General features: G+C 41.1%; 1 protein-coding gene across 5 annotated transcripts; it reads left to right on the plus strand.

The window, feature by feature from the left end:
- The first annotated feature begins 2,738 nt into the window (after positions 1–2,738).
- On the plus strand, positions 2,739–20,911 carry CNR1 (cannabinoid receptor 1). 5 transcript variants are annotated; one of them, XM_029962760.1, is made up of 5 exons: positions 2,931–2,976; positions 3,878–3,915; positions 10,291–10,383; positions 10,776–10,883; positions 15,786–20,911. In XM_029962760.1, the coding sequence occupies exons 2-5, from the start codon at positions 3,911–3,913 to the stop codon at positions 17,266–17,268; spliced, it is 1,689 nt and encodes a 562-aa protein (XP_029818620.1). In that variant the 5' UTR covers positions 2,931–2,976; positions 3,878–3,910; the 3' UTR covers positions 17,269–20,911. The 5 variants fall into 5 exon arrangements, with proteins under 5 accessions (XP_017933680.1, XP_029818620.1, XP_017933681.1 ...); XM_018078192.2 differs by lacking the exon at positions 3,878–3,915 and having other exon boundaries at positions 2,934–2,976; XM_018078193.2 differs by lacking the exons at positions 3,878–3,915; positions 10,776–10,883 and having other exon boundaries at positions 2,934–2,976.
- The last annotated feature ends 51,178 nt before the right edge of the window (positions 20,912–72,089 follow it).

The following is a 72,089-nucleotide window of genomic DNA, read 5'->3' on the forward strand; positions in this document are numbered from 1 at the left end:
GTAATTATGCACTTTAAAAAGGCAGACGTGATGTGTTCTGGAATTCCATCATATGGTTGAGAGCCCAGTAAAATTCAGATATTCTAGTTTCACTAGGTGTTTGTAATTTAAAGTTTTGCTCCAAATCAGAATAGAAGAATTCTTTACCTTGAGAAAGTTGTGGAGAACCTTAATTTCAGATTGACGGTAATAAGTGACAGCTTTTTAAATTTTTGTATTATTTTGTAATATATAATATAAAAGGAAATATTTTGAAACCAAAACTCATTTTGAAGGAAGAAATTGAAATGTTTAGTTTGGAAATGTCACAGCGAGATGTTCCCACACTGTTGGAACATCCTTCACCACTTACTCTTTTTTAAATCACATTTCCAGTGCAACTGACACAAGTTTGAAAAGCACTTTGATTTTTACAGGGTCGCATTTTCCAGTGGAAAGCTGTTCTTTCAGAGGTTTTCCAACCAGCTCTGCTAGGAACAGGTGTCACAGGATTGCAACAAGCTTTCCTTTGCCAAATTGCTAAATTGCAATCAGGATCCTGGAAGAGGGGCTGAGGTGGGCAAGGCAGGAGAGGTCACAGGATGCCCCACAGAGAAGAAGGTTGAGAACCCGGTGTTTGAATCACCTCTGGCTACCCATACGTCATGTCTCCTGTGGAAGTGTTATAACTGTACTCTGAACTGGCAGTAGCAACTGTAGGGGATTTTAGGGGGGAAAAAACCCTCAGTGTGTGGGCATGGTGACATGTTCAACCCTACAATTTCCCTTTCTACCATACAAGTTTAGAAGTGATGGAAAGAAGGATTATGCTGAGACTGAAGTAACTCCCAGTTAAGGATGGGGATCATTAGGAAGCCACAAATGTGGAGGTGGGATGAGCAGTAACACGTGCCCTTATATTCTCTCTGAGGGTTGATTTTAGTCTGGTGATGTCCACTCGATGTGACTTGTCTTTGCAGAGGGGATGTGTCCCTCCACAACTGCGGAAGACATGTTTAACTTGGTAGGTTCACATTAAAATCAAAAGTATCCAACTCTTTCAAAGAGTTAAAAAAAAAGAAGTTGTAGTCCTCTGAGAAAGAGAGGTCAGTACTTTCTGAAATGCACAGCCAAAGAGAAATCTGATCTGATTTAATGCAGTCTTAAACTAAGTTCTTTTTACACACCACTTCTGAATGACCAAACAGACGGACTGACTAATACCAGAAACTCAAGCTGGGCACAAATGAGTTAGCCTTTTTTCCCCCTCCACTTTTCTCACAGGGTGTGCCAGTTGAAATTATCTCCTTTCTTGTTAATTTAACGATTACCATCAGAAAGAGCCAGTGGTGGAAAAATTATAGGCAGTAATTATGATCTTGCAGACTCGCTGTGGGATTCAATGCAGGGAAAACACTGGATTGTGAGAATGAGGCTGTACTGCTCAGTAGATGCACTTCAGTGGATGGAGCCCTGAGATTTTGGTTGCCTCGGACCTTGGGGGCCCAGCTTGAGAAGCCTTCAAGAGGAAGAGTCAATGTTAGATGGCAGGGACATCTCGAGTTGGACACCCCTAAAAAAAATATAGCCACCCAAAATCTTTAACTCTCACTCAGGAAGACCTGAGTCCTTTTTTTTTTTTTTTTTTCCCTGAGAAATAAGGAATATGGCATATCCTTCTCCATGGGTGGATGGACCAGTTAACGTCTTTAGACACTATGTCAAATGATAAATATTTATCATCTTTCTGTATTAATTCGTGTGAAGACAAATACATATTTATGACACTGCAGAGGCAAAAGCACACGGAGCAAAGCCAGCTGGATATTGCGCTCTTTAGGAACTGGCTGTTGAATAAAGCTCAGCTTGCCGGTTGTGCCCATTCCCCGTTCGCCTTTGGAGGTATCTCGCCCCTCAGCACTTCTGAGGGTTGCCATGACGGCTGTCGCATGAGTCCCAGAACACCCAAGGCGGGACACAAGGATAGTGAGGAAAAGGGAAATAAACGATGGCAGAACTCTAGTGTTTCACAGGAAAAACTGGGACGGAGAAGGGACGCCCCACGCGGACAGACACGGCCGCCAACCCACCCATCCCCTGGGTGCGCCAACGCCGCGGCAAGCGCGGGGCCGGCCCGGCTCTCCCAGGCCACGCCGGCGTGTGGCCGGCCGGGCCCCCTCGGGGAGGGAGTGCTGTCCGCCCCCCGCGGGCCGGAGGAGGCGCTGCCTTCCACATTGGTCCGGGGCCGGCGGCGCCGCCTCCCCCGGCCCGGTTACCCGCGGCCAGCGGCGGGGCGCGCCGCGGCGGAGCGCCAGCAGGACGGGCTCACGGCCGGTCATCGCCCACGGCCGCCGGGCCGCCGGCACGTCCCCACACGGACGGTGTGGCCGGGCCCGCTCTGCGCCGCCCGCCCCCGCGGTGTCCCTGCGTTCCCCGTGTCCCTGCCCTCGGGAGAAGTTTGCCGCCGCCGCCCGTCCGCCCCGGCGCTGCCCGCGCGTGCAGGGCGCCTCCGCCGCTGCCAGGCCCGGGACAAAAGGCACACACTGACACGGATGGCGCCGGGCTTCATAAATGGGACCGGAGCGGGGCGGAAAGCGGGGGACGCAAGCGGCGGCGTGTGTCGGAGCCGCCCGGGCGCCCGGCGGCTCCCGCGCTGCCTCCCCGCGCCGAGCGGCGGCGGGCGAGGCGCGGGAGGAGGAGGGCGGGCGGCACAGGGCGGCGGCGGCGGCGGCGGCGGCGGCAGGGTGGCGGAGCCGGCGTGCCGCCTGATCCGGGCGAGCGAGGGCGACGGTGGTCGGAAAGGAGGCGCCGAGGGGAGGGAAGGGAAGAAAGGGAGGCAGCCGGGGGAGAAGTCTCCCACTCCTCCTTCCCCTCACCCGGCACCGCCTCCTCGGCGCTCCCCAGTGCTGGGGTGGCCGGGCGGGGCGGCGCTCACGCTCCCTGCCTGGGTCGGCGCGGCCGGAGCGGGCGGGGGACGCGGCCGGTGCCGTGCGGAGGGTAAGGACGGCGCGCGGAGGGGGAGCGGGAAGGACCCGCGAGTGCCCCGCGGTCTGGGGCCAGGGACCCGTTGTCCCCATCAAAGTTTGTTGACGGCGTGGGTAGGACGGGGATGACACCGCCTGCCCCGACGGCGGAGCGGGCGGAGGGGAGAGAGCTGCCTGCGGAGCATCCCTCCCCGGGATCTGCCGCTGAGTCCCGCGGCGATCGCGACCTCCGCTGCGGCGGGGGCAGGGCAGAGCGCGGGTTTCGCCCCTACCCCAGGCACGGCCCTGCGCCGCCGCCTCGGGCTGCTGGGACCAGTTGGAGGGTGCCCCGGGACCACCCGGGAAAAGCTGGTGGTCCGAGGAGCGGGGTTTGGTTTCGCGAGCCCGGCCGAAGGAGGGGAGACCTGGCGGCCGAGGGGAGCCCTTCAGCGGGCGAGGGTGCGGGAGGCTGGTGGCGTTATGGTTAACACGCGTCTATTATTCTTCGGAGCCGGCAGCCTCCCGGGCTCCCACAGGACCTTATCTGACATCGGAGGTTTCTCCTCTCATCCTGACCCACTGGTGATTTGCAGCGGGTGGTATTCAGCCCGTCTTTCACGTGCACTTTTGCTCCCTAAACTCTACCTTTGACGCTGTAACCGAAATAAAAGGCGGTTCGTAATTTTGTGCGCAATGATGTTCCCTTAAAAAATGTCACTTAGAAGTCCAGCATCCTCAGAATATCCCGGTAGTGTTTTTTGGTTGGTTGGTTGGTTGGTTTTTGTCTGAAATTCGGAGCTATGGTGGGGAGAGAGCCGAAAAACAGTGAGCCTTTTAAACTTCACGCAGCGTTTGTCATGTGAAATCTTCAGCTGTTGAGAAATAATTTTGAGCCAGATGGGCTTATTTTAAATGGGCATCTTTTTGTCTCAAAGGCATCTGCAAATCTCCATTGAGAACACCCCTGGATGAGGTATGTACCAAGCCTTTGGTAGGAGAGAGCTCATTACTGTGATTGCAGTTTGATTAAGTAAAATGGTGTCAGAAGATGAAGTCCGTAGTTTTCCTTCTTTATCTAAAATTATCATCAGTGTTATTTTCCGTGTGGCAGCAAATGATGAGATTAACAGTTTTGGCACATGTTTTTTTCTTTCAGAATATAAAGGGACATCTATAACATAGAGCCAGATAGCAAAATACTCCTTGAGTATCTACAAGTTTTTAAAAAACCACATAGTGTGGCTTTTTTAACCTGTTAAAGGTGTAGTAATGTTTCTTTTTTTTTTTTCCCCCTAGATGTATCATCTTGTTTTCATTGTTATTGTTCACCCTTTCTTAAAGGAATATAGCATTCTCTGCTAGGGGTGGCACTGCTGTTAACACATACCAGGATCACTCAAAGAATCAGAGTGATGCTGAGTATGATATTTAATAACAAAATGTGCAACATTGCAAAAATTACTTGGATGTGCTTAATTCTTTTCTCATTACACCTCATATCAGCCACCACCCAAGAAAGGAAAAAAACCTCTGTGACTGTAATAGGAATATTTATTATGCAGGCTTAGAGTTTATTAAATCAGTTGTAAAAGAAATGAATGTAACATTTTTAAACAGTTCAGAGCATGAATGTGTAATTCCTGATTTGCTTGAGGTTAAAATTAGTTTTGTAGCAACCAGTAACAGCTTTGCTTTATTTTCTGTTGGTCTTTGGAATAAGAAGCAGAACCATTTGAATAAAACCATTTTAAAGCAAAATTGATAAAAGCAATAATTGTTTGACTGAGCCAGGCATCTGTTGCCAGGAGGGAAAAAAAAAGTGTTGGCTAGGTAAGGAAGCTGACTTATTTGCTGTGGGTTTAGCTTGCCAACCATTCTATCAAATCAAAATACCTATAAAACTCAAGGTGGAGGTGGAAGCAGGTTACAGTATTGTGAGGCTGGTGGACGCCTTTGATCCTGGCTGTTGTACTTTGGTGAATGATGTTAGCTCAGTTTCATAGAAGACCCCATTAAAGGCTTTCATGCTCTATTTAGGGAATGGCAGTTCTTAGCCAATACAAGCCTTTCTTTCCCTTCCCCTGTTCACAAGTTTCTGATTGGGCAGTGGAAGTTTAGAAAGAAATAACTTTTTCTTTCTTTCTTTTTTAAGCCATTTCTGACTATCAGTCTTTAATGTGGCAGTCTCAAAATGCTTGCAGACTGTCATCCCACTGGGAATTTTGGTGCTGAAAGTGTTACGCACTAGAGAGGGAGAGGTGGCATGGTTTTCAGTTCTGTTGAGTAGAGGTAGGTGAGGACATTAAGAAGCAACAGAGAATCCAAACCCGTTTGTTAATTTAGTGTTGCCCGAGATTTTTACAAATACATTGCCATTCATGGTTCTGCAGGTCTCGTGCACTCTCTTCCACTCACCTAGTTTCTCTAATTCTGCACCTTTAGAGAGAAATTACTGTAACTTCTTTCTCAGATGCAGACTTTGTGACCTCTCTAGTCATGCAGTCATCTACCTAGGCATCCACAGAATTCATTTTTCTCTACAGTGATTGCTCTTCATTTCTTTCCAGATGTCTATATTGTCTTTATCTGAGTCTTCTCATGAAACAGTAAATTGTTTTTCTGCAATTTTTTTTTTTTGTGCAATTTCCCCAATAGTTTAGGCTATGTAAAATAATGGATGTTCTACAAAACCACTCATCAACCATTTAGGTGAGAATTTGGAGATTTTTCTCTAGCAGCAAATTCACAAGTCTGATGATGATTTAAAACATGTCCTGTGGGCGACCCTGACACTGGGATTTGGCCAAGTTCAAAGCAGCTGTGCAGATGGACACAGAAGACAGAAGGCAGAGGGAAATAGACCCTTTTAATCATAACAAGGCTGCTCTTGTTTTCTTATCTATAGTGGAAATGAACACCAGCCCCTTGTACCTAAAAGCAAGCTTGCAAATGTGCCAGAATAGACAGCGAGAGCATTTGTTATTAATGCAAAATTAAAAATGTGGCAACTGTCTTCTCAGTACTGCTCTTTATGTCTCCATTTCTAGAATGACACTGTACTGCTACCAAAAGTGCACATCCCATTGCTCTTGGTGGGATAAGAATTTCCCCCCTAGAACTGAGGCCCTTTGAAAGTGCGTGGCTTTGTTAATGATCGCAGAAACCAGCTATGACCTGTCCTTTTGAAATGGTTGTAATGACTTATAAATCAATTTCTCGTTAGAGAGAACGTTTTTTTTTTCCTTTTTCCCGAAGGTGCTGTTGTTGCTCATGAAAAATGACTGGGTTTGCAACATAAGGTTGGAGCACATTTTATTCTGCCATTTGTGCCTCATGCAGGGGCATTATGGTGATGCATACCCCAAGCCTGGTTCTGCCTCTCTTCAGGGGGAACATCCTTTATTGATCAAGCTAGCAACATCCAAATTACTGACAAAATATATATTTCACTACTGGGTATGTTAGTACAATGGTTACTCGTTATACTGTGATTGGACTGTTTGGTGAAACTGGATGTTTTATACAATTCAGATGTTGTATTATTTGTGTAGGTTGAGGCTAGATGGCATCAAATAGTACCTCATCCTGTGTTAACTGTTTTATGGCAATTGTATATTCATAAGAAAGGCGTGTTAACTCACTGTAGAGTCCTGAGCAGGAACAGTTCTGTACTGTCAGTTTCCTTTCAGCCCTCACTGGAGTAGTTTCTATCTTTCTGCACTTTAGGAAACATTTCAAAGTTTGTGTTTAGGGACTTGCGGGTCTCCCACCTTCCTGTTGTGCTGAATATGTGAAACATGCTCTCAGAAATCATTGTTTTTAGTCAGTTGTATCTCTGTTTTAAGGAATGTATTACTGAAGTCCAGACCATACATGTACCTGGAAAAGTAGATGGCATATGGCATATGTGTATATACCTGCAAATAACTCAGTGGTAGATATACCAGTTTTAGATTCCTGCTTTTCCCCAGGAAGACTGTGTATAAGGGAATTCAAAAGGATATTCATCTTGCCTATATCTTTTGTATCTAAAGTTCTAGCTTGTCTGCTTGTCCTCTAGCACTTGAGATTTGAGTTTATGCATGACAAACAGTACTGCAGTGTTTCTTCCTCTCGGCATGTGGACGTTTTTTCTTTCTGTATTCCTGTTTGTAAATTTATGCATAGAAATGTATATTTGTATATACACACATACAAATAAAAAGTCATAACTGCGACCCTGAGATTAGCTCAGTTGGTCTGAGCCTGGTGCTAATAATGCCAAGATTGTGGGTTTGATCTCTGTATGGGCCACTCACTTAAAAAGTTGGACCTGATGATCTTTGTGTGTCCCTCCCAACTCAGAATATTCTGTGATCTCTCAGTATATTTTAACTATTTCTCCAAATCTGATGTAATATTGGTTGGATTCTCTCTACAATTTATTGTTCTGGCTACTTGGATATCAGATTCTATTGTAATTCTTTCTCACTTCTCCTCTTCTCTCGCTCTCTCATTTTTTTAAAAAAAGAAAAGCATCTGCATATTTCGAAGACATGCACCACTGCCAAACAATCTGGTGTAGTGGCTTAATATGCTGGCAAATAATTTCACAAGTTGTTTGTGTGTGTGAAGGCAGTATATTTTAATATCATTATATTTTGAATGTAACTATGAAGACAGTTATCTGAGCTTATTTAAATCTTATGAAAGGCCAGGCAGCTCCAGAAATTAAAGAATGCATTACATTTTTTAATTGGAGAGCATATTTTTGTCCTTCACTAATGCTGATGGTGTGGGACATCTCATTTGCAAAAAGCCTTTCTAACCTAGCTTCTGAGCATTGCCAGTATTGATGGCTTAATAATAATTTTTTGGAGAAGTAGGCTCTTGAAGACTGAGGTAGAAGGGATGTTGCTTTCAATGTATTGCTGACCTTCCATGCACTAACTTTTTGTCATTGCGTGTAAACCCCCTTTTCACTTCTGGTGTGTTTATCTGCTGTATGGATCACTCAGTGGCTCCATTTGAGCACTCTTCTCCTTTTCACCTCTGAGGTCCATATCCTGTACTTCATTTTCCTTAAGCAGTTTGATTTTAATTAATATCCCTGGCCAAATTTGCTCAGCTGATCTCTCCTGAGAGTCCTCAGCTTGTTCCCCACTGTCCATGCGTACGGTGCTGTCCTTTTTTCTGACCTTACCAAAGATGGCTTCTCAGAGTCCTTTGCGTCTTCCTTCGTTGCTTGAGTACAGATCAGAAATGGACTTTCAAAAGAGCAAGTCACTGCCTGCAGAGCAGTGGATCTGTTCTTTCTTTATGGTGAGATCTGAAAAATCCCACTAGCTATATCCTTCAGCTTACAGAGGTGTCTGAAGTTTGCATAGCTCAGAAGAGGAGGGAGAGTTTCTCCTTCACCCGATCTGCTTTCCTCCAGGTGATTACAAAGGCAACTCTTCTCTTTCTCTGCATCTCTGCCTCACAGGGGCTTCTTCCACTTCGGTCTTCCTCTCTTACCTTTCCCCACTTTGCTTCTGTCTCACCTGGAGATGTCTTATTTCCAGTATGGAGACAATAGTTATCTTTCCTCTCTCTTACCAATCCTCATCACACCAAAAACTTAACCCATATTACCTTTGCTCTTAACATCTCCTTGCTAACTCATGAAGTCTTTAATTAAAATTTGTTACAGCCAGTTTGTTGCAGGAGGATGAAAAAGCAGACATACACTCTGTGCAGTTTATGAGCATTCTCCCTGGAGCCTGATGTTTTTGCTATCTTTCTCTCTCTAATCCTTACTCTTTTAATAAAGTTCGCTAATATTTTCTGCTGCAACAAATTCTTGACCTTCTCTCTTCTGCTCTGGCCATTACATGGAAACTGTTTTCTTGGAGTGGTTCTCTCTCTCTCTTTTTTTTTGCTTCCTAATAAATGTGTTTTCCACCCAGTTTCATCCTCTAGACATTACATTCTTCTGAAGACCTTTAGCATTTAGCATCCAGTGGACCCTGGGTCTTTTATGTCCTACTCTGTTGTTTCAAATTACTTCTCTCCCTTAAACTACACATTGTGTACTAAACTGCCATTTCTTCTAGGTACTTTCAGGAGAATGAATGTTCAGCTCCCATCTCTTTTGCACCTGGCTGGACTTCTCTGTCCCTGTTTAACATTTATGTCGATTCTGCTCAGCAGTAATAAGTGCATGCACCTTTTGGCATTAGGGAATGGGTAGAGAAGAGGCTGGAAATTATACAGTTTCTGCTGGAATATTGAAATCCAAGATAAACCCTTTTGTGAAAAAGTTTGAGAGTTCAAAATTGACCAGCTTAATGAGTTCTCTTCCATTTTCTTTAAAATGTGAATACCATAGCATTGTATCAAACTTTTTGTATTACCTGTTCATTCTGCTGTATTTGGAAAGGAGAAGGGAAAGTCATTTATTGGGACTCCAGTCCCTAAACTGGAGCTGATTTTAAGCAAACAACCAGGTCACAATTGCTTCATGATTGCTCAATTGTTTCCTTTGATCTGAGTCTTACCTACTTTAGCAAGCCACTTTATTCTCTTCCAAAGTTTTATCTTTAGATGAAATTAAGATATATAAACTGTGACAGATATTAAAATCCCACATTTTAAGATAGACACCTTAGCCTTCCCTTCTTTCTCCCAAAAGCTGGGCAGAGCAGGTAGCTGTAGTTTCCCATTAATGTGAGCCTGATGGTCCCCTTGCTGGTTTCTGATTTCAGTACTTTGCCTTGTCTCCAACTTGGTAGGCAGTGTGTGTGTAAAGGGTTGTATTTTATAAGCTGAGGGCTTTTGACTGACTTCAAGAGTTTTTCACAGGCAGATGGGGCAGCTGTCCCCACTCTTCCTCTCCTGCACCTGGGTGGGATGCAGGAGACAAATCCTTGAGTTGCTTAGTTCAGAGAAAGGGCTTCAAGCTAAGCCTCTCACTTTCCAGATGTGCACCCTCCCTCCTGGTGCCTTTATTTCTGGATGTTTAACTCTTGATCCATCATGGAACAAATTGAGCAGTTTAGAGGTGGGCAGCAGAATGTAGTGGCTGCCAGCACACTGACCTGCCTTTCAGGAGAGCAAAATTTGGGTCCTTTGGCTGCACCAAATGGAGCAGGACTTCAGCCTTGCTTTTGAATCTCTCTAATCTTAGACACACGTTTGTGCCCTGGCTGTCTGGGAGGTAAGGCACAGTCTCCTTTTCTCTGTACATGCAAGTCACCTGTGCTAAAACTGGTACACACATCTCACCAACAAAACTTGGGAGGGAGGAAATAGTGTTATTTCTTTTCAAAACATTGTCCACCACTGACTAACGCCCTGTTTTCCCCCTTCTTTTGTTTTTGTTGTTCAGATTGTCGGCTGCTGGATGCTGGGGGGTGTCACGTAGGGGCTGTTTGCCTACAAATTGGAACAGTCCAGCCCTTATTCTGCTAGTGTGCAAACGGTATGTTAATTAACGTAATAACCATGTAGCTGTGGCTTCTTGCTAATTAAGGTTCAACTTACCAGAGATACGATCATGTTACATAAGAACAAAATTTGGTTCAGTACTTGCATGCCCTAGTTTACCCCATAGCTGATAGTGCCTTGCTATATCTAGAAGATAACATCCCTCATTTGGTCCTCTCCTAGTGTCTGTCTCCTTCCTGATCCCTTACATAGAGAAAATTCTGACTGAAGTGACTGCAAGTTTTCCTGAATTAGGAGTGACAGCGTTTTTACCATTTATAGCCTAGGAGTAGCACAGTGTTGGAGATAGAGTAGTAAACCAGTAAATAGGATAAGGGTAACATTGCCTTCACATTCTTGTCAACATGTGTTTTTTTCCTTGCTCAGTGTTACTGAGTCTGGAAATGCCATTTCTCAGTCTGCACATTTCTTTCTCTGGCTTGGAAACCTTGTTCTGTCCTCGAAGCAGTATTGTTCATCGCCATATGGGATAAGGTAATTATTAGCCATATAAATTTTCATTTTATAGGACAGTTCTAATTCCTAAAGGCCAACAGTTACCATGGTAAACCTCATTTCTCTCACGCTTTTCCAGCTGACTGCGTACAAGTATAAATTTCTGTTTCTTCTATGGTGGTACTTTGTGGACCCAGTTTGGTAGGAGTCCCAGTGTACTGGGCACTGTGCAAATTTATCAGAAGATAAAGCCCTTCTCTGAACAATTTGCAACCTTACAACATGTATGCAAGGAGAGTACATTTACATATTTTTGTCCATTCAAAACTTGTTTCAATTCTACCTACTTGTCCTTTAGCCTGTTCTTAATTGACTGTGATTATCATAGAACAACTGTATAGACACGGAGATCAAAATATTTTCTAAAATAGAAGCTAGAAAGGTTTGATTGTGGATTTCCCTTTCTAGTTTTGATTCCTTTTCTTGCCATGTCAACATTTTTGCAGTTATCAGTAGCATCATTGTATTGCTCATAATTACTTTCCAAGGAAGAACACAAATACTCACTGTTTCTATTCAGGCTATTAAAATTGCTCTATCAATCATCCTGGTTTGAAAATAATAATAAATTCAGCCCTTTTTATAGACAACGATAAAAACTTTCCAGCCCTCCCCCTCCTAGAGAACAGCAGGAGAAGATAGGTAATAGCATTTTATTGAAGTCACATTCTTGTTCCCAAGTGAACTGGTCTTGTGGACCAATAAGAAATCCATGGGAGGTGTAATTCTCCCTGTTGTCCTTGATGGTGAGTTACCAGTCTTTTATATACTATGTATTTTTTATTTTACCTAAAGCATATATATATTCTGATACCACCGTAGCATCTTTTAGGATGTAACCACACAGTGGAGGGCAGTAGTAAGACTTGCCCCCTCAACTCTTCACTAATTCTTTCACTTCAAAGGCAAAGTCTTAAAAAGTTGTGTCTTCAACCGTCAGGTGATGTTTAACACCTCACATATTTGATCACCGGGAAAGTAAGCTGGGAAAAAGGGCTGGAGGAAGTTGAATACAGGTCTCTGCAGACAGCTAAGCTGGGAGTTTGTCAAAGCCACTCCATCTAGTGGCAGTCGCTTCGCACAGCTGGTCTGATAGTGCCCTTCAGCAGTTGCTGGATGACCCGAGAAAGGTCTAAAATGATGTTCAGCTTTTCCTTTTCTGGTCTGGTCTTCAAGATAAAAGATGCTTGAAATTTTTGTCTGTTTTTTAGTTTTTATCTGTAGTCATAATTCAGTACTTGCTGTGAATTGCTGCGTGCAGTCGTGGAAACACGTCAAAAATTTTGAGTACCGGTGTCAGTGCACGCTCTCCCTCGTCTGGCAGAGCAGGGTGGCTCTTCATCACTGCTGTCCTGTCTGTGAGGGGACCTTGCCACAGCACACAGCCATCACTCCAGCCCTATCCAGAGAGGACAGATCCGTGCGGGGGATGCATGTTCTCTATGGAGGCTGTGAGAGGCCACAGGGGCTTCTGGAGTATTTAATGTAGAGATCACCATGGGTGTTGAGTAGTATAGGTTTGTGTTCCTGGGCTGTATGGGTTTGGGTTGTGTTGAAGCCAACTGCAAAGAGCAGTGTGGCCACATTGCATGGAGTGTCTGTGTTTGTCCTCAGTGTCTGCTTGCCGTGCCAGGTTTGGACAGAAAAGCTCAGAGAAAAAATATGTGTGTTACTGGGATGTGCACCTGACCAAATGAAAAGACCAGGAACAAGACCACTGCTTCTGCCATTGCCTTTTCAGCCTATGTCAAATCGTACAGCATCTCAGACTGTGACCTGATAACCACAGTGCCAAAGGTCCAGTCTTGTTTTCACTAGACAGCCATGGAAAACCTCGCTGATCTGTTCAGTGCGTTTCAGTAGTGAGCTTATACTGGGATAAACTGGTATCTAAATTAAAATAAATGAATTTCCTGTAAAATGCAATTCCAGATCAGGCAAATGGTTGTTCTACTGCAACTTTAATAAAAATCAACTGCTGCTTGAATAGGTGCATACACACATACAGCTAGAAATTTCCAATTATGATATTCCCAGCAGCAAACAAAACCAAAATTAATGTCAGCAGCATCCCCCAGAGCCTAAACTACATCACTAATGAAGTCCCAAGTACTCCCAAAGAAAACTCTCTTTGCAGATACAATAAGGTAGAAATTACTGTAATAATCTCAATGTAAAAATATAGAGGAAAAAAAAAATCATTGACATTCAAAGTAAGACTTGCCTCTCCTGATCCCATTAACTGTGTTGTTAGCATAGCATATGGATGCATAGTGATACTGTCACATAACTCACTGCCACCTTCAAAAGAACACACAGGAATTCGTGTTTTTTCATTTGTATTTCAAACAAAGCACGGCACCTAATTCTGACGAGTCTATACTTGACATGACTCCAGCAGGGACCAGCTACCTCATAACAATTTGTTTGTCTGCCTAGCAGAAGTGCTCAGTTGCATACAATTTTTGAAGGTTTCCTCAAACATAATCTTCTCGACATGGGGCTGTGGCTTTAATCATTAAAATGGTTTTCTTTCTTCTGTCAAAAATAAGCTGGAATAACAGAGGATACCACAACCATCCTAACATGTTTTTAGAACTACTTGTTTTATTTAATATTTTTGGGTAGTTTTCAAATTAATAACTCATTCTTCACTTCTGATTTTAAACTGGTATTATAATGCCAAGTGTAAAGTTGCCAAACTTCACCCAAAGCAAATTTGTTAAGCAGAGTCATCTTTGCAACGTGTAGATTCTCTAGGAACAGCTGTAAAGCACCTTCTGGAGGAAAAGTACTTTATGTATGGATTGTTGTCCATTTTTAATGTATGCTTCAGTGACATTTCTGTCCCTCACTGCTCATACCCTCAGAATTAAATTCCTTAATGTTGTCTGTCTGTCTAATAATTATATTGTTACCTGCTGAGCAAACTATATCTGCAAAAGCTGACTCAGCCAGTATATTTTGTGCGTTAAGACTATCGCAGTAAGGTTTGTTTATACTCGTCCTTGTTCGCAACACTGGAGTTGCAGTGTCTTCTGGAGGTCTAAGTTCCCTTTAGTTATATTCCCTTTAACTATCAATGTCCAGGCCTGCTTAATGAAAGGCAAAACTTTAAAGAACTGTGGAAAAAGTCTTGAGTGTTCAGATGCTATAAGCAAGGCAGGATAAATATATCATCAGCCAAATGATCTCTGCTTTTAGAAATGCTCCTGATTTCTTATGCTTTTAAGTTGTTGGCTATCAAGTTATTGGTATTGTTGTAGAGAGGAATCCTTTTCTGCTTTCCAATAGTTTTCATGGGAAAACAGAACTGTGGTACCTACTGTGCAAATCTTCTCTTTAGGAGTTGAGGTGATGAGTAGTCTGAGTTTTAGCAGATAGTCTCTTGTGCTCTTTCTGGCCATTTATTGTCACTCGTGTAAAGTGAACAGGTTAAGTCAGTGCAAGCCTATATATTTCATCTGGGATTTCTTGAGTGTCACAAACAATTTCCTCCATTCTAAAACCAAGAAGCAGCTTGGTTTTGCTCCTGTTGTCGGTGTAATCATCTAGATGTCCCGTAGCAGATGCAGAATAGCTGTTACACACAAAAGGAGTAATTCTGACTCTTATTTACATTCAGACCGCTCTCATTCATTCAGGTGGTGGAAGGGGACCCTAAAGCAGATGTTCAATCCATATTCAAGGAATTTTTTTTTGGGCAAAGTAATATAAAGGAGTACTGCATAAGAAGAGCTGTAAGACTTGTCAGGTGCTGGTGAGGGTCCTCTCCCAAGAGTACCCTGACCAGGAGTTGCACCTTGCACTATCCATGAGCAGAGGCTGAACATGACAGGACAGACCACTGACTACCTGGGTACCTTCTGCTGGGTCCCCCCCATTTCTGAGGGGACAGAATGTTTTTGAGGGTGTCCACAGCAGGACAAGTTACATTACCATGCTTCTCACAAGAAGCAGTGGCTCCTGGTCCCTTTTGCCTGGAATTTTGACAAGAGCTACACTCTGCCCTAAACTTGGTTCCATGTTTATCTAGACGAGTGTGAACAACCCTGGTTGAGACTTCTGGTCTATACAGGGCAGATCACTGATTCTCTCACTGACTTAGCAGTGCTGGTTACCTTTCCTGAAACTGCGGGCAGAGCTGGGTAACACCCCGCCTCCCTCATATAGCCCATACATCCCAGTTACCTTAGTTTGCTTAGCAGAAGGAAGAAGTAGAGTAATCTTTGTGTATGAATGTAATGAAGCTATATATTTGTAGGTTAAATCCCTTGCTAATAAATTTTCAATAGCAAATTCAGGATGTTAGTAGACCTCAGGTTGCTGTAACTGGCTAATGTGAATATACAGGCATATTGGGTGAACTGTGAAATTTAGAGTGCATGGCTCTGTCTCCATTGCCTCTCTGTTGTCAAGTTTTCAAAACCCTTGGTGCTTTTTGAAAGAAAAGTAATGAAGGTGATGATTCAGTTTATTGCTGCAGTGGTACTTGGTGTTATCTAAATGAAGCAAGCCCAAGGAGTATTGGTCTGCAAGGTACTTTGCAATCAGAAGTCAAGTTCAGATCTAGAGAAAAATATCTTTCTGGTGGAGCAGCTCAGAAGGTTTTGATGAGAAATGAGAATTGCTTTCCTGTGAAACACTGTGATTCCCTGTGCCTCTGTTTTTCATGTCACTTCTTAATGTAATTCGGTTTTGGTGAAATCCAGGTGATTTCTTTCTAAGTGTTCAACCCACCCTTATTCCCACAGTGGCAAAGTCTAGACTTGCACTGAATATAAGAGAAGGGTTGATTTTGTTTGACATAGTTCAACTAAATTGTTTATGGAGTTTGTCTCCCTGTTTATGTTAATGAAGTCTGATCTTTTCCCCATATAGGATTTCCTCCGATGCATTTTTCTGTCCCCCAAGTCTCTCTGAAACCAACAAGACTGGGGTTATGAAGTCAATCCTAGATGGCCTCGCAGATACAACTTTCCGAACAATCACGACAGATCTCCTTTACGTGGCCTCCAACGACATCCAGTACGAAGACATGAAAGGCGACATGACATCCAAGCTGGGGTACTACCCCCAGAAGTTCCCTCTTTCCTCCTTCAGGGGTGATCCTTTCCAAGAAAAAATGACTACAGGAGATGATCCCCTGTTGAGCATTATTCCCTCAGATCAGGTCAACATCACAGAGTTTTACAACAAGTCCCTGTCCACACTTAAGGATAATGAGGATAATATACAATGCGGGGAGAACTTTATGGATATGGAGTGCTTTATGATCCTGAACCCCAGCCAGCAGCTGGCCATCGCTGTGCTGTCGCTCACCCTGGGCACCTTCACGGTCCTAGAGAACCTCCTCGTTCTGTGTGTCATCCTCCACTCCCGAAGTCTCCGGTGTAGACCCTCCTACCATTTCATTGGCAGCCTGGCTGTGGCCGACCTCCTGGGCAGTGTCATTTTTGTCTACAGTTTTGTGGATTTCCATGTTTTCCACCGGAAGGATAGCCCCAACGTCTTCTTGTTCAAACTGGGTGGAGTTACAGCCTCCTTCACCGCCTCCGTAGGTAGCCTTTTCCTCACGGCAATAGACCGATACATATCTATACACAGGCCACTAGCTTACAAAAGGATTGTTACCCGACCAAAGGCTGTCGTAGCATTTTGTGTGATGTGGACCATTGCTATTGTAATAGCCGTTCTTCCTCTGCTCGGCTGGAACTGCAAAAAGCTCAATTCTGTTTGTTCGGACATATTCCCTCTCATCGATGAGACGTACCTGATGTTCTGGATTGGGGTCACCAGCGTCCTCTTGTTGTTCATTGTCTATGCCTACATGTACATACTGTGGAAGGCTCACAGCCATGCTGTTCGCATGCTTCAGCGGGGCACGCAGAAAAGCATAATCGTTCAGTCAACAGAGGATGGTAAGGTACAGATCACTAGGCCTGATCAAACTCGTATGGACATCAGGTTAGCCAAAACCTTGGTCCTTATTCTAGTCGTTTTAATCATATGCTGGGGCCCTCTCCTCGCCATCATGGTGTATGATGTCTTTGGGAAAATGAACAAGCTTATCAAGACTGTCTTTGCCTTCTGTAGCATGCTCTGTTTGCTGAATTCAACAGTGAATCCCATCATCTATGCTCTGAGGAGCAAGGACTTGCGACATGCCTTCCGCAGCATGTTCCCCACCTGCAAAGGAACGGCACAGCCCCTTGATAACAGCATGGAGTCTGACTGCCAGCACAAACATGCCAACAACGCGGGGAACGTGCACAGGGCTGCCGAGAGCTGCATTAAGAGCACAGTTAAGATTGCCAAAGTTACCATGTCTGTCTCCACAGACACAACTGCTGAAGCATTGTAAGTCAGAAACTTCTCAGCTTGGGAGAGAAGGAGTTAGTTTAAAAAAAAAAATCAACAACAGAGAAAACCAAACCCATGGCTTAACGTGTTTGTACCCTCCTGTAATATTTTTTGGTTTGTCATTGTAAGCTGAGCAATGATTGTGTTAAGAGCATTACCATCAGCCAGTTCTTCAGGTTTTACAATTAGGTGTTCAAGCTAAATTTTCACAAGTTTTTTCTCAAAAAGTGTTTACTGAATAATAATGTTTCCTGAAAGAGCACAGAGAAAATACCAGATTAGCAATGGTTTCTTTTGGAGTGTGAAGAAAAATTGTGAAACCTAATTGAAAAATAACGCATTCTAAACCAATACCATCAAATAAGAAAAAAAAGCCTTGTAATCACGATGTTCATTTCCATGTGAAGTGTATTTCATGTCTGTAATAGGAGTTTCTGATTTTTTCCAAACGCGGCAGTGCTGAGTTTTAGAGGTTTTGTAAAATGTGTCGTGTCCTGTGAATTGTATGCTGTTTTATTGCGTGTTATTGATATTTGTCTAATTAAACAAAGTGATAAGGTAGACTTCTGTGAAAATAATGTGAAACGTGATATGTAAACCCCATTGAAAACACTTACTGTATTTGAAGAATTCCTATGAAGTTTTATACTTTTAGTGGTCTTCTGTGGACTTAGAGGAGAGGCTTTGTGTTCTACTAAAATTATTTCCCAACTACCTTTTATTTTCACATGCATATGAGAGTAACAGCAACATAGGAATAGAGGAGGAATATGAGAAAGGAAAGCACTGGTTCAGACTTTTAAATACCACTGCATTTATGCAGAAGGATGTTTATGGTTGCATAGACTACTGCCCCGCTCTTGGGTGTTGCGTGAATACGAACACTGAAAAGCAAATGTCCCGGATATTGGCTCCTTTAATGGGTAACTGGTTTTAAGCCACGTGCTGGTGCTGGACCACTGAAGACAGCATGTGTCAGACTCAAAGTGCCATGTTATCACTGTGCAGTTGATGTATATTTGAAGTGTGTCACATTCCTGTATCCCAGGTTTAAGCAGATTCAGAGCCTGAGATGCCAAACTTCCGTCTTCACTAAAAGAGGAGGAAATATTGTCAGACTTAGACATTTTCTTATTGTGTGAGCGTGTATATAAATAAATATCTGTGTGTGTACGTGTGTTTGCGTGTGCGTGTGTGTGTAAGTATACTAATCAGTGTGAGTCATGGTAGCATAACTAAGATAGGACACTATAACCAAATGTAACTGTATTTCTTGTTGCACGCTTTGCACATGAATTCTATTTCTAAAATTGAGTTCTTCCAACTGATTACTGATGAAAGTACCATATTAAGAACATCTCGATCCACTCTGAGATGTATATCAATGTATCAGAGAAAGCAACCTTTCAGTTGCTCTTGGGAATAAGGGGAAAAAAGAGGCAGAGCATGGAATGAACCCGCACTGACAACTGCTGTGGCTGTCAATGGTGTTCCTGAAAACTGAGAAAGCCAGAAGTAAATGATAGTTTGTTTTAAGGCTGTCAGTAGTCAAATCTGAAATGAGGTGAGTCTTGAAATGAGGTGAGTCTTGCTGAAACCAGTAACAAGGTTTGACACTACCAGCTGCAAGGAAGAAGCTATTGAAGGAAGATGGTGACTCTGTTCCATGGTGGGATAGTTTCTGCCACCTGAGACTGTCACAAGGAACATATTATGAGATAGTCTTTGAGGCATGGATATTCTGTAATTCTGTTCTGAGTCAGAAGGTCTAGGGTCCTCTTCTCTGCTGCCTTGCTTTTTTGGACTGTTCCCTCACCCTTCTGACTGATTTCTGCCAAAATAGCTGCAAACACAGCTTAGCCTTCTAGTGGCCTGACACTTGCCACAACAGGGGTGACTTTCTCCATGGCACAGGGTGAGTGGAACAAAATCCACGCTGCCCTGCCACTCGTCGTTGGTCTTACGTAGAGGGGGAGGGAGGGCAGCAGCCCAGGGTCTCTGGCTGCCATGACATTCCTGGGACATTTCTAATGCCTCAGTGCAGGCCAGAGCAGCCCAGCCCATTTCAGCCAGTGACTCTGCAGGGATGCAAGTGGCTCCAAGTTCAGGCTTGATGAGTGGTGACATTTCAAAGATCAGATCAGGTCACATTCTGAGCAACAGCTGGAAGAGGCAGGGGTACTTTCCTCCTCCACCCACCTCCCCCTGCAGCTTACTTGGGTGAGAGGGCAGGGCACCATGCTCTCAAGAGGCCCACCACACTCAGCCAAAACCTGTGTATTGCAGAGGACTCCCAGAGGTTGTACAAGTCCTCCTGAAAGATCTTTCTTATATCTAGGTCTAATCCATTCTAAAGAAGTCCTCTGGGAGGAGGAGGGGAAAGCCCATTTGAAATGTAAAGGTATTTTAAGAGCCATTTTTGAAACTGTCTTCTTGTGAATTAAATGCAAACTTTGTGGACTTTCATTGTGCATTCACGTTCTAAATTTTACGTGATAAGTCATGGGACAATGGGGCTGTCTTGGCACTTAACTTGGTGCTTACTGATATAATAAGAAATAGCATCCTGTGAAACGTTAGTGTCTATCATCATCATTTATTTGCATAATGAGTTTTTCTAAAGCTCTGGGAACTGCATCGGTTCACTTAGAACCATTTATTAAGAGGCGGCAACAATTTCCTTACATGTTGCACACTAAGTAGAACTATTCTTTCATTAGAAAAATCTGCTGCCGTTCCAAGAAAAGCTGTACTTAAACTTCAGCTTTAGGTATTCCTACTTTGCAGTTGCCTACCCTCACTAAGTGATAGCACAGCCAAACGATTTTGTGTTCCATGGCCACCCACACCATCATCATCAACCAACCAACCCTTGTTGCAGTTACGTCTGTGTACTGACTCCAAGTGTCACGTATCTACCGAGAAGACCATCTGTGTCACATGCGTGCAGAGTTAGATTCTCAACAGTCTGATTGTATATTTGTATAATATAATCTCCTCAATGCTGTGCAATCACTATCCACATCTTCTTGCACTGGCCTTTTGATGAAAATTTTAGTATGTCTGTTGTGAGATAGGCAGTGCATTTTACCTGCTGTTATTGGGTTGAATGTATGTAAATAAGTGAGAAAAAGTCATCTGTACAAGCAGTGGCCTAAAAAGTCTGCAATTGTAGACTAGGAAAATTGTTGAAGTTGCTGTGACATCTCAAATACTACCTTTGAATAAACTGTTTCCAGGGTCTCTTGGGATGCTATTTCATAGTGAAAGGAAAATCTTTCCTTGTGAGAATATGAGGTAAAGAAATAGAATTACCTGAGTTTTTTATTTCCAGTGTTTTGAAGTGGAGAACATAACTCTTTATTGTCTGTAAATCTAACATTATTACTTCCTCTTAGAAGAATATTGTATCATTAGATGTTTGTTTCAGCTGGTAACATCCTTGCAACTGTTGGAATATTTTTCATTAGCAACCTGTATAATAGTTTGTACACAAGTACTGTTCAGATTGTCATGAAAAGTAGTTTTGACCATTTACCTACCAGTAGCAGAATAGTATTTCTGTAAGATTTTCAGTGTATTCCTACCATATCATATTTTATTTCTATAATGTAATTAAACTGTTATTTATTCAAGGACAAAAAGTATTCCTCTGCTTTTTTGTTTTTCAAATTTTGAGATAACCAAGGAAGCCATGTGATAATGCTGCCTCATTCCACAATCTGGTGCTCTACGTTTTGTTTATAAGTTTGTCTGTCAGATTCTGAAACAACTGCTTAAACAACTTGACAACAGGTTGTCAAGCTTTGTGGGTTTTAATTGTACGTTGATATGTTTGAAGGAGGAGGTAGATTATATATTTTATATTTGTGTATTCAGTACTATGGAGACGAGAGAGAAACGACACAGTTAAAACTGCATCTCCTGTTTCATTATGTAGGCAATTTCCCCTTTCCTCTGTATTAGCCAAAATGCAATAAATTTCTTTTTCCTTCCTTAGATGCATACGTTTGCACAGAGATGTCACATTAAAAGAAACCCATATACTTTGTAAAAACAAAACACAAAAGAGCAGAAGAAAGGAATACAAACTAAAATAGCGCTGCCAACAGCAACAATGATCTAAATTAGTTACTGGGGTTTGTGAATGTACTCAAGAACTTGAGACAGTCTGGTTTTGGCCAGTGCCAGTGGGGGAAGATTTATGGGTGTAGGGAGTGGAAGATGAAGTGGTCCAACAGGGATGTACAGAAGCTGTGCAGGGAGAGCAAGCTAAGCCTTGCCACTGCCTATGGGTTGCACTAAAGTGCTCTTACTGCTGCTCATCCACAACAGAAAGAAAGGGTTGAAATGTCCCACTAAATGCTGTAGAAAGGTCCCTGCCTAATTCAGAGGATCAGTTTTCCATATGGCATAAACGCATGTTTGTTGGGCAATTTTCCTTGTTCACATCTGTGGTCTGAAAACATCCTTAGGGGATGAAGTGAGCATGTCATAGAATCAGAATCATTTAGGTTGGAAAAGACCTCTATGATCATCAAGTTCAAACATGAACCTCACACTGCCAAGGCTTTGGATCATGGCTATGTCACAATACTTTTATTTTTAAAAATTAGGTCACTGGTGAATTGAGAAAGTCTTGGCAATGCAAAAGCAACTAGGAATAAAAGATTAGCTCTTAATCTTTAATTGCATACTACATTTAAGAAGTCTGAATATTTCTGCTAAAAGTTGTCACTTTCAAGGCAGCCAGGAAACAATTCCCACTGTATTTCCCTGCTCACTGGAAGACAAGGGTTATACTGCCACGAACTGTCAACTCCTCCTGATGGTAACACCTGACTGCATTTATAAGTCTATTCTAAACAACACAAGAGGAAATAATGACAGCTTTCCAAGCAACTGCTTTCCCCTGTTATACTGGTTCAGGAAATGTGCAGGCAAATGTACTGTTGTTGTTTCAGCCTTTCATATTAACATCTGTTATTGTTTCCACTCTTCTGACAGATGTTTTAAGAAGTTACAATATCATCATGCACACACATCATCAATAAAACATCTTCATTTTGTTGGTGGGGTTTTTTTTTAAAGTTTTGTCTTCAGTGAAAGTCCAGCTTTGACTTGATTGAAAAATTAAATCATCATATCAGGGAACAGTTTATAGTAGAAGAGAAAAAAGTAATTTTGACTGTGTTTAAGAAAGCATAGGGTGGGGAGTTTTATTTGACACTTATAGAATATATGTCTTCCTGCATTCTTTGTGCATTTGTCTTTTTAGGTACTCGATATAAAGAGTTTTCTTTAAATAGCAGTATAATATACAAAGCACGATTGCCTTTAACAGGACTCCTTAATATGAGCAGCCATCTAATACTGCTCTTTGAAATTCAGTTAGGAGAAAAAGTGATAATGAGTCCAAGGTAATCTTAATGACGAGGCATGACATGCCCTGGTATTGCTTTCCAATAAATCATCTTTGGTATTTCAAGCAGTACTGAGTTTAATGTTAAAGCATTTTAAGCTATTGAATCCTGTCTCAATAAAGTCCGTTGGAATTTTTTATTGACTTCAGCAGAGATGATGTCTTACCCCAGGTTTTTGAACTATGAGCTTGCATTTGGAAAGTGCAATTTTATATTCCAATGTACTTGCATTTTCACTGACATTAAAACAAAGATGGGACAGAATAAATAACAGCTTCTGTATTCATTGGGGGGTTTTACCTCCAAGAAAATATATTTTGAATTTTGGTGGGTCAATGCAGAATTCAAAAGTCTGGCAGGAGCTCAATGGACTTGTCATGGGAGTGAAACAATTTATTTATCCATATGTATGTAGATGGGGTAGAGAACATAATGAGCAAAACTGCTTTTGCTGTTGCCGACAGTTGCTTCCTGACTGCTTGCACTGGTGCTGTTTTGACACTGCTTTTTTCCTTCTCCGATATGCAAATATGTGTATGCATGGTGAAAACAGGCCACACACATTCAAAAGCTTTCCCCCAAATAAGTATCTTCATTTATATTATTTTTTGTTTTATTTTAATAATAATAATAATAATTATTATTATTATTATTATTATTGTTGTTGTTGTTGTTAGTATTATGTGAAGCAATGTCACAGCCACTGATTTCATTAAAGGGAAACCTCTTCTGCCATTCGTAGCCATATCTGGATGCATCAAGCCCTGGCATTGTTGTCTGAACCACTTCTTTTTCCTGATAGATCTCACTGAAAGTCCTTCCAGGGCTCAGCACAACAGGGATACCCCACTTTCCATCAAGCTGAAGAGAGGGAGAATGGAAGGGAGCTGGAAACTCCCTGGTTCTTTTTTGTGCCAGGCTGTTCCTGGAGCTGCTGTGTGTGTAATGTTGTGAGGGTCTCTGGGGACTCCCCCACGGTGCCTCTGTCCTCCAAAAAGGTGATTTATGTGACCTGACTGAGAGCAGAAACCACAGCAAGAGGAGTGAAGAATAATCTTCTCTGGTTGAAACTCTGAAAAGAAAGGAATTAAGACTGTAATGATACAGAGGTGGGGACCTGCTATGCGTCATTTCTAAGTTACGGAACAAGGATTAGGGGTATCATTTTAATAGAGGAATGTGGGGAATTATACAGACTATGGATCCATCTAGTAAACACTCCTCCCAAACCTTCAGAAAGGTAATAATAAATCCTGTAAGGCCTTTCATCAGCTGCCTGGGAAAAAAAAATATAATCATTGTCTCTGCAATACTTAACTTGCAATATAATTCAAAGTCATTTAAAATTATACACCTACCTGCTATCAATGTAGTCTGAGTAGGCAAAATTAATAACAAGCATGCTCAGTAAATCCAAGGTTTAAATCTTTAACTAGAATTTTAATGTCTAAATTGAGTAATACTATCAGTCATGAGAATTACAGTTATCTGCCTCCTTATCTTTTCCTATTTATTTGAGGGATTTTACTTCTCATTCTTATTATAGCCCTTGCAAAACCTGATAGCTCTGTCAGAGGGAGGGACTATATCTCTGCGTGCAGCCACTGATGCTCCTGAGCTGCTTGCAGCAGCAAGGTCAGGGCACCCAGGGACTGCAAAACACTGATCTGGACAAGGAGGCAAAGAGAGAGGATTTGCTACCTCATAGCAAGCCTAGGAGGAGATTAAAGAGCAAAGCCTTCTGGGGTGCAGCTCCATACAGCTTGGGAGGTGCTGGGTGGACACTGTCTCAGGGGAAGGAAAGCTTCATGTTCAAACCTCCCCTTCACTCTCTTCTTGGCAGTTGTTGCTGGGCTTCTTGACAGGAACATGGCCAAAATTATTGTACCCAAGAGTTAGTTCCCATGATGAGGCACTTGCAAACGGATCTGGATGCTTTCTGCCTGTACTGAGTGTGAATTGTGCATAGCTTAAGAGTCTGCATTTTTACCCCAAATTGTTCTTTAAGAAAAGCTTCCACTTTGATCTTTGGAGTTCCTCACTTAGGATCTTGAAGCTGACCAGTATGTGCCTATGTGCATATGATGAAAAAATACACATGTCTACTGTTCTTACAGATAGGTTGCAGGAAGAGTAGCTCACCAGCAAAAGACTCAAAAAAGACCACATTATCCACCAATAAGTTAGGCATTTAGCCCAAATAATTTTCTATGCCAATGATATATACAGGTAAATCACTTAACTCATTTTCCCCTGGGAAAGCTGAGGATCTAGTTTAGCTTAGTTAAAAGACTGATTTGCCTCAATGGCAAGGCAGAAAATGGTTTCATCTGGTCCTGGGAAGGACCACTCCTATAGTGACCAACATCTGACCTCCTAAACAGATATAATCAGAGAACTATTGGGTCTCTCATTCAAGAGATTTAGTCCTGGTTTGAAATGAGTGTCCATAATTTCATTTCTTTTTAATCCCATTCAAAATACCACTGGTCCTGCAGATGCTTTATTTTATTATTGCAGACACGATGAAGCTACTGGCTATCATAAGAAAGAACGGGGTATGTTCGAACTCAGTGCTGCTCTATTCTTACACTTTAGCTCTTTGCCCTTTCTTGCTGATTACATGAGGCTTTTAAATAGTTGTTTGGGATCTAATCTTAGCAGCTGTGTCAGCTGGCCCCTGCTGAGACTTAAATCCTTTTGCTGACCATGGAAGTGTAGAGTGAAATCTCGAAAAGGAACATGTCACTTGCCTTCTAGAGAGCAGTGTGGAGGTGGGAATGAATAGGAAAGCGTTTTTCATAGGAAAGCGAACAATGGCAAAGCATGAGAACATGGGCTGATGAACATTTTCTGTGGTCCCATGCCCTCTGGCAGTTTGTTCCTTCTCTCTATTCTGCCTCCTCCATAGTGCTAACACAAGTGCTTGCATGCCTGCCTGATGAGTCAGATCTGGCTGAACCCATCCAGCTAAAAAAACTTTTTTTTTTTTTGGTTTTGGACATGTTATGCCTTCCAGATCATTTCCAGACTGCATGACCTGGGTTTAAGAGCTGGGAACTGGTGCAGAATTTGTCACGCAGGCAACTCAACAGCTCCATCAAACATGGTTCCTGCTGTGCCAAGCGTGTTACAGGACTTTCAGGGTCTTGTTGTTCATTATCAAAACAATCTAAAAGTGTTCTGCACTTCCAAACAGGTGCTTTGAGGGAAACTTGAGTTTCAGAACCCATTGAAGCACCGAAATTATAGAGACTGCATCTGTGTCCTTCAAAGGCAAAGTTCCCACCAGAGGAATGGGCAAAACATGTGAGTCATCCCTCTGGCTCCCAGCCACATGGCTGACACGGCACAGGCACACCTTGCTCCAGGCCTGCCATGGTGAATGCCTCTCCACATTGGTACACAATGTCCCAGGGCAGGCAGGGCCCGCTTGGTGCAGCAACCCTCGAATCACAGTGTGAGCACCCCTTGGCACAAGCACCCATCACTTCTGCAGCAAACTCCTTTCACTATCTGCTTCATGTGGCCCCTCTCTGTACTGTTGTACCTGTTTCTGTGATGCTACTACTGGGAATCAAAGTAGTACATTACTGGGAATTGAAGCAGTTAGTTTCTCATCACTGCAGAGAGACGCAGAGATACTTTGCAGGAGCTGCTGACCAATTGGTGGGCAGTTGTGGAAGCAAACTACATCTCAAGTGTGTCTGCAGCACTCAGGCATGACAACCACCACAACCTTTTCAGCAGCATGAACACTTGGTGCCTTTTCGCTTCTCACATTTAAATGAATCCCTAACAACGGCAACATGAGCACTTGGGAAATGTTCACTCTTAGAGAAAAACAAGTCAAATTGTGATTATACAGGCCTGTATTGTTAAAATAAGAAACTGCCTAGTTCTGTATTAAAAAAATCAATCTTCTCTAGAGGCTGGGTTGGTAAATAAATCAGGAGGAAAAGCTGCTGTAAATTAGAAGAGCTCTACCACATTCACAAGCAGAGAAATAGAGGCCAAACATGCATCAGTCAGTCACACTGCTGAATTGTGGCTATGTTTACTCCCCAAAAGTAATTGCAACTGTATCCTTTCAGAGCAGGATAAAGTACTCCATATTTTCCCTGAGGTGCAAAGACTCACATGGGAAGCTGGTAGTCATCCTCATCATCCCTGGCAGTCCAGACCATACGACTTCTCACATCACATGTGTGTACCTTGTGTACCTTGAGCCATCCTAACCTAAACTGGGGACCAAATGAGTCAGACATTGTCAGTAATGTGTAAGCTCTCTGGCCAAGGAGGATTAGATTCATAATATTGTCCTTTGCAAGTCACTGAGTTAATGGTCTGTTTTTACATATATTACAGTTACACCTGGTGACTCATGATAATAGAGATAATAGAGGCTTGAGATATTAGCAACAGCACCAAAAAAAAAAAAATCACCAGTCTATATTCCTATGAGGGCAAAACCCCAAGCATTGAGTATGTCAAAGACTATATTATTAAAGCAGTATTTAGTCTGTAGCTAAAAGGCCACACAGGCCTTTACTTCTCACTGCTAACCCAGGTCTCCTCAAGAGACTCGACTGGGATTTAAAGGGTAAGTGTTGTGGAACAGTCTGAAGACAACAGAGTAGAACCTTAATGCTGCCTTTTCTGGACATTATTCTTTCCATTTGTATAGAGACAATTGCTCAAGCTAACCTGCCTGTCCTGTACCCTAGGCAACCTGACAAATTAAAACTAACTGCCTAATCCATCAAACAAATGTTTTGTGCTGGCTCCATCGAAAGTAAATAAATAGCTATCCCCCCCCCCCCCTTGAAAAACAAAATGTTTCAACATTAAAGAAAGCTTCTTTCCTGCCTCATCTTTCCCTCTCCACGTGCCCAAAGGGAGGACCTTACAGCATGGCCATGAGCTATGCAGAAGAGCAAGATCTAAGGACTATCACTTAGCACAGATATTTCTGATAAATCCATGAGCTGAGGGATCCAAGGGAGACTTGGCCGTGACAGCCAAATCTCAACCCCTCTAGTGTGATTACAAGATTAAAAAGAAACCTTGAGGCTGATGGCTTGTCAGTCAGAGACAGGTCTTGCAGAGCACACAGCATTGCCTCCTCCTTCCCCACTGTCTTCAACAGCCTGCAAACACAACCTTTTCCAGTGTTCCTCAGAGTGTCTAAATTTGTTTTGAAAGTCTGAATGTGTTTACTGCCTTTGATTTCCTGGCTGGAATCTGCTAACGAAGCTCAAAGAGCAGAGTCAAAGCACTTTCTCAGTGCTGGCTGGCACAGGTGGAAGGAAGCTGCCCAGAATCAGTTGCCATCCCTGCGTGAATGCTAGAAGATAATATCATGAAACACTGCACAGCAAGGACAGCCTGTGCATCCCTGTGCAGGCAACTCTTCCTCATGCTTTCCTTGTCCTGTACTGCCACGAGCCATAAGCAGATCTAAATCCCACCATATGCCAGGCACCCTAAGCCTCATTAATTCATCATGGTTTGGCAGCATCTAATTTCTAAAGGCACTTAAAATCTTTAGCAACCACCATTAGTACCTCCATTATGGAGCATAAAGGTTTATATGCACCCAAATAGGAGCTCTGATGGAGCACCCTGATCCTGGGCTGAACAGGTGGGCTGCCTCAGTCATCTACCCTTCATCTTAGAATACAGGCGAGTCTAACCTCTTGCCGCAGCTGCACTGTGTTTGGCAGCAGGCATGATGATGGGTATCACTAGCTGGCCAGGATTTAACTGAACACAGGTGGAACTGAGGCAACCTGAGCCTGATGCAAAGTGCTTCCAGTCCTTGCTTCTCCTCAGGGTCTACAGGCTGCAAAACCAATGGCACTTCCCAGTTTGGTCATGAAACTTCCTTAAAGCTATTTGCTGTTTGTTTTTTGAAGCAAAGCGTTCATTATCTAGAATAAGCATTCAGAGACACTCACGACTACTTATTGCTAATAAAAATAAACATTAGGCCTTGACAAGCTAGGTGCATCAGTGCGCTTGTTCAGTACCTGCTTCTACCTTGCCCGAGCACCAGATGGGAATGGCCACTCAAAAGCTTCTTCTCTGAAAGTACCATTATTTACAGAGAAGTTGCCAGTTCTTGGGAGAGGAAAATGCAACACAAAAAAACCAAAAGAGATTCACCATGATAGATGCCTGATGGACCATGCCTGGGAAGCCCTTCTACTACACCATGGTCTGGTTGCTCATCCATCCCCCCATGCTTTGTACCCCATTAGAGTAGGCTTGCTTGCAGCAGGGAGGGTGAGGCCCCTGGTGCATACCTGGTCCATGGAGAGACACGCTGTCAGCTCAGCTCAGCCAAAGGAACACACAGCAGCATGGCCCTTCTTGCCAATCTCATGATGAGCTGGGAGAGTGGGAGGGAGGATATGCATCTGGATAAAGACTGTGTTACTGTCCTGAGCAGGACAAGACTTAGTTTTCAGGCTGTGCTGGACTGACTGAGAAAGCTTATCATGTCCCAGGACTGGACCTGGGTTTATGTTTATGCATGACCATGTCTTGATGGCACCTGGACTATATTCTAAATGGACTGAGGAGAAGATAGCAGGGTTTCCTGCTGCAGATCATGACCAGCCACATGAATGTCATTTCTTGCGAGGGAAAATTGGAAAAGGTTCCAAAAAAATCCTAGAAATTATTTAATGGCTTGATAATCCATTTTTCTATAGAGACCTAGTTTGTAACATTTGGATTTTTATCAAAGAGGGGCCTGAAAGATGACTGTCCTGTAGTATGTGAAGTATTTAGTAGCTGGAAATACCAGCTACTAAAAGGCTCTTTAACCAGCAGAAAAATGCATAACAAGAGCCAGTGGCTGGAAGCTGAAGTCAGACAAATTAAAATGGGAAATAAGGCATATATTTTTAAGAATGGGGTTAATTAACTACTGGAACAAATCCTCAAGGGAGACTGTGGATTCTTATCTCCGGAGAGTTTCAAATCATGGCTGGATGCCTTTCTAGAAGATGTACTTTAGCCACAGAAGCTATTAGGTTCAATACATGCGTAATTGTGTGAGATGTAATGGCCTGTGATATACAGGAATAAGAACAGATGCTTTAATATTTCTTTCTGGCCTTAAACCCAAGAAGCTATTCATCTAGACAGGAGCCTTGTGCCTATAGCTGAGAATTTGATCCAAGGCTCTGACTACAACATTTATAAACCTGTGAAAAATGAGTGTATAAATGCACTGAAGACAATAGAATCCAACAATGAATGGGGAGCTAAGGATGAAGAAACACACCCATAACATAATTTATTTCTGTTTTTTAAGGAATTATGTTGGAATGCAATGGGCACCTATAGAAACCAGGACTGCGAGGCAGTAATTTCCACTGGAGAGAATCAAATGAAACAGGAAGATACAAGACTATGTTTGGAGACTGTCAGGTTTCTGCGATAAAATTGCAGTAGTAATTAATAATCTCACAGAAAAAAAAGAGAGAGTGAGAGATCATCTGCTACCGTGTGTCTATTAACAGACAAATCCAAAGTGAAGGATATCCCCTCCGGGACTATTTGATGGATTATATTAAATTTAATGATAATGGAAGGAATACTGTAATTGGAAGATGCTGGAGGAAAAAGATATTGTGGGAGCAAGAGGAGGTGCACTGGTGATACAGAAGAATCTATGGTAGAGGCACCATGGTACAGAAATGTGCTCAGTTCCTTCCAAACTGCACCGAAAGATGCTCCATTCCCCATAGGCAAGGACCAAAAAATGTACAGGATGATTTCAGCTAATATGAAAGCCAATCTGTATTATCCCCAAGGGAGTTTCATTTGGCAACTGCAGTGTGGAAAATAAATATTAGAAATGCCAGAATTTTTTGAATCTCTGAATATATTTTAGAGGTATAAAATGACAAGTTCAATTAGGTTCCTTGAAGCAGAGGAGAGAAACTGATTAATCAGGCATGGAAGTTCCTAAGTAACCAAAACAACTGTGTGGGCTTTCTCCTCTTGACTCATGTTACAGGAGGAGGGCATATCTATTTGAAAATGGAATATATTTCCACATGCTCTATAAAGGAATGTCCAAACATATCTATATAGAAAATCATCCCTGTTATTTAGGTCTCTCCAGAGCCTCTCATATGTTGTGCAAAGCTCTGAAATATGTACTGGAATTTTAGGGTGTTTTCTTTGAAGATAAATTGGCTTTTAAAAGAATATGAGGACTCAGTGCCATCATACCAAAGAGGCAAAATAAACTTCACAAGTAAACTTGTATTGAGCAGAAAGATAACTATACCAAATGGCAACCTAGATTAAAATACAACAACAAAGCATTTATAATGTCTGAAGTCCAAAGGCTTCTTGGAAAAATAGCTGCGTCTGTCAGAAACACACAATGTGAAGAGCCATATCGCTGCAAATTGCCAGCAGGATAGCAAGAGTTATCATCCTTGGCCGGTGAAACATCAAATTATTATTGCATCTGAGCTGGCTCTTTCCCAGAGCATTGGATACTGTCTCTACCAGCCTCAGAAAGCTGCCTTCTGCAGATGGGCTTTTCAGAGATGTCGTACACCTCACCGCTTACAGGAAGAGACAAACAAAAGCCAATGCACATGACACACAGCTGAACCGTACAAATAATATCATGCAAGAGGATGCATCCTGATCATAAAGCTACAGGATGTCTGCAGAGAAATTCAATTTTCCCGTAGTGTTCCGTTTGCTCACTTTGGCTGAAGGCTGAGGGAGGAGGAAAGGGGCCCCCACTAGTCTAATGTTTTGAAAAGGGTTTGGGGTTGTTTTTTATGTTAATTCTGGTGATGACTGATTGAATTTAATCATGATGGTGAGTAGGAGGGTGACCAAGGTAGGACTGTACTCTTTGGTCATGAGCATGGCAGAGCAGAAAGCCACTGATACAGTTGCAACGCTCATCTTGTTTTGGTCTTTTTCTATTGCCCAGCACCCAGCCCTCCTCTGCATCATGCTCCCTGATGCTCTGGCACACGGATGCCCCTGCCCACCGCTGGAGCATGTGGGTGTGTGGCCTCCCGGTGTCACAACACATTCGTGGGTGTTAGTGTCATGAGCAACTCAAGCAGCATCACTTATCTGTGTAGCATTGCTTCTCCTCAACAGCACCAGTTGCTCCAATCTGGGGACTGCTAGTTTATTTTTATGGAATATTCTGTTCATATGCACTCTTAGCTGCTTCCCACAGAAGAATGTCTTGGAGTAGGAAATGTTCCAAATAACATATGAGCTGCTACATACATTCACCGCAGAGAAGTGGGAGCTAATAGATGAAGCACAAAACTCGGCACCAAGACCTTGCAGCACTTAACCCTGACTCTACCAGTGACTTGCTGCAACAGGGGTGAGCTATTTAGCCAACGCTTCTCCCCCCTGACTCCAGTGGTTATTCTAAGGATGAATTATTTAATGTGTGTACACAGCTTTGATGTTATATGCATCATTTCATATGTACATAAGTGCTAAAGATTATTGGGTGGTTCTGTCATTGCTAGAACACTAAACATGCATTTCGGGGTTTAATTAGGTGTGGAAAAATGGTAGCATACAACCACAGTGGAAAATGTGAGTCCTGATGTATAAATAGTTGTAAGGCCATGGCAAAATGGATCTCAACAAGAGAAAACCCACACGGATTTGACCTTGGCCAAAGCCTGTATAAGTGCCTCCATTGGCCTCTAAGCTCCGAGGGCATCCAGAGAGGATTCCCATTTCAGTTCTCTCCTGATCTGCCCAGTGTGAGTTTGAGCTGAACAAGATGATTATTTCATATTAAAAAAAAAAAAGAAAAAAGGAAAAAAAAATCAAACAAAAGCCCATGTGTGAGTCAAGCCACCCTGAAGCACATTTCACAGCTTGACTGTTCTCTCTACTGCTTTGCTTTAGGTGTGATATGTCACATCCAAATGTGTGCTAGCCACTAGCCTTTAGTTGCCCTGGAGAAATGCTCCACTTGCAGAGCCAATACAATGACACTGACAAAACCTTTTATGCAAGTCACAGAATCATAGAATGGTTTGAGTTGGAAGGGACCCTAAAGATGACCTAGTCCAACCCCTTGCCATGGGCAGGGACATATGTCAGCAAGGCACAGCGAGCTCTGATTTGCATTTGTGCAATTTACTGCTGTTTGGTAGCCAGCTAATCTCCACCAATGCAAATAGCAGCTTTGTCTGTGGGCACTTGGGGACAATGCTGACAAAGCCCCATCAGTGGCTGTCACCAATGGATATAATAAGGCAAAATCCCCAAACCAAACAAGACCTTAATTTCTCATTGAGTTTTGAGTTTCCTGAAATCTAAAGTTGAAAGAGGCTTTATCCCTTGCTCAAGGGGTAAAATCCTCTGGTGAGAAAAGGTAAATAAAGGTTCACAGTACACAGGCTTTCTGCAAATAAATGCCTGAGAATCTCACCAGTGGGATCTCTGTGATGTAACTGCAACAACCTCTCAGCCTCATCTGTGTTGCAGGACCTTGGGAAAAGTAAGTTCAGCTTCTTCTGATGAACCTGTGTCATCACAAGAATGTTTTCAGAGTACATTCTTCATATGTTAATAGTTTCCACATTATTAAACTGGATCTAATTATGCTTGGTTTGCTAGGAGCAGCAAATCATATTCACAATCATGTTTTCATTTAAAAAAATATTCTATACAAAGATTTCATTAAGATGTTAATTGCTACCAGAACTATGTGCACATAAATAATAAACAAGAATACCGACCCATTATTAAAAAAATAATTTCCAAATATATCAAGCAATTTAATTTGTTTTAGATTTTAAGTAGGAAGCAGTCTGCCTGGCTAGAACTAGCAAAAGACTCTCTGTTATATGGTTTTATTTCCTTCTCTGCAGAAGTGCCACTTGCCAGGCCACACTGAAAGAAGGTGATGTCCTTTTAGCATCAATAAAAAGAATGTCTATCTGTGGACTCTGTATTTTAACCGAGCAAGGGTAACCTCCAAAGCTTCAAAGAGGTCTTGATGAGGCAATCCCTCTGAATTGGATGGTCTTTCTTTGCAGAGGATTCATTGTGAGATAGGAAGTCAACTCCCTGACCCGTGTGTGACTGCCAGCCCTCAGATAGCAAGGGCAGCAAGGACACAACTGTGGCAAAATCCTAACAGATGTCCTTCCTCCACTAAGGTGGCAAGAGCTCACACAGGTGAGCTCAGTCACATCACAGGAGAGCACCTGTGCTGTGCCTATTGGTCTCTAGATGTAATGACAAGATGGGGTTTATTTTTGGTCTCTGGAATGAGAACCTCTTGCTCTTGCAGAGCACATTGGACACTGGGATCAAAGACGCCCCATGTAGGGTCTGCTGACATGCCCTGTTGGGCAACAGTTGACTTTAGTGACACAGACTGAAGAATGAAAAGGAAAATACAAAAGGTCTGGCAGTAATTCTCCTTTCTGTGCCTATCCTCTAGCACCACAGGCTGACTAAGTGTGCAGGAACAGAGAGCTCTCACTCAGGAGAAAAGTGGAAAAGAGCAAGAGGAATGCAAATACAGTGTAAAAACACACTCAGAATTATAAAATTCTCTTCTTCAAGAGGAGCCACAATAGAAACCTGAAAGCCTGAGCAGTACAAACTAGGAAATAGAAAAAGGAAATTAAATTTTTAAGATGGTGGATGTTTAGATGGTGTTATCTTCAAGACAACAAACAGCAAGGGGCCCGGAAATTCCAAATTAAATCGAACACAGTCCTTAGTTCCTGATTTTTTTCTTGTTAAGGATAAAAAGCAAAGTCTGGATCAAGTTAGCATTACATTTCCTGCCATGTCACTCTATAGGCATAATCTTTATTGTTAGGTATATGCAGACTGACCTACTCTGAAATTTGAAAAAAAATTAGTTGCCTTGACACACAGAGAGAGGTGAGACAAGAATTTCAGAGCTGTAGTTCACAGGAAACATAACAAGCCCAACTGCTGGTCCCACAAGGTTTTTTGTAAATCCAAGATGAATGTCATGGATGGAGTTCATGGCTGATGACAGATTCTTTTGTTATTAGATGACATTTATTGATTAGTGTGAGCTATCTGACAAGTGTTTATTCTGACAGAATTTAAATCATGTAGCTCATTGGTGCTGCTGCAACACAGCTGCCGTCTTCTGAAGAGCAGTAATTCCCATGAGTTGGCTACGAAATGCAGGAGGAAAACATCATGAATTCACCCCACACTCCTCTGCACCCACTAGCTCACCAGGGCCATTGGTTACTTGAAGCTCTCAGCATGCCTTGCTGCAGGAAGAGATCATCGAAGGTACAAGATGATGATCTGACTGGCCGTAGGAACTCCTGAGGTGAGGGGGTAACACCCATGAGCCCAAAGAGTGGTGCAAGGAAACCTTTTCCTTCCCCGGGCTCATCCTTAGCATGGGGTGGGAGGATGACCGAGGAGGGAGGATGCCTGGTTTGTGGCTGTGTCCTGCAAAGCTCAGTGCTAAGAGCAGCATATGGGGGACAAATATGTGTGAATTAGTGCCAACGCAGATTATTGGCCAGGCAAAGGGGATTTTAAAGGCACCTGTGTGGATTACTGACCCCCACCTCACCAGACACTGGTCAGCACAGGCTTGGCATAGGCATTAATGTGCCCAGCTACAGGCTGGCACTGATCCTACCCTACTGCACTCTCTCTGCTGCCAGGGTCCTTCCAGCCACCAAAGCTCAGCACAGTCTTCCGGTACATTGTTGGGATCAGGAAATAGTTCAGACTCAAACCTTATAAACAACAAGGTTTTGCCCCCATGGGCACCAGGGACTCAGCAGCCTCAAGCTCAAGGGCTTTTCTCAAGTGCTTCCCCCTGCATTAATGCTGACCCTGGTACAAGCCCCTTCTTTTGTATTTTGAGTGAAGTCCATCACTGGCCTGAGGGCAAATAGCAGCCAGGAGATGTTGCAGATCCCACAGGAGTAGCAGATGCTGCCTGGTTCCCTCTAGCTTGACCTGAGCCCTCCTCCAGCTCCCATGCTGCCAGCCTCCAGAAGCATGCAGGTCTCAAAACACAGCCCAGGAGCTCAGCTGTGGTTTTCAAAGCAAAGAGTTATACTTTGATTATTCTTTGAGATTATTGTTATGGAACAGTTTTAGTCATCATGACCTGACTTTTCCCTGCTATCTATGAGAACTGACCCAAACTTCCAAGCTAATTCTGTGCTTTCAGAAACTATTTTTGACAATCCTGGAATCCTCAGAACTGAGACTGAGAGGTGGTAGGATTTTGTCCTTTTCACTATCCCAATTTTAATTTAAAAAACTTCCTCTTTTTACTTGGAGTCAATAGCTTTGGAAAGGAACAAAATAGGGAGGGAGGGAGAGAGGGAGGAACAGAGGAGGAAGGAAAAGGAAGGAAAAGGGGAAGGAGGAAGAAAGAAAAAGAAAGGAGAAGGGGGAAAGGGAAGAGGAGAGACGGAGAAAGAAAAAGAACAAGAAAGACAAAGAAAGGAGGAGATAGAAGAAGAATGAGATAAAGAGAAGGAAGGAAGGAAGGAAGGAAGGAAAAGAAAAGGAAAAACAAAGAAAGGCTGGGTAGGGGTGGACATAGCCATGGATCATTATTCATTTTATTTGTCCTGAAAAAAAAAAGAGAGAGAAAGAGATGGAGCTCTAACTTTCTAGAAAAGTTGATTTTTCATTAGTTAAAATGTTGAATTTAAATTTCACACTCTTTAGAACAAAATATAATGTGAAGAATCTGTTCTAGCCCCAGATAGAGGCAGAGGAGAGCTCCCCCATATGTGTGCATCATGAGGTACTTTATGAGTCAGGAGAAAAAGGAGAAAGAGAGAAAAGAGACAATGACAAAACACCCAAAAGCACTTTTTCTTGCAATTTAATGGACTGTCCTCTGTAAGCTAACTTCCTGTTCTTCTCAATTGTGCAGGGAACAAAGACCCAGATCCATTTTTTCAGCTGAAAGAAAGAAAGATATGTCTCTCAGGAAAGTGTCTCAGCTCCCAGGCTAGGGTTTAACATACAGGATTTCTCCCTGCATCCCACACTCCACTCTCTCTACTCAAGTTGTATGAATGTGTAGAAATGAGAGATTCCTAGATATGGCATGAAGGGAACCAGGGACCTGCCCTCATGCAGCCTTGCTGCTAAGAGTCTGCGAATGGTGAAACAGCAGTCTGTGCTCTTATTTTATCATTCAACTGTTTAACATAAAATGCAGACACAGGTATCCCCTTCAAATGCAACAGGATTCAGGGTTGTGTTCTTACTTGTACCTTTGCACATCAGTTTAACAAATCTTCATTTCTTCTCTGAATAGTGGCTGCAATCCTAGCGAAGACTTAATGGGTGGAGGACATGAAGACAGATGAAGCAGTGAGTGAAGCTGAGAGAAGCATATGAAACAATTAGGAACATATAAGAACAACTCTTACCCCTGTGTGATTTACCAGGGTCAAATAAGAAGTTGGTTCAGGAACAAGGAATGTAGTTTGTATCTACTGAATGAAGAGCTGTGTTTGATAAAGATGTGACTCTGTAAAGTATTTAGTTTGGGGCATAGCAAGCAACTGAACACAGACATTAGTGTCACAGGGCATATACGGTTCATGGTTGAGTCAGACAATGCTGAAAAATTAGAAGCTGTCAAAAAGAGTAACAAAAAATACCCAAACATGAGATAGAAGTTTTGAGAAGACCTTTAAGAAGCTTAGTCATAAAAGAAGACCAAAAAAATTATTGATTGGTGTGTGATAGTCAAGAAAATATTTTCCATTAATAAAAAATATGAAGCACTATAAAACTGCTGCCTTTAGCAGAAACAGAAGCCAGTGGCTGAAAGATGAAGGCAGATGTGTTCATATTTTGAACTAAGAGAAATTCTTATTCAGCATGGAAGGCGAAATACCTCTGAGACAAATTTCCAAGGGAAGGTCTGGACTTCCAGTCTTTCAATGACTCCAGAGCATGACTGGGTGCTTTTCTGGGGGGTATTGTTAAACACAGACTTCAGCTGAGTTACCAGCCTCAGCACAACAGTAATAGATAGACAGGGAAGAAAGAGTGTCTTACTGGCACAAAATCAGTCCAGATGATCTGGTGGGTTCTTTTGGATGTGTGCTCTGTGAACATGCAAACTTAAAATCTGTAAAGCTTTCTTAGAGACTTACAAATGTCTTCCCCTCAGATTAGCAAGTGCAGCACATGGGCAGTTTGGAAAAAATCAGTGCTTTAACAGTAAAAACAAGAGATTCAATTATGCATGACTTGCCCCTATGCTATTCAAAGGCAGTTGGTATTTTGACTTCCACTGACTGAGAACCTGCTGTGAATACCACTTGCACCAGGAAGACTGATGACATTTTGAAAGAACTACATCATTCACCTGATGAACTTTTTATGAGACAAGGAATTTATCTTTATCCATTTATCTACAAAGATAAACATCTGAAGGCTTTAAAAGTGAAAAACATGTAAAAACAACCTGACTACCTTCTCAGGACCTTTCAAGATGAAGTAAATACACACTAGCCTGCCAGTTTATAAGGTTTGTCTTGCAGCATGCTGCCCTATTAAATTCCTCAGTGGTCTCTCTTTATGTTTTTTCACTTGTTTGGATGAAGTCCGAGCCCTACCTCAGTCTATGGCCAAACTTAATGTGGGAAAATGAAGTCTTTCATCGTCTCTTTCACCTTTAAATGCCTTTCTGCTAATCTGCTTGGGTTCCACAGGGTTGCTTAACCAGCCCTGCTTATCTGAACAGCTTTGGCAGGTCCTCTACTCTCTTCCGTATGAGTGTGTTGCGGGAATGAGCCTGAACCTACTCTGTCTTCAAGTGCACACCAGAGGCAGGGGCTGAACCAGTGCTGTACAGCCCACATACACTCATTTCTTAACACATACACTTTCAAGTTTTTTGCAACTTCTTATGCTCCATACTAACAGTCCAGGTGTTCTTCCAGGTAATACCATGCTCGTAAGAACATGAACAATAGACAGAGTTGGGATTTTCAGCTCCAGAACAGGGCTCTGGATACTTGAGCTAATGCAGTGAGATATTAACCTTTCAAGTTAACTGCAAACACAGGAGCCAATAGACATATTTTGCTAATAGGTTTTCTGGATGTTTGCTAGCAGCAGAGAAGAAGCTCAGAAAAACTGTTCTTAATTCAGGCTCATGACAGAAGAATATTCAAGTGGATACAGATACCTCCAAAAAGATTCTCCATTGTGACCTTTCTGTCCTGTCCCTTCAAAAACTGGGTTTGCTGTAGAATAACATCTCTCTTGCTTATTCTTCCAGTCTCTTCTTGTCAGTGATTTCCAGTTTCCATTCTTCAGCTTTCTCACCCCAGTTTCTATTTTCTTATCCCTTCAGCCTTACTCTTCCCCTTCACCTTTGTTCTTCATCACTCCATTTCCTTGACCCTCCTGTTGCAGCATATAAAGTTGTTTCCTCGGTTTCAATGTCTTAATCCTGCCTTTTTTTCTCTCCATCTGCATGTTTAGCATGCTTGGCTCCCTGCTTGACTGCTCTCTCTGCCTCCCAGGGTCTCACAATCCCAGTATCCTTCCCCATGTTACTCACAATTCCTGTCTGGCTTTCTATCCAGCCAGTTCTTCCCCTCAGTGAAGATCCTGCTCACAGGCACTTCTCTTTTCACAGTATCTGCTCCTTCTTCCCACTCCCATCAGGTTTCTAAGCATAGTCTCTTTGTCTCACCAATCTCAGGTTGCAGCTTATTTTCTTTTTCTTCTCAGCCTTCCTTCCGTAACTGCTGCTTTAGTACTCCCAGTCTCTAATTCCTTCCCAGTTTCCCCACTTCCCAGCCTGCTTTCACCAGCCCCTCTCAAAATACTCACCCAGCCTGTTTTAAAATTCTTGCTCTTTCCTACTTCTTTTACATCATCTCCAAGGCAGACCGTCATTCCTCTCCTGTTCGGTCTTAGTCTTACCACACTAAGGAAGACCTGTTAATGGGAGAGTAGGCTGGGAGGAGGGGAAACTAGGATGGAAGTAGAAACTAGAAATGCAAGTGAAATGGTCAAGATGGGATTAGCAACCTGTTTTTCCATTGAGTGGGTCCTCAGAAAAAAATAAAACATTTGACTGCACTTTCTGTATACCCAGAAAGAAAGATAGTAGCCTGAAGATCACATATTCATTATGGAAAATTTCTGCCTCAAATGCTAAAATTTGACAGTTATAAGTAGCAAAAATTTTGATAATTGCAATTATTAAGGGATCTTAATTAACAATTTGTCATTATTCTAGGTGTAATACAACATAATGGTATCCCAAAATGGTAACTGTTTCATCTGCGTGACAACTTCATACTATTATTTAATTTTAATAACATGTGATACCCTCAATAAGGATCAGTACATAGTGCTGGAAGATTTTGTAGGCACATATACTACAAAACCATCTCTTTGGGAAAGGCCTTACAGTCCGAAATGAAGATTTAATTGGCTCAAGTATTTCCATTTCATCCAGCAACTTTTTGATTATAAGAACATGAGGATAGAGCGCAAAAGACATATAGGTTATTTTTAAATAACAGAGTATCCATATATAGCCATGATAGATTTGGAGTTTTAATTGCTTCAGACATGCAAGCTTTTTCTCTAGCTAACTTTTCATGGACCACAAGCACGATTTCCTGTTAAAGTAGCACTGTCCTGAAAATGCATCATAATGAGTTTTCCAGTCTAAGCACTCTGACCCAGTTCTAAGTCAAAGGTTTTTCTATACAGCTAAGTAAAATCTTAGTAAATCATAAGTGAACAATACTGTCCTACTATAACAAGATTCTCATAGAGAAGTAGAAGCTGAATGCTCTGCTCCTGAAAAATCTATCTTCACACTTAACAGACAAACAACTGGAAAAGGCAGAGCTCTATTTCGAAAACCCATACAAAATGCTGTCCATTTGACTTAACAGTTAGATGTAGCTTTCCGATTCACAAAAGCAAAAATCAAACTCTTTTCTTATTTGCTCCCTATAACAGCCTCACGATGCTGAAATCTTGCCACCAATCATGGAGCACTGAATCAATTTTCAACTAGCAACTTTATTGTATTTTACATACCATCAGGTTAAAAAATTACCATATTTTTCTAGAAATCTCTCTCCTCTATGCATAACAGCAAAGAAAAAATGTGAGTACTTATTATTGTGTTAAGCGTGTTTGATTAAATGAGGTTACAAAACAACAAAAAAAAGAAAATCTCTGCAATTCACCGTAAAAGTTTCATTTCCAAAAAGAGCCAGTAAAGCTATCAAAGAAAAAAGTTGATTTATATAACACGTACTATTAGACCATACATAAATTGAGCTGCACATACATCAAGATTTAAATAACTATATAAATGCATCCTAAATTTCCCAAGGCAGAGGGTAGATCATACACAGACAAGATATACATTCCAAATAGATTTTTCTTTAATACAAATAAGAAAGGGAAGATGAAAGAATAATGGGTAAATATTTAAAATACTGTTAAATTACAGCAAACTCAACAAGATTATGCTGCCATATTAGACAATGCAAAGCAAATTAATTCAAGGGATGACACAGTCATTTTGGCCCTGATTCAGGAAATTGCTTAAACACATGTAAGAGGACATCTCAATTCACCAAGGAGTGTATGTACAAGCTTAAATTTAAAATCATGATGGGATTTTCACCTGAATCTTGGGTCCAGCAGCTGGAGTAGTGGGAGGAGATACTAGATGTTCTCTATACAACAAAGGCAGGTGAAAAGGTCTCCTGGCAGATGATCTGAGCTTGATGGTCCTTAAAGGTGTGGTGTAGGAGGGCATTTGAATGAGGGTAAATAGATTTGCCCTGTGAGCTCCCACAGTGCTGGGATTTCTGTACAGATCACACTTTATAGACCATACTGGGTGCTGCCTAATCTGCATTGGCCAAAGGCTCTTGTAGGCTCCTGAGACCATGGAGGTATTTTTCTGTGATCTTTGTCCATTCTTGTAGTTATTCTGTGCTTCTCCCATTAGAAATGCAGCAGATTCTCATTTCAAGAGCTTGAATACCACTGGCTTAAACAGGAGTTGGGCACGTGGCTAAGGTCTGAGAACAAGAATACTTTTGTACATTGGGGCGATCAGTAAAGATAATATCTCTACTGCAGTCAGCAAGCAGAAGGAGATAGAAATATTGTACTTAAATCTGTGGAAAAGGAGAAACTCTTGTTGGTTTTCTTAATTAACCCAGTACCAGAAAGTAACAATGAAAACATACTTTACATTTCTCAGGCACTGCAGATAAAAGAAGTTATATCAAGTATAGTTACATCCCCCATATGGTGAATACTTTCTGTCAGAAGAGTTGAAGCAGATTGTAACATGTACTTTATCTCTTTAAAAATACTTCAGTTAAAACACTTACTTCTGCATGTCCTTTATCTGTCATGACTGTCCATCCTGTTACCAAACCAATAAGTATATTACACAGATTATGGGATCAAAAGTAAGGGAAGGTTGCTATGGGTTATGCTAAGATAATAATTTTTTTCTTCCTGTGTGTTTTATACTACATCTAGTACAAACAGCAATTTTGTAGCTAATATGTGGGGTGAAAGAATGATAATATTGTGATTGTTGATGGCTGCTTGGACAGAGTAATCTTAACTTCAGGAATTTCCTCACTTATTGAAGTTTCTGCTTGTGGCTTCAACAGAACAGCCTGTTTACCCTGTCTGTTGACCAGCAAGGCATTCTTTCCCATTTTATGGTACAGTAGTTTTATCAAATTTTCTAGCAATTTTTTTCCCCTATTTTGTAGGTATCTTCTGGGTGTTATAAGAACACAAAAAAGCAGAAGATAACAATATATTACAAGATCCAAACCAAAAAAGGACAAAACCTTGATCTACCCAAAGGTCCCCACAGTCACCAGTATGGATTAGTTCAGCTCTTTCCGAATTTCACTTTTGGAACTGCTCTGCTTATGTATCTATTACTTTTTGCTGGATTTGCCAGCAGACCATGGAAATGTAAAATCCTCAAAATATCAACCCAGATAAGACTGGAGGTTCTTTGCAAATGTTACTAAAATAAAAAATTGTTGTGTAATACTACATGTTTGCATCATGGAAAAGCATATTCTGGTTCTCCCTCTTTCTCCTTCAGTTATGCAACACCCTAATTACAACACAAAAGCAAGAGTTCAAAAGTCATTTGCAGAGCTAGTGGCCCGGTTTCATATTCACCATACTTTCAGTGGGAACATTTTCCCAAGTAATAAAAACTGGTTTGATCTATTTTTAAGACCAGCATTCCAGATTTAAGCCCACACTCACCACAATACACTCTCTCTGATTAGATGGGATCAAAAACTCACCTTGAAAGTATAAGATAGTTTTGCCAATTGCAGAATTGGTTTTGTCTGCTTTTTCCTTCTCTATGCATTGTCATCTTAAAGTTGCAAGATTTTTAAGTTTGTCCACCAAATGATATTAAACAAGGTAGCTAATTATAGTGTTACCAAACATAAAATTTCCTTTTTTTAAAAAAGATATTTTTATAAAATTAACTGTATGTAATTTTTAATATGATGTTTTATTTGTGAAAATGTAAACGATCTTTTCATTAAACAGCAAACAAAATTATGTATCTCTGAAAAATATGATAATGCTTTCTTAAAGGTGCGCAGATGTGTAGTTAGAACATCTGCAGCAACAGAGGATCTGAAGAGAATGGGAATTCTTTGAGAGGATGAGTTACTACCTCCAATCTATGTCCAATCTATGTTTTTGCAATTTTTTTGCAGTGTTCTTTACTGAGAAGTATTCTGTACACTGGAGGGCTCAATGTTTGGCCTCTTTTCAGAGCTTCTACTAAATTCAAGAGAAAATCTTAATCATAAAATCTATTAAACATTTTATTCAGTCCACAGTCCATTTTTCAACATGTCATCAGCTCAGCTTTTCTTGTTTGTATCAAACAGTGTTTATTTACACAAGTAGAAAGCACCTTCATAAAGAAGATAATCATGCAATGGAGAAGGTCTAGAGAAGATCAGGAAGGGTGGTCAGAGGTATGGTGCAGTTTCAGGATGAAGAATCACTGTGTAATCTTGCACTTTTCAGTCCAGCAAGAAATTAACCAGAGAACATGTTAAGAAAGGTGTGATGAATGAAGCAAGCAGGAGGTGGGTTCCACTGGGACAAAAGATGCAGTTGGGCTGTGAATCTCCTTGCCATAGGATGTTTTACATGACAGAAGCTTACACAGGTCCAAGGTCACACTGAATAAAGCCATGGAAGAGAAATCCATTCATGATTGCTAACTGCTTAGAAATTGCATCTGGTTTAGAAAACCTCCAAATGCCTGGAAGGTGGAGGAATACATGTGGAAAACAGCATATGGCCTTGTCTTTTTTTTGTACTCTTTCCTAGACATCCTGGTTTTGTCCATCGATTTTTATTAGAGAGGCAGATGAATCCTTGGTCTCTCACTCTGGGTTTGCTTTTCTGTTCAGATACTTTAGTCCCCTTGGCAGCAGAAATAGTTACATGTGCAAATGTGCAGGTAAAAAATTAATGAAACTTATGAAGCAACTTCTAATGATCTTCCCTACCATTATATATCTCTCCATGTGCCAAGAAGAAAATTAATTATAATGATTATATGGTAGATGCTGTGCTGGAGGATCATGGAGGAGTTAAGGAGCACTTATGGTCTCCGCCTAGACTATATGATTAGTTTCATCTACTGTAGATTAACATCTTCATAAAATTAAGACAAATTAAATATATAATTTTCAATATCCTCACTAAAATCTGGCTTTGGTTTTCCAGTTCAGAGGTGCTCAGACTGTTAAACTACCTGGAGAATGATGACCACCTTAAAATAGAAGCATTTTTGCCCATTTAACTGAAAGTTCAGTAGTCCAAGATGGTGAATGAACTGTAAAAAGTACTTCTTAAAACCAGTATTTCAAGTGTATTTTAGTCTACTTTATATTGTATTTCTATGTAATAAATTTTTCTTTCTAATTCTGTTCATTTTGCAGGTCCTGGAAGGACTTATGTGTATGTACTTCATCCTCTGTGGGTGAGGGCTCTATCACTTCTTGTATTATGGATAACACAAATATTGAGATCACTGTAGCTTCAAGTGGAGACTCCAATACGTTGAAATTTTTTCTCCTGAGGAGGATATTTATTCCATGTTACACAGTGATCTTTTCTTGGTTGTCATGCTCAGATTTCGATTTCCAAATAGATTTTACAACAGCCTTGAAATGGAAAAAATAATTTATCAAAACCATATTTTTAAGTAGGTTTATATAAATTGCTCTGAATCATTCCCTTCTCATCAACCATCAGTGTAACTAACAGCTTTGCAAAGTACTTCTTTCCAATTTCTAAATAGTTCTTCCTGTTTTGTCTAATGGCAAGACAAATATTAAACTATAGAAAAACTCCAGTTCACCTCAGGTCACATTTATCATCAGTAATACCATATACTAGATCAAATAAATTGTAAATCACATTGTATGCTATCCACCTACTAGCAAAGAATCGTCAAGATCAGAGCAAAGATCACATCAACAATCAAGATTATTCCAGATATCAGGCAAAATACTAGAATGGGATCTGTCATCATTCTTCTTGACAGTTCTGATTCTATTCTCCCTGCTTTTTTTGTTTGCATTTCCAAAGAAAAGAAATACATGACCATTATTATGTTCAAATTTTCAAATGAATCGGGCAGTTAATCTGATGAACAGGACTGAAAAGGAGCAGGGCTTGATTATTTACTGTCTGACATCTTTCACAACCTTGGAGCCTTTACTGTATCAGCAAAAGTTAGAATAGTAACTCTTTTATGCCTTCTTTACAAAAGCATATCTATACCAAGGAAGATGTGAAGAATTGGAGATCAAACTCATGCAGAGTGGGAAACATCATTTAACAGCCGTGAAACACAAAGAACTGCAGTTCCTAAAGAAAGGCACAAAGTGTCTATTTGGTACACGTTAAGAATGACAAATATTTTTACTTTAAGTAATGTTTTAATGTAAGATTTCAAGACATGTAAACTTAAGATACGTGAATGAGAAAGACAGAATAATTACCAGAGGTTTTCTGCCACTCAAGTCAGGTTGACTTCTTTGTTCTGCGCCTGGTACCAGGTGCTGTCACCCAGGGCTGAGATACCAAGGTACTGCCTTGCTACAGAAGAATTCCAGCAATGGCAATTGCTGCAATACTAATGGTAATAAAGAAGACAGAAGAGAGTATGCTAACAAAAGACTGGATTCAAGGACTTAAGCGCTGCTTTTCAGTTCCCTGTCTCTATTGAGGTCTTCAAAGCTTTTATTTGAAGCAAATAACCACTAGGCATGGAAAGAAGTTGTTTTGCATGGCCCAGAAACATTGAAGTGAGGAGCAGCTGCATGAATCTGGGAAGTGAAAACCATAGCAAGGACATCAAGTAAGAATGCATTTTGTAATGCTGCAGCCTCTTCAACCATTCACCTAAGGAAACTGAGCCATTACTTAGGCTGTTTCTCTGAGACCAGATGCACTAGTTAGGAGATGGATCTAACAACCCAGGAATAGTGGAAAATGCTGAAGATGGTCAATCAACTTCCTCCATCTGTTTTTTGACAATAGATAAAGAAAGCACCTGGAATCCAAACAGAGTAACCTTGTTCTGAAATTTAAATGACTTTATGTGTTCAGCACCATTCAAACAAATCAATGAACTGTCAGGCGTCTTCCCAGATCCCTCCAGCTTTGACAGTTTTACACAAACCAACCCTAATTTCTCTTTCATTTTCCCTCATATAGATTCTAAAATTATAACATACTATCTTGTTGCTAACTCATATGCAAAACTCATGTTCACGCTGGTAGGAATTCTGTGTATCAGAATGACTGCTGGAAAACTATCTCTATTTCTATTTCTGTTTCATTTCTACTTCTGTATAAGGTCCTGTGTCATTGTCATCACCGTAGTATCTAAGCAACTCTTCCATTACATCATTTGAGTTTCATTCTCCTCCATCACAGAATCTTCATTCTGATATTCTTAACCACAGCTCATCTGTAGGATTCTTCTGATTTTTCTGCAAGGTTCAGGACAGGTAAGAATGGCAAACTGTCTGAGAATATCATACGTAGTAAGTCTGAATATTGGAGTTTTCACACAGCATGGAGCTACCTGCTTTTAGACTAATTCACTTCACTGACTGTACTGTGTCTTTATAGAAGTACTTGCAGTTGTGAGGAATGGACATTAATGAAAATTATCTTTGATTTATGCAATTTCATTAATGCAATATAGTGTCCCCTTGGCAAGATGTGAGTTTGGAGCTCTAAGAACACCTCTGTTTACAGGCTGTAACTGCAGCCTGCTGAAGAGAAAAACAAGTTTTGTGTTGTTCACAGTTAATCTACTCAAGTTTTCTTCCAAGGCAAGAAATTCTTCCAATAATCAAGAACCAGAACTGCCCAAGAAACAATCTGATAGAAGCAGACAGAAAAGCAGCTTCCCAGTAAGCTGGTTCACGATGAGCAAAGACTGATTCACATCAGGTGCACTTTTAAGCCCCTGACTGCACTCCTGAAGTCCAGCAGCACTCCCATTTGCCAGTGAGAATTTTGCCACAGCCAGAATATGTCTTTAAAACACCTTCAGCTTACAGTTACATGTTACAAACATGTACTTACATCAACTTCAGAAAAGTCTACTTAGCTTAGTAAAATAGAAAGAAAATTCTTCTTCTGAAATATGCAAAGTCTAGTTCAATGACTTTCAACTTGAAGTCTATAGCCCACTAGAGATCTGTGGACTACTTTACTATAAAGAAAGATGAAAAAAAAGCATTCTTCTATACATTACACAATTACATTGCACACCCCCTGCAGACTAAAATTTTATGCACTCCACTGGCAATTTTCTACAGTTTTACAAACAAAAAAGAATCAAATTACTATCTATAATGCTGCTGATGCCTTTGAGAAAGCATGCAGGATCACCCTTGAGGAGAAAAGACAACGCAGAAAGAATCGTACCTTGCAGAATATACCACCTAAGGAGTCTTTCTGTTGTGCCTTTTGCAACCGGACATGCCTGTCTCGTACTGGCCTTTTTAGCCACCAACGCACTTGCAGCAAACGTGGGTAGAGCCCTTCCCAGATCTTCGTTCGCGAAGCCCAGCCATGATGATGACAAACAAAAAATAAATTGACAGTATATCTGACAGTTGCAAGCAGATTGCCTTCAACTCTACCCAAAACTTAGCATATCCACTTTACCTGTTCATTATTTTTGTTCATGTTTGCTAAAAAAAGAACTCTGTTAAATGAAATGCAATTTCCCTTCATCTTCCTCTTCCCCAAGTTTTTCATTAAGCTGGAATTCCTCCTAGATCATGATGTGGACTGTACAGTAGTGTTCCATCTGCAAGTAGATGTTCAACCAATTGTTTATACAGTCCAGCAGCCAACAGGAGTTCTTTCCACCAGTTTTCAGATCCAGAAAATAGGTATCAGTTTGGCAGAGAGGAATAAGATTGGTGTTTTTTTCCTCTTAATATAATGGCGATGCATAGATTTTTTTGTTTCCCTTATAGATTATCTATGAGACTTTTCCTATGGCTCTCTATATATTTAAAAATGGATAGATATATGTTAATTGGAGAGCAGGATTACATATACATAGAGATGATCCAAGCTGTTAACCCTGGGCACTGGGATTCCCTATTTCACTTCTGTGCAAATGCAAGGACAATATGGCTATGCTGATTACATGTTGGTACAGTAGCCAGTTACAGAGATGTGCCTTTTCTGTCTCAAGGAAGCTTTGGCACTGAAGGCATCAGCAGAAAATTAACTTAAATGAGATGTGGGCTACAATGGCCTCTGAGATGGAGAAATGCTATTGCCTCCATCTTCTCTATAGAAATGTCACGGGATGCACAGCCCAGTTTGCAGTCTCGCTCAACGAAGATGGTGAAGGGCCTTGAGGGGAAGCCATATGAGGAGTGGCTGAGGTCACTTAGTCTGTTCAGACTAGAGAAGAGGAGACTGAGGGTTCACCTCATTGCAGTTTGTGGTGGGTTGACCTTGGCTGGATGCCAGGTGCCCACCCAGGCGCTCTATCACTCCGCTTCTCAGTGGGACAGGGGAGAGAGTAAGGTGGAAAAAACAACTCATGTGTTGGCATAAGGCAGTTTATTTAAAGCAAAAAGCGAAGTGAAGCTTGCGCCTGCAGAAGTGAAGCAAAAGGTAGCAGGGTTTATTCTCTACTTCCCATTAGCAGTGATGGTTGGCCACTCCCGAGTAACAGGGTTTCTATATGCGTGCCAGTTTCTCAGCAGGCAGCCATTGGAGACAATGAATGCCCCCCTTCCTGCTCCTTGCCTTAGCTTTTATGTCCGAGCTGGTGTCATATGGTATGGAATATCCCTTTGGTCCGTTTTGGTCAGCTGGCCTACTTGGGTCCCCTTCCAGGATCTTGCCCTCAACTAAGGAAGGAATGTTGCAGTGTTGGTGCACTGGTGTGTTATCAACACCCTTCTAGCTACCAATGCAAAGCACAGCACTGTGAGGGCTACTATGAGAAATGAACTCCAGCTCAGCCAGATCCAGTACACAGTCACAGCTTCCTTGTGAGGGGAAGAGGAGGGGCAGGCACTGATCTCTTCTCTGTGGTGACCAGTGACAGGACCCGAGGGAATGGCCTGAAGTTGCGTCAGCAGAGGTTTAGGTGTGGTATTAGGAAAAGGTTCTTCACCCAGAGGGTGTTTATGTGCTAGAACAGGCTCCCCAGGGAAGTGGTCACAGCACCAAGACTGACAGAGTTCAAGAAGCATTTGGATGATACTCTCAGGCACATGGTGTGACTCTCATGAATGGTCCTGTGCAGGGCCAGGAGCTGGACTTGATGCCTGTGGGTCCCTTCCAACTCAGTGTATTCAGTGATTCGTGAGAAGTGTGGAGCTTGGAGCACAGCTGGGATCTCAGTAGGCTGACACCCTTCACACAGCATCCTAATGAGGGTTGTTCTCTGCTTTTGCATTCCTCTCTTGCAGAGTCCTCCCTCCTGATAGGACTATTATTAGTAAATATGAACAAACCCCCTTCCAGCTCCAAAGTCTTCACAAAACACCAAACAACACAAAAAATGGGAGTGAACAACCTTCAGTATTTCAGGGTAGTGGTTTAGTAAGAAAGACACATAGAAATGTCAGTCATTAAAAAATGGGATTTTCTTCACAGGAATCGCGATAATTTCTGATGAAAATAACTTTTCTTTTTCCATTACATTTTTTCTTGCTATAAAAGACAAGGAGAAATTTTAGGTCTGAACAGCTCTGAAAACAAAAGAAGAGACAAATTACCAAAGAGCACTCACTTATGCAAAAAGATCATTATGCCTGTTCATCCAAAGGTCACTGAGGAGCACAGTGATCACAGCTAAAGGACATGTGAAAATTCTCCAGGCACAGATTTAAAAATTACTCATACAAAGTTTTGACACATGGAAAATCCACACAGATTCCTGTGAGGTTTTACCTGACCTTTTGCAATATCTTTTCTCTACCTCCCTCCCACCTCCAGCACCTCGAAACCTGAAGCACAAAGTGTCACACTGTGTATTTTCAAGTGGTGGTTTTGGGGTCAGGTTTGCAGATTGTGTTGCTGAATCTGGCCACTGCTACTCAGGTGGGTAAAACATCAGAGCACCGGAAAGAGGGGGGAGGATGAGACATCCACCCTTTATCAGCTGGATTCATAATTTTTAGCTCTGTGGAGGCCTTCAAGGCCTTCTCTCTAGGAAAGTACCAAGAAGAAAGGTCAGCCACAGAGCAAACACATTTCCACTCCTCCTGTCCCATCCTGTAGCTCTTGAATGAGGAAATGTATCTCTGTGTAATAGTGAGAGGAACGATCTAGGTGATGAAAAACACGAAATATAAGAACTTCAGCTTATTGATTTATGTGAGGCAGAGAGATAGTCAGAATAGTCTCAGTTTGATTTTAAAAAAATATTAATTGGGAGGTAATAGAGAGAACCTGTTCTTTTCCTGACTAAAACTGATTTGTCCATTTTGGGTGGTTCAAAGACACCTCCCAAAATCTATATGAGACCCTCTCCCTGCAGACAATGCTGTACCAGTTGCCAGGGCCCAGGCAGGGATACTGCAGGGCAGCTTCTGTGAGGAAGGCCAGGGGCTGCCCATGCCAGACACAGATGGGTCATGTCAGCTCTGAGTGACCCAGCCAGGGTCAGCCCACCACACCAGCCCAGCTTGTACCAATTAGAAATCTCTGTGGCCAGTTTTGGATGCTAGAAAAAAATCCAACTCAGTCCTTTAGATTACCTGAAAGGGGGAAATTTTTGTCCCGTTTCTGATAAAGATTTTGTGATTCTGCCTTTCTTTACATTTTGGATTGGAGAGCAGATAGGCAAATGGCAAAGGAAGATATGTTCTCTCAACAGAAATACTTAGATTTTCTGGAATAGGTACAGAAACAAATTTGCTTCCAACTCAGCATATTCAGTGATTCTCTGATTCTGTGAATCCATTCCTTTTAAGCTACTTAATAGACCTTAGGGGCTCATGTTCCTCAGATTTCTGTATAGTCGTAAATATTTTCTGAGTCAATAAATCTCAGTCCTTGTAAGAACTTCTCAATGGGTCTGTGGGGCGGTTTCATATGACCACTTTTCACCAAGACTACCCAGTCACAGCTTAAACACAAGCAACTGAGTTGTTGTATTGATGACTCAAAAACTCAAGTCAAAGGGACCATTTTCTGCTTAAACCTAAAAAAGATTATGTGCTCTGCTAATTCAGGTCTCAAGAAAGGAACCTTCCACTGTACAATGAGGCATGTAGAGACTGAATAGTGGGACAAGGGGGAGGGGAAAGCTCTGGGTGGTTTGTGACTGCCAGATAGGTTTAGAAAATGAATGAACAAATTTCACATTACTGTATAATGGCAGAAAGGACCTCCGCAGAGATACAAGAAATCTTACTGAAGAGGGATGAAATAAAGCAAAATTCCCAGGCCAGTTTTATTTAGGTAAAAATATGTAGGGGAGAAACATGGGGAGGGGTATCTCGAAGGATTTTTTTCTTTCTTGTCTACCATAATTTTACATAAGACCTAAATCTACATTATTTCAGGAAAAAAAATGAATTTTGATGAGCATGGTATTTTCATGCTTTCTCTGATTAGGAAAGATGGAGTTTCTGTGCAGCTGTTCTGGTTCGAGAAAATCAGCACACTGCTACCTTCCTCATAAAGTCAGCAAAAATCCCATTAGCATATGAGCTGAGAAAGGTAGTACTGGAAAACTGTTCTACAATGTATTCTTTTTGATGTTAAACTTTGCTAAATCCATTGTGTATAAGCAAATTCCAGATGGTGACTAAGAGAAAAACTCAAAATGTTTGTTTTCCTACTTCAGTATTGAAGTGGAAAGGAGACAACTGCGGAATCTGTGCTGCTGGTGCTACCAGAGGTAGTGAGATAAAAGAAAATTTGTTAACCAACCTTGGTGCAGTAAAAAATAAGCAGGTAATAGAAACAACTCCTTGTTTTAGCTTGAATTTTTACAAGGAATAAAGAAAATACTCATTCTTACCACAAGGAACCTCTTCATTTCTATTCTGTCATTTCCTTTTATATGTCTCTTTTACTGGCCTGCATTTCATGACTGTCATTACCACAGCACACAAGCTCCTGCCTATATACTCCCAGTGACATGCAGTCTTACGAAGATTGAGTACTACATAAAAAACACATGGTCATATCACTAGAAGACTGTCAGTGTCTCTATGAGCTTATTAGTTGTTGTGTAGACTGTGTATTTTACAGAGGCAACTATATTTCCATTTTCTTGAGTTTCACATTGGAAAGTAACTGAGTGGGTACCTCTGCAAAATTCTATAATAGCTGAACCATTGGGAAGAATGTGTTCTGTCTAGCCACATAAAAAAGAAAAGGAAAAAAAAAGGAGAGGAGTATTTTTTTAAATAGATCTGGGAAGACAAGTTGTATTGTATCAGAGACGCTTATTCTACTACAACAGCTTCCAATCTGTCACGACCTTTTGGTCCCTGGGAAAATTTCTCCCATCTCTTCACCTCCTACTTGAACAATTAGGAAGGGCAATATGGTTGTGACTTGCTGATGTATATGCACTCATCAGGCACTATGCCCCATTTTTCTAAATTAGCAGTAAACATTACTCTCTAAAATTATTGTTTCCATCAAATAAGCAGGAAATTGAAGTTGCATAGTGGAGCAAAGTCATGCGAGTCCATGTGTTACCAACTCACCAGTGAGAAATCAGGGCTTAATTGCATTATGACAGCAAAGGACATAATCTGCCCAAAAGTCTGTACAATTCACATGGAGAATGTGGTAAATACATGCAGTATCAAGTTCTTCTGCACAAAGTGTTGTTCAATTACTGACCTTGTTTGGAATTACATCTTACAAACATATATCTATTTTAAGTACATCTTCGAGACATCTTCACCCAGGCAAGGCCCTCAGAAAACGGTATTTCCCCCATATGAGAAACTTTAATAGGTATGTCATCAACTAAATGAAACATGTCCGTATAGATCATAAAGTTATAATTCTTTAAACCACAGAATGGTACTTGGAAATTATCCTTTTTCTTAAAATTACTTAAAATCCACTTTTCTTGGTCTAATGCCTAGAATGAAGAACATACCAAAAAAACAGTATTTTACAGGGATTTGAAATCAAGTGTACATCAGTACAGAAAGGACATATGAAATGTTACTGGATTGCTTAACAGGGTGATTGGAGGGTGGAGTGCAATCACTTCATTATACCTCCATCACACCACACTGAGAAGGAATATTTCCTTTAAATCAACTTATATGCTCTAGATTACTGTATCAGTGTTCCGCTAACACCCATGGCTTACTGGCCCCCAGTATTCCTCCACATGGACTGTACATTTTGTTTCAGTTCCATCCGTTCACTAGTTAACAGAACTTCTGAAAGGCCAATCCCTTTCAAAGGAAAAAAATCTTTTGCTCTGCATTTCTTCCTACTCTGTTTTTGCTTTTTCTTTCTTTATCCTGAATGTTAATATGATGTATTTACCAAATACCAGGCAAAACAGATCTTCTCAGAGTGTCTGCTAAAGCTATCCTATGCTGGTATCTAAGATTTCAATGCAACATCTACTTCTGTCAGATCCCCACCCTGCAGGGACAGATTCTTAGAATCATCATGTGTCAGGAAAAGAACTGAAAATTAATTAAAAACTTTTCTTACAGAACAAAAAATAAAAGAAATTAATATATGTTCTGCAAAACAGTTCATCGACTTTAAATATCAAAGCATTCAGGATCCTGGACTTTAAATGCTCAAATTATATGGCAGAGAGAATACTGTACAGACTGCCAACTCAGTCTGCCTCCAGTCTTATGACTATCTGAGTGTCTTCAACTCCCACCAAGGTGAACAGAAACTGAACACACTAAAATCCTGAAGGCACTGGGACTGGGGAGCCTGAAGTTACCTAACAGTGACCAGCAGTGAGTGATACAGGAATACCAACAGCCTCCAAAATGAAGTCTCACAGAACAGAGAGGTTGGTGGTTAGTAACATAAGTCTTCTCAGGAGAAACAGGTGAAATCCGGTGTTGACCACTAGGTCTGCACGGAGGGTCTTGCTGAAGACAAGAGGAGATAACCTGTCACATATGTGTGAAGTTAAGGAGACTTCCTTAAAAACATTGAAGGGAGCAAAACAATGTTCAGTGGCACTATCAAGGTTTCAGTGGGAACGTCTTCATTTTAACAATTACAAAAATATTCAAAACAAGTGCTATAGTTGTTTTTGACAAACAGTATGTACACAGTTCGCTGGAATGACATAGCTTGTGGGGGAGGCAGGATAATATGCTTAGGCCCAGTAAACACTGAAGGTTTTGCCATTTTTCCAGAAGCATTTTGTTTACTGATAGACATGGAAAGAGGAGAGTTAAACCCCCTTTGCATTAGAATAATAAATAGGAAATTTGTTTGCATATTGTATCTGTGATGCATCTGTCTTCCTTAAATGTGTATTATATAAACCAATGAATTTCCGAATGTTTCAGAGATGCCATGTAGATCATGAAACAGAACTTCAAGTGACAGAGAGAGACATCACCACTTACTGAAAATGACAAAAAATGAGGATCATTCTCTGTTTCAGAGAATGTCTCATGGATGCAGAGTAAGAGGTGTAAATGGCAGTGAAGTGACATTTTTATTAAAGGCATTCTTCTTTCTTTAGTGCCATGTAGGTTTTTTAGTTAACAAAAAGGCAGCAAATCTATGAAAAACCAAAAGGCTAGTTTAATAAAATCTGGGTGCTGGGCTAACTGTACTCACATTCACCAGGAAAAGAATCTCACCATGCCTTATGCATGGGAATACTAAAATTTGAAAAGTATATCATACTCAAAGTGTCTATGAAAAAAACTCTTTTAATTAGATCTGCAAATTCTTTTGGTGCTCATCTGTCTTCTCCTTTTGGACCACTTTCTCTCTCATTCCCGTGTTTCCTTCCCCCTCCTCTTCTTAGTAGCTGCCAATGCTGATGAAATTAATCTGCTGAGAAGCTCTAACAAATGAAGTCTTAGCTTCAACAAGTCACACAAGTTAACCTAACAGAAAACTAGCCACACTGCAGCAAAATAAATTACCTAAATTAAATTTACCCTAGAGAAACGTAAATTAATAGACTGCAGGAGGGGTGATGAAGAGGCATGACCCACAAAGAACTGAATATTTACCAGTACAAAAACAGCAGTTCTGAGAGAAATCTGGAGGTAAAGGGAGACAAAACAATTAGATCACAAAGACACTAAGACAAAATTGAGGCAAATATAAGAAGACACTATTAACATATGGTTTAATTATGCTTTAAACCTGTATTATGCTGTAAACCTGTATTATGACTAGAGTAGCAATGAATCTGAGCCTCAGAACTACTGGGAAAAAAATTAAGAAAATTGAGTCAGTTCAGACATCAAGAAATACAAAGGGCGAGATAAATGAATCTAGTGAATAAGAAAAACTACGGAGGAGACAAATAGCTTACAACATTTCTGGAAGAACCAAGAAGCTACCTTTCAGGCTTTCAACAGATAAATAGAATCACAGAATGATTTGAAAGGACCTTAAAGATCATCTAGTTCCAATGCCCCTGCCATAGGCAGGGACACTTTCCACTAGACCAGGTTGCTCAAAGCCCCATCCAACCTGGCCTTAAACACTTCCAAGAATGGGGCATCCACTTCTCTGGGCAACCTGTTCCAGTGCCTCACCGCTCTCATAGTCAAGAATTACTTCCTAATATCTAATCTAAATCCACCTTCTTTCAGTTTGAAACCATTCCCCCTAGTCCTATCACTACATGCTCTTGTAAAAAGTCCCTCTCCAGCTTTCTTGTAGGCCCTCTTTAGGGCTCCCTTTACTGGAAGGCTGCTATAAGGTCTCCCTGAAGCCTTCTCTTCTCCAGGCTGAACAACCACAACTCTCTCAGTCTGTCCTTCTTAGGAGAGGTGCTCCAGCCCTCTGGTCGCCTTCATGGCCCTCCTCTGGACTTGCCCCAGTAGGTCCACATCTGTCTTATGCTGGTGTCCCAGAACTGGATGCAGTACTCTGAGTGGGGTCTCACAAGAGCAGAGTAAAGGAGCAGAATCACTTCCCTGCAGCTGCTCTTCACACTTCCTTTGATGCAGCCCAGGATGTGGTTGGCTGTCCGGGCTGCACATCACTGGCTCAGGCTGAGCTTCTCATCCACTAACACCCCCAGGTCCTTCTCCTCAGGGCTGCTCTCGATATGTTCTCCACCCAGCCTGTATTTATGCTTAGGATTGCCCCAGGTGCAGGACCTTGCAACTTGGCCTTGTTGAACTTCATGTTGTTTGCACAGACCCACTTCTCAAGCCCTTTGGATGGCATCCCTTTCCTCCACTTTGTTGACTGCACTTGGTGTCATCAGCAAACTTGCTGAGGGTGCACTCAATCCCACTGTCCACATTGCTGACAAAGATATTAAACAGCACATGTCCCAACACCAACCCCTAACGAATGCTACTCATTACTGATGTCCACTTGGGCACACTCTTCGAGTGTGACTATCCAGTGAATTCCTTATCTACTGAGTGGTGTATCTATCAAATCCAATTTAGAGTCAAGGATGTCATGTGGGACAGTATCACAAGTCCAAGTAGATGACATCAGTTGCTCTTTCCTTATCTACCACCATTGTAACCCTGTCATATAAGGCCACCAAATCTGTCAGGTGCAATTTGCCTTTAGTGAAGCCATGTTTGCTGTCACTAATCATCTCCTTATTTACCATGTGCCTTAGCATAGTTTCCACAAGGATCTGCTCCATGATCTTTCTGTGCACTGAAGTGAGACTAACTGGCCTGTAGTTCCCTTGATCTCCCTTTTTTATTGTTTTTAAAAATGGGGGTTATGTTTCCCCTTTTCCAGATAGTGGGAACTTCGCTGGACTCATAACTTCTCAAATATGATAGACAATGGCTTAGCCTGTTCTTCTGCCCTCAGGACATGCAGATGCATCTCATCAGGTCCCATGGACTTGTGCACCTTCAGATGCCTTAGATGGTCTCAAACTTGATCTTCTACATTGTGGGGTTCTTCAGTCTCCCAGTCCCTGCCTTTGTCTTCTGTAATGCGTGGTGATCTTGCTGGAGATCTTGCTGGTGAAGACCAAGCATTTGAGTCATGTGCAAGAGAGATGGGACATAAGGAGCAGATTCTTATTATCCAAAAGATGTGTGCATTAGAGCAAGTGAGGTTACTCAAAGTATGGGGATACATATTCCAGTAGTAGGTATAGGCAGCAGTATATGGAACATATAAGCAACATAATTCATGAAATTATGAAGTGAAGAATGAGAAATATTAAAGTATGTACGAGTAAAATAAATCTCTCAAACCCATCATATCCTGAGATGTGAAATAGGATGGAATCAAGGAAGTTCTATCAATGGAAATATGAAAAAGTGACTGAAAAAAATAAAAAGGACATCCTCTAGAAAACATCAGATGGATGGGGCAAAAACTTTCCTCCCTTTCTTTTTTCCATGGTCTTATGAGAAGCTGCATTTTTTCAGAAAAAAAATAATAGCATTTCTGATTCAAGACTGCTTCCTAAGAGAGATAATTACCACCTCAAAGCAGTTTCTCTCATCATGCCAAGTGCAGAAATATCATCTAAGGCTCATCTCATTTCTCCTCTCTCCCTTTCTACTACAGAATGATACCTCTTCTCTCCATTACACAATTTATAAATCGTGTAAATGTGGAATACAGAACAGGCTATTGCAGGAAAGCAATTTTTTGGCAATATTGTATGTGGGAAGACATCTGTGAGAAGCATCAGAAGATCTTTCATCTTCTGAACATCTCACAGATGTTCACAAATAGCGAAAATTGTTACTTTGGGGAAGGCAGCTCATGCCAATAAATGTAGGGAACTTGTTTAAAATAGGAGCTTGCAGGCTGTGAAATTAATAAAACAACAGATCTGACCTAAACTCCTAATGACAATCAGCCTGATTGTTTTTGTTAATTATAGTTATTGGCAACTGAAATCAATGAGAGGTGAATGAGGGCAACCAAATTACTACTGCTAAATTGCTACAGTTAGCACTTTTTTTTTCTTTTTTTTCCAAAACCAAATGACAATATGTTTTATTCATCTGCTTTGTTACTTACCACATGTAACTGTGCATTCTCCAAATGTTACTTCTGTGGATGCAGTGGCATTCAAACCTGAACACAAAGTCTAAAGTTACATCTCCAATACAATGACAGGGGTTGAAATGCCCAATTAACAGTAAATTCACTCTTTGAAATCTTTACTACTTTTAGTTGAAATGTGAAATTTGCCAACATTTTCTTTCACTAACTAAACTAGAAAAACAGGACATTTGTAAAATTTATAGTGAAATCCAGTGTGAAGAGCATTCATGTTTAAACAAACCTCAAGATGATTTTTTAAAAGAAAAAAAATGCATTTTTCTTATAAAGGAATTTATGATGTTAAATTAGGCTACTGAATGCTCTGGGAGGTGCAGTGTCTAGGTTCTATGCAAATTATAGGCCTTCCATGAAAAGAGTTAAGAAAAATTTTCATTAAACAATATTCAGTTAAGTAATTTCCTTGTTCTTTTGTGGATAACATATGCCTTCCCACTTCATTTTTCCCCATCACACTTCAAGGTCATGTTTACACAACCATCACAAAGATGAGTCAACCAGGTACAGTATTTTAATCAGGTGCTGCGGTTTTAATCAGTGTGATTGGGTTCCTTCCATATATTAATGGTGCTTTGAGGTTTCAAAATGTACAAAACCAAAAGGTTCTCATCTCCATATGGGATTCAAATCTGGATAATGCTTTTTATTCCTAATAGCATGCAATTTGAATGTTTGCTTATAAGGATACTGAGATACAGTAATTGTTACATAGAGAAACTGCCTTAGCAAAGCTCTTTGGAAATTATTAATTAAATAAGCAGTAGGTCTTTTCAATAGTTCCAAATGCAAAGAGAGTCACTATGACTGTTTTTACTAGTCTACACTGCCAGTCCCATCTACGCAGATTATTTTTTCTGATAAAAAATACTTACTACTGTAAAGTTTGCTTTCACCATCTCTCAGTTTTTATATTCAAGATTTATGTTTACAAAGTGTTATTTCTGTGCAGCCATGCAAGTTTATATATCACTTCTTGCTACTAAATCTCTGAGTAACATTTACATTTTTCACATGCTATCCAAAAGTTTAAATTTCTCAGGTTGAAAGGAACGGATCCATTTTTCTTTCAGTCGGTGATATACAAATATAAAACCTTTTTTATTCTATCCGTTGTAAAGGATTTACACTACAGCAGCACAGTGCATTCTCCACAATGATACACTGATACTGAACTCTTTTTCTCAATGTTATAAATGAGCCATCAAATTCTTACTCTTCCGTTATCTCTGTTTCTATGATTTTGACATTTACTTCAGCATATAAGCTGTGCTCATCAGAACAGTCTTCTAGCGTACGTACAACAATCCTTAAACAATAACTATCCAGCTAAATGATGAAATATCCAACCTTAGTCAAAACATAAGGAAAAAATAGTAAGATTAAAATCCTATGAAAACAGAGACAACTTTTGAAATAGGTAGTGTATGCTCAAACTCTAATGAAAATCAAAAAATAACTTCTTTAGAAAATGGCCCCCACCATGGGCATCCTATCCCTTTTCCCTTAGCTTCTTTTAAATTGATGGGGCAGTCTTTCAACAGTCTTGTCTAATGACAAACACAACAACACAGCAGAGAGTTGGAGAAGAACTTAAGGATCCTGTCTACAGACTACAGTCCTATTTACAAATATTTGTTTTGAACTTGGTACAATGGAGGTTGCTCTTATTTCCTTGTGCAGAATAAACATAAACATGCAAAAATGAATGGGAACAAGGGCGAGGACAGCTTCAGGTGACATAAGTTCTCAATGGAATAGATTTCTGAGAATTCATATCAGCTTATGGTATGCCCCAACCTCTACCCTGGAAGTAGGCGTTATGATAATTTCAGTTTTGAGGTGACAAGCTTAGTGTAGTCACAGCAGGGTGTCATCATACCTGAAAGGAAAAGATACCATTTCCCACCCAGACAAAACTTTTTAAAAAGGAAGAAAGGAAGAAAGGAAGAAAGGAAGAAAGGAGGAAAGAAAGAAAGAAAGAAAGAAAGAAAGAAAGAAAGAAAGAAAGAAAGAAAGAAAGAAAGAAAGAAAGAAAGAAAGAAAGAAAGAAAGAAGAAAGAAAGAAAGAAAGAAAGAAAGAAAGAAAGAAAGAAAGAAAGAAAGAAAGAAAGAAAGAAAGAAAGAAAGAAAGAAAGAAAGAAAATGGCTCTTTTGTCAGATATTCATTATGATGAACTAACTGTAGCTCTAAGTAAAAAAGATACTGTATTTTCTAAGTAGTGTTACTCCAAATAAACCTTTAAACACATCTGAACATTGAAAGCCATTTGATTCTAAATTAACAAGTTAATCAGGAATCCCCAATCTTGATTTCTGACGTAATGAAATTTATTTTAAAAGCCACTGAAAGAAACTTTGAGAGAAACAGGATCATTGAGGATAACAGTTTTTATATGAATCTTATGAATCTTCAATGTCAATATCACAATACAAAATCTTGTATTGCTTTCTTTACTCGCATTTTTTCCATCCGTTTTAATTGAAGCAAAATGTTAAAGTTTCTGATAAGAAACTACAGATCTTTCTACTTATATAAGATGTCTGGTTCCAGTTGCATCAGGTTCAGATAAAAATATAGTGTCAGCCCTATGCAAAAAGAATTATGCATATAAGCTTCCATTAGCATTAATAGGAGTTATATATGTAAATCCCACACATGCTGTGATAAGAATGTGCTAAGAAACTGCATTTACATTCCTGTCAGGGGGCTGCAATTAGTACCAGCACAGCAAAGACAGCCTGTATTCCTCTCAACATTTGGAAGTCTTGTAAAACCTATGTAGAACAGAAATCTTTGCCATTATACTCCATTTTAATTACAAGCCACATCACAGCATATGAGTGAATTATTTTGATAAACACTTAAAAAGCCCACAGAAGTCCTACTAAAAATGACAACTGAGAGCACTCAAAGTCATGACTGTGAACCTGAGAGGAACTCGCTCATGCCTGAGCTGAGCATCTCTTTTTTTGGCAAATACTGTGGCTTTAGGATTTATGGGGTCCTGAAGGTCAAAGTGCAGAGGGGACTGGGAACAACATGGCTCCATCCCCAAAGTGGTAAGATGAGCAACAATAAAGGGGATGTGGATTTACCGGGGCAGAAATCATTCCATGGGAAATTGGCTTTGCACTTGAGAACACATCATGTGCAAACCTGTGCAATTCATCACTTGATGGCAGACAGAGGGTATTTGCAGAGATCATCACTCTCAGTAGCCCACTCTTTTGGCTATGAGAGTGATGATCAGATCAGGAGCTTTCCCCATCTCCCCAGCCTCTCCCTTCAGGACTGCCCTGTGATGGCTTAATAATATACTCCAACACCTTCCCACTGCCTGCAGATGACACCAGGGAGAGATTGCTGCATCCTGGCAATGATTCAGCCTGGCTCAGGAAGCACAACTCCAGTCAGCCCAAAAAAATGCTTCTTGACATGACATGACACTCACTCTCCTTGCAGCCTGGCCACACCCCCCCTGATTCCAGAGAGGGAAATTTCCTTTAGCAGGAGTGGGGATCACCAGATCTGCAGGAATATCCATGAGGGTAGATGTGCCGGCGCATCCGTGCCACTGCACGCACACAGGCTGGCAGGTGAAGGGGCCCTTAGGTCGAAGGTTGATTCTGGCAACTGGAGTGAGAGCTGTTTGCAGGCCCTTTGGTGGCTGTCCCTCATGCCAGAGCACAAGGTCCATCAATAAAATGTGTGCCAAACTGTGTGACACCCAAAGAGATCTACAAAGGATCTAACTGCCTACTGTAGATGGTCCAGGGTAATAATATTTTTGTTACAGGTGAGGAACATCTGTTCTTCTCCAAAGTCCACAAAAGGCAGATTTAGATCCAAGTATTTGTGACTCCAGTTTCTTAAAATACTATCCTAGGATTTTAACAGTACCTTTCAATCCCTCAAATACGAGAGCCCTATGCAGACTGAAGAAGTGCACCTGTGCTCGGGAAATTGTCACTCACACTTAGGATGGGCATAGTGAACGTCAGGTCTGATTGCCAATGCCACACTATGTGAGCAGGTAGACAATATAGGAGCCTGCTTGCAATAAACATCCCCACTACCCAAAACAGTGTTTGTAAGTGATGCTCCCACTTTTTACACAGAATCCATGTTGATAGTCTCTACTTTGGTGTTCAGAAAGCCTCTGCAGATGTCTCAGGCTATCTGGGCTTGAACTTCCTCCTCAGTGAGCATGTCTTTCGTCAGCGATTGCATTTCCCCAGAGTACAGAAATGCAGCCAACACAGGATTTCTTGTGAGTGCAGAGATGGGCCTGGGCTCTGTGAAATTTTCTTTCATGGGAGTTGAAAACGAACAGAGCTTTCCTTGCCTTTGAATCTACTCATATATCTTATCTATTTGACTTAGACTTTCCTTAATAATTTCTTGCCAGGACATCTACTCTCACATGTGCAACAGAAAACACAGAGAAAAATTCCTGGTCTGATCAAGCTACTTCCCTAAGAGTTAGAAGAGAGATTATTACCTTTATAAAATGTTTGGGAGGGTCTCTGATAATGGAGGCAGAGAAAGCTGGAGAAGTGGGAAAATACTATATGATGGGTAATGAGCCATTCAATAAAATTTGTTCATGAAGTTGTCAAAGTTGATGCTGTCAAAAAATTAATTATATCCTTAATAATAGCTTCTATTTCTGTATCTTCAGGACCTGAAATCACCTAGAACTAGAAAAAAAAGTTAATATTGAATAAAACCAACTGTGTCTAGAGAATGGAAAAAGATTGATCAATAGATTAAATGCAAGTGTGTGTTCTAGTTTTTCTTTCATTGAGACATTTTCAACATGTTTTCATATCTATGTGTATGTATGTGTTAACTACATGTACACACAGAAACAAATATATGATGTACCATGCTTGTGATGGGATGCAGGACAGTTACTGTGAAGGAAAGATCAATCATTTCCAGGAACAGCAGTGTTTAATACTTCTCTAGAAGAAATACATCTTTACCATTTCTACAGAACAAGTAGGAAACTCAGCTTTTTATGATGGGACCTAATAAATGGCTGGATGGCTTTTTGTGCATTTTTTTCAATATTATTAGTTAGCAGCAATGTCTTTTCCATTATTTTCTTATACTTCACGTACTTGGTGTTAGTCTCTTTCTACAGCCTACAGAAGTTCTTTCTCATTTTTATGACTCTTCTTACTTGTCTGGTTTTATAAAGAAGGGGATAAAAATCCTTATGGCAATGGACGACATTCACTTGGCTCATGCTGTTAAGTGGCCCTGTGGAGCAGTGGTGGGTTCCCAAGTGGGCAGATCTGTTCTACCTATTTGTGTTGCTCTCACAGCTGGCTGTTCCACTTGCTGCCCAGAGAGAAGACTGGCAAACAAACAGCTTGGAAAGAGTTTGCAGCTGCTTTTTCTTCTCTTCAGCCTCAGGACAGCCATAAAGTGGTTTTTCTGCGGTGGGTGTGTGTATTCGGAAGCTTTCTTCCAGGCTGCTCCTTTTCTCTCCTTGCTTGGCACCATCTCCCACACAACTGTTTTTCTCAGCCATTTACAGGAAGAACAGTCTGCCTGGACTTGTAGCCAGTACTATTCTGCTCCCCAGACTTAGGAGTGGTGGGCAAAGTCCCAATACTCCTTAAAATTATTGATATGTGAAGCCGGGGATGAGAGATGCAAGTAGGAGTGGCAGAGTTTCTTCAGTGTTACAAACATCTGAAATATCATTAAGCCTCATCTCTGCCTTCAGGCCATATGGGACGTGGACTTTCAATTTAGCTATATAATGCAAAATGGTTTCTTGCTGACTTTATTAGTCTAGATGTTAATTAATAGACCAAATAACATCATTACTACAATGCCAACAGATTTGTACTTTAGCCTAAACTCACTGTCAGTAAGAACATGAGGATATTAGATACTCAACAGCTTTCTGAGTTAATAACTCTAGTTGTGAAAGTCATCATCATCATCATGGCTAGGCTTCAGTAGTGTGCAGCCAAATGACATAGACAATATTTAGAGTGAACTAGAGCAGCCTTGTCTCTTTTATTCACAACAGTAACCCAGGTTGTAAAAGAGGTAAAAGAGATGTTTGATACTCTTAGAAAACAGTAATTCCATGCAATGCTGTTTTCTGCAACAGAACTCTGTTGGTCAATAGAATTGCTTTATTCTCTGTGCACCGACCAATAAATAATTCTGTAAGTCATATCTCATTGAAAAATCCTGCAGCAGGAGCTCATGCCAGAAGGTCAACACATCTGTAGTGGTCAACGGGACATGAGCAATAGTTCTGAAAAATGTCTCCTCTTGTTTTGTCCCTAGGCACAGATAATGGCATGCTCCTTCCACTGGACAAAAATTGTTGCCATAGTAATGTTTCAAGCACTCCTTTGGATCAATAAGGGAACAGAGGGTTTTTCAGGTATTTCTGTTGCTTGTAAGCCTGCAGTTATACCTATCCCCTTCTATAAAACAAGTTTCTTCAGAGGTCTTTCAGCACTCTACAAGTAGGCAAAGAAGGCAACATAAACACGATATTCAAAGATCTTGGGTCAGAATCAGACCTCTGATGGGCAAGTGCAATTCTGTCAAGAGAGCAGGGTTGCATTTGCATAATAAAAGCCCTGAATTTGGCCCTTGTAGCCCTATCAACATCTCACCAAATTCAGGATCAAACTGAAGCTACAGAATTCGTTGCATTTTTTGCTGAGGATCCAGGTGTAGTTCCATTCACAAATCAGCAATTGGTTGGTTTAAAGTTCATTTGCTGGTTCATGGACACTGTAGGTACATGACATATTGCCACAGTATAGGTTCAAGCTGATTAGATGCTATTCTATGATGGAAGTGAAGTGTGAACTTAACATAAATTCTTAGGGGTTGAATCTACAAAAGCATGGATTTAGTCACTGTATCGCCACTTTTAGCAATCACTTTTCAACATATACATATCAGAATCTGTCCATCTGCTCTACACATCAAGAGATTGTGTATGTGTTGAATAGAGACCCCCACACTCCCCCTCCCTACATAACCTAACAGTTAGGACACACCTCAGCATTTGCAATGAGGCAATTTAGATATTTACTGGAAGTGGTCTTATTTGCAGTATACAATTTGCACCAGCCATGCTGTATAGGAGTTTTAAGTCAATATGAGCCGTTCATGCTGCTTACCTCAGTGTTGGAGAATGGCTGCAAGCACAGTTAATGTATGAAGACAGGCTTTGGTTGAAGATGAAGCACTGACACATGTAAGTGTTCCTGTGAATTTAATATGAAAAGCTAAGGACAAACTTTTCTGAGATAGAAAGTGTTCTGCTTGCCATATTGATTTACAAGCAATAAAGGAGTATGAGATTTGACAGCAGTGTATTTTGCATCCTTTTAGGAAAACTATCTCAAACTCAGATTTCTCCATGGGTTAATAATTTTTTTACTTCAGTATTTTACACCTAAACCTCACTATTCACAAGCATATTATGCATTTTTTATGCATAGATTCCTTTACAAAGAGCTGTATTTACCTTCAAATGCAGCACAAGGCTCCTTCAGGTATTACAGTTATCCACTTCAGTATTGGAACAGGAGCATACCATCTTCTGAAATTATGTGGTACACTTTTTAAATAGCAGCTAATATTTCATCGCCTGCTGAAAACATCTCCAAATCATAAATACAAGAGACTTCCGTGGTAATCAGCACCATAGACACGACTCAGAGAGATTCATTAGTGTTCCCCTGCAATTCCTAGGCTGATGTCTGCATGCATATATCACCCCTGAGTGGGAAAAAAAATGGGCACTACTTCTTCTTTTCCTGTTATCCGACATTCCTCATTTCATATCTATTTATTCTCCCTGTTCCTTGCTTCCACCAAAACTGAAGAAGTTTTCCTTTATCTTCTACAACTCCTTCCTTGTCGACAGTGAGGATACCTTTCCTACAGCTATGCATCTGGCCTTCCAGAAGACAAGGGGATAAAGGAGTAGGAAAGGAGGACAAGATACATGCCTGGGCTTTTATTGTGAGATGGAGTGAGGATGCATCTAGGCTGTTGGATACTGGGAAACACTCCTGTGGCTTGTAAACAATTCTTGATCTTTGTGGCCTTGTAAAGAGAAAGACCGGAGGAATTCAACTGAGATTTCTGCCCATGTTATTTAGGAGGTACATAACTTCCTGACAACCAGCCTTTCCAACAAGAGTACTTGTTAAATATTTTATCACAGAAATATCAGGACTCTCTGATATAGTCTCATCCATTTTTTGTTACTCTGAACAGACTTTAGTGAGAAAGGTAAGAAGTACACTAACTCTGTGTGAGGAGAGAGGGGCTGAGAGCTGCGAGAATCACTGCTGGAACAGTACAAACCAGAGGCCACAGTTTGCTCCCGCTGGTACAGTCCTTTTTTGGTCAGAGTAGTTGCTTAGATGTTAACAGGGACTGAAGGGCTGTAGAAGTTCTCTTAATAACATCATGGGACCAATACCCAAGCCCTGAGCATCAACAGTGACGAGAATGTGTGTTTTTATCTGTTTCTGGCTTGCACTCAGTACCAGCAAAACTAAAATCTGCACCATAAAAGTGATTTCAGTAAAGTAAATGGGTGAATTCATGGGCCAAAAATGTAGATGTAAAATACAGCAACTGCAGGCATGCACATCACCCAGTCAACCAGGCCTTTCTGTTAAAAGTCTAGCTGATACCTTAGATCAGCTCAAGAAGCTAATTGCTGTAGTGAGGCCTTACTTTCTAGCTCAGTTGCTGGTTGTTCCCTAAGGGAGTGCCCCGAGGCTACCCCTGGCACTTCAGCCTTTCTGTTTATCCACTCTCTCATCCAGAATTCACCCGCCTCCACATGGTGTTCCTTGGCACCCTCGCTAGCACAGAGCTTGCAGTAACTCTAGCTTTGCTTGTCTCTGCACACAAGCGAGAAAAATGCCTGCATATAAGCCAACACACGAATGCCCTGCCACCTGGCCAGGGACAGGCTACAAGGCCCTGCTAAATAGATGCCAGAGCTTCCACACTGTCCTACTAACTTTCCTTATCAGGCAGCTCATCACATTCAGGAATCATGCTGGTTTCGTCTGCTGTCCCCTGCAGTTTAGCAGAAGTACCCTCTAAAGGGACTTAGTAAGAGATAATGCTTATTAACTCCCCCTCAGATATCCAGGGTCTGGAAGTGCTGAGATGCCACAGTAATGAGCAGTAAGAGTGTCTAGACAGACGGACAGACAGTAGTCCCACAGCTAGGGGAGAAATTTTACTAGCAGATATTTCATCAAATTAACTGTTATGTGTTTGGAATAAAGGAACATGGGAATATACAACTCATGTTTATGGTGAACCTAGTGAATGCCTGCTATGACAGTTTTTATAGAATATCACAGAGCCTTTGGCAAATACACAATTAATAAAATAGTTAAAAAGTAAAATTAAATCTAACATTTGACAAGCTGTGTTATTAAAAGGGCTTCTTCAATAGTATAGGGTTTTCTGAGTAGTAGTGGGGAGCCAAACCAATCTTCCAGATTACAGTTCTTAAAAGGATGGAATTAAATCACCTTAAAAGACTGTCTCTTACATAGCCTGCACTTAAAAGTCATCACAACCATTTCTGATAAGAATTTCAAAGTACAAGATCCCTTTTTGTTATAGATGTTGATCAGCTGTGCACCGTTACCTTACGTGCATTTGCCTTGATAAAAATAAATCTTGAATTGACTCAGGTGCAGAAATTAGGATTTGCCTTGAATATGTTTGTTTGCTTGTTCTCAAGAATAAATTATGTTTGAACAATAAGGGCATGGCTCTCCAAAGGGCTGAGCACCTGCAGCTCACATTCCACTCAGCTGGAGCTGTAAATGCCAAGCAGCTCTGAAAAGCCAGGGCTGTAACTGTTCCATTGGGTGAAATTTATCCAAACAGTATTGATTGACAACTAAATCTCATATAGGGCTGGCTTTCCCTTTCCAACTTAACATGTTTACTTAGAGGCCTAGATGCTGTATAAGACATTCAGAATAATTTAGTTTAATTAAGATGGCAGTGAAAGGAAAGAAAGGCAAAGATGTGTCTTGTTCTGCAGTACAATAAAAAACACGTAAATACAATTCCAGTTAATTATCCATCACTCAATGCAGAGGCTTCTACTTAATCTAATCACTGGTTAATTAGATTGTCTGTTTTGTTTGATCAAATCTACTGTAACCAAATCATCTGTATTTACATTGTCCTTTATTTTGATGATTTTTCTGTTATTAAAAAGGTCACTGTCAGGTCAAGTCAGGCAGGTATTTGTTGTTTAATGCAACAGAATTTCATGTTACATAAATATCTTTCTGTAGAATGCAATTTGAGGCCCAGACTTTTAGAAGTATGGAAGTATTGAAGGATCTAAAATCTAAGATTTTCCAATGAATTATATGACCCTCTGCTCAAAAAGCAACAGTGCTGACAACCTGGGCTACATTCAATGAGGTATTTCCCAGAATCAACAAGGTATTTCAATAAGGAGTGGGGCACCTAAATTAAAAATATATGTAAGAACAGGTTTAGGTTCACTATTTCTAATTTAGAGTGAGTTCCACTTCCCCATGGTGATTCCAAGCCAGGCCAGGGTAGTGCAATGCAGCTGTGCCTGCAGTTGAGCTGCTCAGCTGATGGATGGTAATGTGTCGAGCAGTGGTGATTTGGTTGCATGTCCGACTCTCTAGAGAGTAAGTCCTATTTTGGCTTTCAGTGAGATTTAGAGCATTTTTAGAGAGGTTTTGCCTTCCTGTAAGCTAACAGGTATGCTTACCTGATGTAGCTCTCTATCCTAGATGCCAAAAGTGAAGCAGTACACAGGTTAAAGCTCGCCTAAGAAGCAGGCTGTTCCTGGATGGTTTAGAATGTAAAATATTATGGGCTACCATTGAGTGGATTATGAAGCCTAGGTCCCATATTGACATTATCTGAGTGCACAGAGGACACCCTCAAGCTACTCAAGCTGGGATAACTGATAAACAGCCAGACCAGAACTGAGACATTGAAGGGTTCAGAGGACCTGAAAACAAGAATAGTAACAACTTCCTAAATTTTCCCATGTAAATGTGAATATAATGGCATTCACCGCTTCTCTCTAAAGTCCTGTTCAAGACCATGGTAAGTACATGAGGGAAATTTCCTTATCTTGAATTCGTGAGAACTGGGGTTGATGATAAGAGCAGGGATAGTATAATAAAGTGTGCTAATCTCATCATAGCAATCCTGCTGTGTATATTGCTCACAGCCAGCTCTAGGTATAGGCAAAATAGGCAGTTGCCTATGGCAACAGACTGCTGGTGAAACCAGAGTGAGTTCAGGCTCCTGCAGTGCCTTTGTCACTTTGTCAGTGTGAGTGCCCTGGAGAGCCAACCAGGCAGCTGTTGCTGGAGGAGTGAGGACATGTGGGGCCATGGCTTTTGATAGCAGTAGTGAGGACCTAAGGACTTCCCTGCAACTAATGTCATCCACCCTTTGCTCCCCTGATACTCCTGACACAGCAGAGTGTAAAGTGTGACTCTCCAGGACTCTTCCATGGCTCTATTGATGCCCTTTTGCAGCAAAATTCAGCCTTGCCAGCACTTCTGAAATGACTGGAGCTGCCCTGGTTCTTGCTGGGAAAAAGTTAATTTTCTTCCTAGGAGCTGGTACATTGCTGTGTTTTGGATTTAGTAGGAGAATCATGTTGACAACACATTGATGTTTTTGCTCAATATTGTTTACCCTAAGTAAAAGTCTATTAGTTTTCCCACTGCCTGCCGGTGAGGAGGTGCAAAAGAAGCTGGAAGGGAGCATGGCCAGCACAGCCAACTCAAACTGATCAAAAGAATATTTAATATCATAGAGCACCATGTTCAATATAGAAACTGGGGGGGAGTTTACTGGGGTCTGCTAATTGCTGCTGAGGGATGTGCTGGGCATTGGTCAGTGGGTGGAGAGCAATTGTATTGTGCACCACTTTGTTTTCATGGAGTTTATTCTTCTATTTTTATTATTTTGTTATTATTATTGTTGTTGTTGTTGTTGTCACAGTTATAATATTTCAATTATTAAACTGTTCTTGCCCCAACCCACAAGTTTTACCTTTTTTTTCTGACTCTCCTCCCCATCGCATCAGAGGGGTGGGGAATGAGTGAGCAGCTGCATGGTACTTAGTTGTTGGCTGTGGTTAAACCACGACAGGAGCTGCCTTGCATCATGGGAGTCCTGCAGTTTACAATTGCTCAGGACAGCTTGAGGTTACCCAGACTTATGTCTTTATTGGCTCCCCAGAGCAAAGGCAACAACAGCACTGACAGAAAGAAGTCAGGAAGGTGTCATGCTGCAGCAGGAGAAACAAGCCAGACCTTGCAGAAATGTGCAGGCGAAGATCAAACAATTTTTCATGAAATCATGCCAGAGAAGTAGGGATATTTCTGTGCCAAAATAATGCAAACATGGTAAATGTTTGAGGAAGAATTGTGCTGGGTCATTCTGGGAGCTGGGTCAAAGCCAAAATCCACCTGTCTCACATTTCTAGTCTTCCCTGTTGCATCTTTGACGTAAGCAGAGCCTGAACTTAATTTGTGCTGGAAAGTCATAACTATTACTTCTAGTGCTTTTGCATTATAAAGTAATTTCTCATTCCACCACTGGGAAGCATTTGAAGAAATGTTTTTTGAAGAATTTTATTCCAAGGCTCATGTATTGGTCTACATGTATTTGTGTTTACAGAGCACTGAACTATATTTGCTTTGTTGCTTCATTATCAGAAATATTACCTTCTTGCAAAACAATACATGTTTGGGAAGGGATTTGGTGGGAGGGTGAGGTTGCTTAAAGTTCATTTTTTGCTCTTTTTACCAATTACTGCTGATGCTTGCTGTTTAAGCAAGTAGGCTGATTGAAAAAGGCAGCTCCTTTTTTCCATGTCCATAAGTGATCAAATGTCTTTTGGCAGTGGACTGCAAAGAGACAGCAAGGGCATAAAGTTAACAGCCAGGCACATACTGACTCACACCTCTTCTCCAGAGGGAATCTCCTTCTGAGCTCAAACAAGGTGAGGTTCAGCTCTGACTCAAAAATCTCTTGGTGGATGTCTGGGGATATTGCATATTCCCTACCTTGCTTAGTATGTTTTTCCATAGCTGTGCAGTCTAGGATTCATAGTCCTTGTCTTGCCTGGACCACACCTGCAAAAACTGTCCTGATAGTATTTTTTTTCTTTTAGATGCAGATTATTTTAAGTTATAATATGAACCTAGAGCCAGCAGAAATGAACAACTCCAATATTGGTGGGAATTTAAAGGAGGGTCAACAGCCAGTCAGTGAACGATTCAGAATTCATCCATGCCGTTCACTGTTCCTGGTTGTTCTCTCCTAAAAATTGTGTGCAGAGAATTTGATTCATTTATTTGTGTCGCCACCTTGGAATCAGAAATAGAGTCGTCATACCTCAAGCTTAATTAAGGTGACATTATTCTAGAGACATCTTTTTCCACCACCCCAGGCAGATGTATTCTTCCCCTGAGATGG

The sequence above is a fragment of the Manacus vitellinus genome, unplaced genomic scaffold (genome assembly GCF_001715985.3).
Source record: "Manacus vitellinus isolate BGI_N305 unplaced genomic scaffold, ASM171598v3 scaffold_4_pilon, whole genome shotgun sequence".
NCBI classification, from domain to species: domain Eukaryota; kingdom Metazoa; phylum Chordata; class Aves; order Passeriformes; family Pipridae; genus Manacus; species Manacus vitellinus.

Bases quoted from the DNA above. Each gene is read 5' to 3' on its own strand.
- CNR1 (XM_029962760.1), top strand. The intron at 10,384-10,775 runs GTATGTTAATTA...TTCCTTGCTCAG, and splicing joins ATTCTGCTAGTGTGCAAACG to TGTTACTGAGTCTGGAAATG. The intron at 10,884-15,785 runs GTAATTATTAGC...TTCCCCATATAG, and splicing joins TCATCGCCATATGGGATAAG to GATTTCCTCCGATGCATTTT.